Source organism: Terrapene carolina, unplaced genomic scaffold (assembly GCF_002925995.2).
Source record: "Terrapene carolina triunguis isolate 2854851 unplaced genomic scaffold, T_m_triunguis-2.0 Scaffold69, whole genome shotgun sequence".
NCBI classification, from domain to species: Eukaryota; Metazoa; Chordata; order Testudines; family Emydidae; genus Terrapene; species Terrapene triunguis.
Genome location: NW_020664420.1, coordinates 36,068,222 through 36,137,680, shown reverse-complemented (window position 1 = coordinate 36,137,680; position 69,459 = coordinate 36,068,222). Strand labels below are relative to the sequence as shown.

At 41.7% G+C, this 69,459-nt stretch overlaps 1 protein-coding gene across 1 annotated transcript; it reads right to left on the bottom strand.

Moving 5' to 3' along the window:
- Positions 1–9,172: 9,172 nt before the first annotated feature.
- Positions 9,173–52,116, bottom strand: SERINC5 (serine incorporator 5). Its single transcript, XM_029910917.1, has 12 exons — positions 52,111–52,116; positions 50,010–50,177; positions 37,921–38,099; positions 37,502–37,584; positions 33,596–33,689; positions 31,747–31,958; positions 27,972–28,067; positions 25,110–25,236; positions 20,475–20,541; positions 16,119–16,158; positions 15,150–15,297; positions 9,173–14,823 (listed from the first exon to the last, which is right to left on the bottom strand). Exons 1-12 carry the CDS (start codon positions 52,114–52,116, stop codon positions 14,676–14,678), a joined length of 1,368 nt encoding a protein of 455 aa, XP_029766777.1. The 3' UTR covers positions 9,173–14,675.
- Positions 52,117–69,459: the final 17,343 nt, after the last annotated feature.

Here is a 69,459-nt window from a genome sequence, read left to right as displayed (position 1 = left end):
CTAACATTGAACATCAGGATACAGATCTACCAGCTATGCCTTTTGAGCATGCTGCTATATGGTGATGAGACCTGGCCCACTTGCAGCAGGCATGAAGGAAAGCAAAACACTTTCCACTCGTGAAAAAACAAAGTTTCTGACACCTCAGAAAGCAAAATTGCCAAGTCTAGTCACTACACACAAACACAGATGTCTCCCTTAGCTTGGTCATCTGTTCACTGGATGGACTATGGATGCATTCCAAAGGATCTCCTCTGTGGAGAACTTGCGATGCCAAAACTACTGGGCCAACCAAAGCTCAGGCTCAAGGACGTTTGCAAGAAGGATTTGAAAACTTTTGTCATCAACCCCACAATCTGGGGAGATGCAGCTAGCAACTGGCTATGTTGGAGTCCTGCGCTATGCCAGGGAGTCAGAGGCTGAAGAGATGTGGCTGAGAGAGAAAGCACAGCTGGCCTCAAGCACTAGTGCGCCAGCTTCATCCTCTGGCGGTGCACTTCATGCCTGCACTATTTGTGGCAAGGACTGCCATTCGAGAACCGGACTGTTTAGCCACTCGTGATGCTGCCACAGGACACAGCAACTGAGCTACTTTGGCGCTTATACCATCGTCTTTGGAGATTTGCCACCAGGCCAAATTTATCTGGATTGGCCTCAGAGTTACACCAAGGAAAATTAGTCCCCTAGTAGCCTAAAAGTTAGCACACCAATAGCATTTTCCTCAGAATGGGGCTAGTCTCCTAGATCCCACGCCCTACAATACCTAGTGCAGGGCTTTCTACTCTTCAAGTCCGTACAGACGCTCTTCCTTAATGAATTCACAGACCTATGCAGATGGTGATTTTTATTCCCCTTGAGAGAAATCTGAGGATTCAAATCCATGGCCATGTAACTACCCAGACTTGCAAATACACAGCCATGGAAAAGTTGCCGTCAGTGGGGTGGAATGTGGCAGGAATTCTGCATCAGCAACACTGCACAAAAGTTTTCACAGGAGACATGAAGATTAAAATCTACAGCTGAAGCTACCAGGAGGATGTATTATGGACACTGATTGCTGGGATTTGGTTGCCGATTTGGGCACTAATACCAACTTAAAAACTTGCATCACCCTGTCTGCATTCTGCCAGCAATACCCAATGCTTATTTGGGGAAGAAAAATGAGAGGGGAACTTTCTGACTGCACCGTTGCAGGCTTGAGAAGTTAAACAGAGCACGGGGATGATATGAAGTTGGGCAAGTGCAGCAGGACAAATGAAGAATTTGCTTTCCTACTTGGGCAGCAGAATTATTTTCCCCACTTTCATTCTTCCAACCTTTGCATCAAAGTGGAAATGCTGAAACCTTCTTTCAGTTTTAAAGGATGAAGGATGGTTCTGTGGATAAAACTCAGAATGAGTCAGGAGATCTGAGTTGTATTCCTGTCTTATACCTTTGGCAAGTTAAAATCCAAGTTACAGTTCCACATCTGTAAAATGGGCCTAATCATTTTTCTCACATGGGTGTTGCGAGGGTAAGTTCTACTTAAATGAAACTACCCCCTGGAAAGCACTTCGCGTTCTCAGATGGCCACCATGTGATTACCCCAGGATCAAAGATCTCATGGTCAGTGCCACAAGTTATTTGTTAACTCTTTCATTAACATGACAAATGGTAAAATACCACTGCAAATAAATGTCAGAAGCTTCAGTTCCCCACAGACCTTCAAGGAAGATTAAGTACAAATCATCAAACCAAAGCAGCCAGGATTTCTCTTTAATAGGAATATGCAGAATTCTGGAAATAGCAGTAGTAAATTCAGAGGTAAGGCTGCACTGAGATTTTGCAGTGAAGAATTAGAATCCCCGTTTTACACTTAAAGGACTGAGTTAGTCTCCATATTTGGCACAATCTCTCTTCACAAGAGAACTGACATTTGCATCTTTTTAGTATTATATTTACTAACTTTTGCAGAGGAAACAGTACACTACTACTTGTGGAAGTTTGGCCCTTCTTCCCTACCATTTCTGTAAGTTCCTCCAGCTAAGCCACCACAGGCCCACAAACGCCAAACTTTTTCACACATCTCAAACATAGCCTGCTACTTGGTTTTGTATTTAAGTTTAAAATGTCAAGAGGTAGTCATCATAAGCCTTGAGTTTCAAAGCGTTGCCAACTCACGATTTTATCAGGTCTCATGATAGTTCATGCTTTTCTTGAAGCTCCAGGGGTCAAGAGATTCCATGAGAATCTCAGCTTTCATTTAGAGATGGTAAGTTTCTAGCCCTCATAGAATCCTAGAAATGTAGGGCAGGAAGGGACCTTGAGAGGTTATCTAGCAGCCCCCCCATGCTGAGGCAGGACCAAGTATACCTAGACCATCCCTGACAGGTGTTTAACCTGTTCTAAGAGACTATCAATGACAGGGATTCTACAGCCTCCTTTGGTAACCTACTTCACTGCTTAACTATCCTTATAGTTAGAAAGTTTCTCCTGCTATCTAACCTAAATCTCCCTGGCTTCAGATTAAGCCCATTGTTTCTTGTCCTACCTTCACTGCACATAGAGAACAACTGATCACCACTCTCTTTACTACAGACCTTAACATATTAGAAAACTGCTATCAGGTCCCTCCTCAGTCTTTACTAAAGACTGAACATGCACAGATTTTTTTTAACCTTTCCTCAGAGATCAGCTTTCCTAAACCTTTTATCATTTTTGTTGCTGTCCTATGGACTCCCTCCAATTTGTTCACATCTTTCCTAAAGTGCGGCACCCAGAACTGGACACACCACTCCAGCTGAGGCCTCACCAGTGCCAAGTAAAGCATGACAACTACCTCCTGTGTCTTACATATGACAACTGCATCACCTTGTTGACTCAAATACAATTTGTGATCCACTATAACCCCTATAAGTGCCATAACTCATAGTTGTAGAGACAAACTTTGAAAATGTGATTGGAGTACACCCTAAAGGCGCAAACAAGGCAAATAAAACCTACAGAATGTATTTTTTTTTTTAAAAACCCGTCATGATTTAAGCCAATCATGATTTTGAGGTCTGACTCAAGGTTTTGAATACTTTGGGCTGCCATTAGTGCTTTCACCAGCTACTCTGTTACATCAGCTAGATCAGTTTGCATTAACGTTTTGTCAAAAAGCTTTGGTTAAAAGTTTTTCTAGCTGTGCTTGACTGTCTCCCCGCTGTTCAGTCATGGTATTAACTATGGTGCAGGCATCTGTCACAAAAATATGACTTTGAAGAAAGTGTTTATTTTTCCAGATTTTCCCCAAGAGGAAAATAGCTGAAAATTAAAGACATTTCTCACAACTGATACCATGTTATTTGGTTTGAAAATGGGAAGTAAGGAAAAACTCTTGGTTTCACAAATTCAGGGGAAATTTGAAATATGCTGCTTAGGGAAATTCCATCCAGCGCAGGGTCTTGTCTCTTGCAAAATGGAGAAGAGGGCAGGGAGTGTTTATAGCTGGAAATATGGGTCCCAACACTGACCAGTAATTAAGGGTACTAATAACCTCTCCACTGTTACAGTTCCATAGTTTTCAGATTATTGCCATGTTTGCACAGACAAGCAAAGCCAAAATAAATATTTTTCTTAATGAATACTTACTAAATTAAAAGCGGCTTCAGAGACTTTGTACTGCAGCTGTTAGTGTAGTACAGCTCAATGGGAATGAGAACATTTAATCAGCATGTTCATACCAAGGGGGAGTGTTATCTTTCCTGGCAATCAGAGGCAAAAAATTCTGCTGATGCAACAGTATAGTCATAAAGGAACTTGTTGCACAGCACCCCAGCATGCAGTGTGGCACTTCTTTCCAAGCTAACCACAGACACCAAGGCCTGATCTACACTACAGGGTTAGGCGGACATGAGCTGCCTTGCATCGACCTAGTTGTGGAAGTGTCTTCACTTAAATTTGGCTCCCGTTGACCTAAGTGCCTCTGTGCCGATTTAGTAACACCACCTCCCTGATCGGCATAGCGTCACGGTCAATGTAATTAGATCGAGACAGGGTCAGTGTAGACACACGTTGCTTATGTCAACTGTTACTGGCCTCCAGGAGCCATCCCACATTGGCCCCCAGTGACAATACAATTGACACAAGCGCTCCTGGTGAGAACACACACTACTGACACAAGGAGCCAAGTGTGCACGCACACAAGCAATTTAATAACTGCGGTGGCTGTATGCCAATATAAGTTAGGTCAACATAATTTTGTAGCGTAGACATAGCAGGGGGCTAGGAAGGGGTTATGTCCCTAATTTAGCCCTCAGGGCTGTCGTCAGTAAAATGAGGGTTAGTATCATTGCGCTTAGCTTGGGAAAGAAGTTGTGCCGGGCTGCAAGTTGGGTTATATGAAATGCAATACATTTCTTGGTGGCTACATAGCTGCAACAGCAAAATTCTGCCTTTGATGGCCTCGAAAAATTACATTCCTCCTTGGTATAAATATTCTAGGGGTTAAATGTTACCATTCCCTTTGATCTACTACAAGAACAGCTTCAGTACAAGAGCCAGCAGCTCGATTTAGTCTCATATTGTTGTTGATGCAGCAGTAATGACACCTAGTGGGTCCATACAAGTATGTGACAGGCACCAAGGGGCAGTGTGCAGGTAGGACATGCTCAAACAGATGCAAGTGATGATGGGAGCAGAGGTGGAAAGCACTCAGTTGGCTGGCACTAAACAGGAGTTAACAGAATTGTACTATTTTCTTCAGCAAGGCTTCACGTTCTGAAGTCAGCAGTTGCTTCCCTCAGCCACCAACTGCAATTAGAAAGAGTACAGAAGACAAATTAGAAAGGAAGAACAGTTTAGACAGGATGGCTTGGGGAAACAAGACAGCAAAGACCATCCCAGCACCCCACAAGAAAAGTTGATATACCCCCCATTTTACAGTTAGAAACAAGACCAAGAGATTAAGTGACTTCAACAAGGCCTCAGAAGTAGCATCAGAGTCAGAATGAGAAGATCTGAGCGGGATCTCACAGCAGCCCTGTCACCACCAGGGCAGACCCGGCAGCATTGCCCCCACAAAATATTTAGGAGCTCGCCAAAGAATTGAAGGAGCCGTGGCCATCGGCTTCATGGGACCAGAAGGCCAACTGTAGGAAAAGCTAGCATGACAAACTGAACATTAGGGATATTTTTAAAGCTCTCATTGCAATGAAGGAGGCTAGAAATGTTCAGTTAGAAAAAGAGTAAGCTAGGCTACACCTGGACATCTACAGGCACCCCACATTCAAGAGAGCTGTGCTGCCACAGCCTTGAGACCCCAAAGACTGATTGTTACTCTATTCCTATGCTTGAGGCATTCACCCTTTGTGCTCACCACACTCTGGAGGCAGGCACACCAGGGCTGGGAAGGGCCTAAGTTAGAGTAGCCTAGTGCTCTGCCTTATTCTCTGCTTCCCATGGATCCCTCTGGTTCCTGGAGAACAGAGAATATCAATAGTGCAATGCACTCCCAATTCCTGGCATAGGAGGCAGACCAGGGATTGAATTGGAACTGGAGTGGGGCTGGTGTAGCGCCTTCACCACAGCTCTCTGCTAGCCAGAAAGGTTCCTTTGCACAGGGGCCATTTTCAGGGATGATCTATGCCAGGGCAGGATCAAGCCCTGGATCTGCAAATCAAAACTCTTCCCTTACTAAAGGTCCTGGTACAGACCTGTTCTTTTCACATTCTCCTTTGGGAAGCACTCACTTGCTCAGCTTAGCCCATCACGGATGCACAGGATCTATTCAATCATGAAAAATGTTCTGCCAAGTAGCCAGGCAGAGGAGTGGGTGAATAATATTGGCCAGAAAAGGCAATCAGAACACACTACAAAAAGAGAAGAAATCAAAATGCAGGTATCTTAGAATATCGACAGAGTTTGTGTATGGTTGTAGCTATAGCAGTTTAAAGAAGTGAGTTAAAGCACAACTCTCGCGCGCCAACATCCCACTACTGTTTTAACTGTTCCTATATAGTCAATATAGTTAGTGGTACAAAAACTGTACAGACCAGAAAATGTTACTAAATAGTGAGCAGCGTGGTTTCTGTTCAGTTTTAGAGGTAGCCTTTAGACGTAGGAATATGGCAGTCTGGATAGAACTGTGAAGTAGAACTCTGTTTTCTAGGTTCAGTTTTATGATTGATTTGTTGTGCAATCTTGGGTTAAGTGAATCACTCTGCTTCGGCCTACCCATCTTTAAAAGGATTATATCAGCACCTACTTCGCACACACGTATAAGCTAAAAACACTGTTTCAAAAGAAGGGCATTGTAATTGCAATCTCATAGTCATTCATTTGACAATCATTTGACCAGATTCCACTGACAAATCTGTCATGACTATCAGATCATATTCTGGTGGAGCATGAGTGAATGTCACATGTCTAACAGATAAACAGACCAGCTCATATACCTGGCAATAGCTATGAAGTCCATACATTACTGCAGGACAGACTTCAGAAATTCCCAAACAAAAAATCTTTAATAAAAATGAAATTTTCCTCAGCCAGTTATGCCCTAAATATGTATCTACCAAAGAACTAAATACAATACAAACTTTTAGAAATCTGTGTAATTTAATTAAAAAAACAAAACAAAAAAACTTTGTACATGTAAAACATTTCAAACAGGCAGAACTTTATTGGTCTAATAAACATTAAAACTATAACAACTTACACTCAACATATCAAAGAAATGTTTCTTGAAAACCCATTAACATGCTTTAAAAAGACAACTTTACAGTTGATTTTACAATTAAGAAATTGTTTTTAAATTCTGAAATCATTAACAGCTTACAAACTTCAAAACAGTCTTAAAGTTGCTAGAGATCATAACATTCACAAACAAACAGTTAAATAAGCTTAAACTAGCCAACATCCATGTTATTGGAATACAAATTTAAAAAAAAAAAAAAGTACACCAAGAGATAAAAAAGCTTATTTGAAATATTATTAAAAAACTTTAGTCTTTTTTAAACATTTTAAAATATTTTTAAAAAAATGTTTAAAGTTTCGGATATTTTGCATCCCATTTTTGGAAATGGCATGGAAAATTAAACTTCAATTTGTGGTAAATAAAGCAGTACAATGGACCTTATTACATTTCTTGTAAATATTTTCTGGAGTTTTATATTCTAAATTTTGGTACTAGACTCAAGCTGAAAGTATCTCTAACAAATTAATTTTCTTCACGTCAGGCTCACAAATACTGCCCAATAACATCTAAGCATCTGGATATATTTCATTAGGAGAAAAATAAAATTAAGGTATGAGTAACATTACATGTTTTCCAAAATTTGTCTAAGCTTCGGATTGAGAATTCTTTGGCGAACATACAACTACAGGACTGCACCCCCCATCTTTGACTTATCAGAACTTCTAAAGCCTTGTTAAAATGCTGAAAAGATTTCAAGACTGACAACAGCAGTTAAGAGATTTGTGCAAATGGCTTATGATCGACAGTAGTCAGAGCAGGAAAAACAACTTGGGGAAATAAGTCAATATGTTTGAAATAACTTCAAACTGTGTTTTATAATACATTGACAGATGTGGAAAAGCTTTAAGTCACATTAAAAACCATAACTATTAGTAAGGTTAGTGGGTTTAAGGTCTACTTCCAAGCTAGAAAGCTTCCTCCCATGTTAGAGATTGAATCATCATGACAGTCCTCACTAATCCAAGCCAAGTGTTCTGTTCCAACTGACATATCTGGGATACACAGATATGCCTCATTTCTGGGCATTTCCATTTCAGATGCGGGAAATACAATAATGCATATTAACAAGGGATTGGACAGTTGGCAGTCAGAAATATAAAAAAGTCAAGGCCTTTAAAATGTATGGTCCCTGGGATTCCCTTTTACAGAGGCAAGTGAAGCACCAGTGTAGACAATGTTTACACAATACTTTAAAAACCAGAATATTAAGAGAATAAAATTCCACTGCATTCATGATGCATTTTCCTCCTTCAGGAGGTTCCGGAGCACAAGGGCTAGATTCTGCTTTACAGAGATCAGAAAGATAATTTTAGCATAGAGGCAAAAAGTAGGTGGGTCTGCTGTTTTGAATACTAGAACTGATCCCCATTTTACTTTCAAGTCCCAAAGAGAAGAGATCACCAGGTACAAATTAAGAAACTTTGCTGTTTACTATCATTGAAAACATTTCCCAATTTTAGGAACTAGGAGTAGGAATCTGGCCAGTTTTCAGTTGCTTATATTTTCTTAAGATACCAAGGAGAGAGAAGGCTAACAAAACAAGGACCCACAGACAGAGGAAGAGAGACACAAATATTTGTGGAGACCAAAAATTAAGACTAAAGTGAGGACATTGTAAGTACTATCAAGCCTCAGTTGCAGATAATTTTGCTAGTTTACCATATGAAAGATGCATATGAGGGGTCCCAATAATTTGTTTTACAATCCTGTTTTGGAGAAAAACCGAATAGCTTAGAGTGTTAGAAATAATTAGGAAAGTCAGTGGACTGTTTTGTTACTGATATGATTAAAGCTTCCAGTCAGTTTTTGAAACGTGCTGATAGCCCTGGTGTCCTCGCCAAGTTACAAGCAGGGTAATTACATTCCAATTGCCTACATTCTCCTGACGCATTGATTGGAAATAAAGTGCTGCCGGAGACTAAACTTTTGCATGATGGTGCTACTGCTTTCCTGATTGGCACGATCTGTCACAGTTTCGGAGTTAAATGCTCCTCCGCACCCCCAGTCTTCCTCAAGGGCACCAGCTTAAAGTTTCAGACTTCCAGCTGTCACCTTCCATGGACAACGGTGTCGCTTTCCATCCAGACTGAGAGGTTAGGTGTGGAGTTCTTCCCTCTGCACCACGCTGTGATTTCCCCAGCATGTCTGACCAGTTAACCTTTCTACAAGGGCTACAACAGTGTTACCAACCATCCTTCATAAAGCAAAGCACATTTATTCTTAGGGTAAAAGCATTACAGAGAAAACATACAAAAACATGCTATACGCATCCTATACACATGCTAAAAAACTTTCCAGAGGTCACCAGTAGTCTTATGGGGGTCCTATTAAGCCAAGATTTCTCCAACCTTTCTGCGAGGGTTGGGCCGTCTTTGGACGGAAGGTCCTGTTTTCTGGATTAGAAAGGCCCTGTGTCAATTTAAACTCAGACTTTTTATGCCAAAAGCCCTGTGTCTGTTGGGAACCCAGTTTGAACCAGTGCATGCAAACATCCCCAGGGGTTGGTACCTCTCCGGAGGTGTTTGCAACCGGAGTGATTCATCTTAATCACTCTCCACTGTTTTAGTTCCTTGATGGGTATACTTGAAAATCCAGACTACCACAGTAAAGCTTTAACAAAATTAAATATATAAGTAATTTACTTAATATTTTTAAAAAGCCAATCCAAATTTCAATTGAAATTATTGAAGTATGAAGTGATTTAAAGAGTTCAAAGCTTAGCATATAAAATGGTGCAGTCCTTTCAAATGTGAGCACAATTTACTTTTACATTTCCCAGCATCTGCCTGCTCATGGAGCCTGACTACTTTGAGGAACTATTACACTGTAGGAAAGTGGAGCACAGACAAGTCCATTTGCCTTTCACTTGGTCCTTATAAGTGTTTTTGGCCTCGTTTGCTAATCCAGCTATTTGGGTTCGAAGGCTTGCTCTCTCCAAAGTCACCTTGACTTCTAATTGGAGGGAATTTGGGCTCCCACAATTGCTTTCATGGTCATTACTGACACAAACAAAGGAATGAAAGTTTGCTGCAGGCTCAAGCAGAAGTGCAGCAGGAAGGAAGAAAAAATTATTCAGAACCAATGTAGTATTTGAAGTAAATGGAAATCTCAACAAAACACAAACTTACTGCAAAGCAAAACCATGTTTCCTCCAATACAAGAGGCCTTCTTGAAATAAGACTTGAGCCAGCCTTTTAATTTAAATACAAATTAAACTGGAATGGACTTCTGGAAGGAGGAACAAAGGAAGAATGGGTTTTGCCCATTAACAGTAATATGCTCCCCATTCTCAGAGGTGGAAAAAACTCCTTGTGAAAGTGGGTAGCTTTCAAGATTCTTGCAAATTTTAAAAGGCAGACTAACACAACCCATAAGTTCCACAATAAGTCAAAAGAACAAAGATATATACAAAGCACATGCCAGGGCAAAAGAGAGCACTGGGTGTCTACCAGATGTAAGCAAGATCAAGTGGGTACGGTTAACTAGCTTACACAATAAATGCACGGGGAGATAAAGTTCTGCTCTTATTTAGCTATTGTCCTAATACATGACTCATCACAAGCATTTTATAACACTGAAGCATTAGACACTAGAGACTTCTCATTCCATCCTTTAAAAAGTCTTTCCAGAGCATCTCCTATTCCTGATCACTACAGAGCAGTAGCCTGCATCAGAGTCCTACCACAGAATTTTGTCAAGTATAGATTCAAAATACCAGGAGTCTTTCATATGCACAGTAAGTATTAGTGCATCTTAAGGTCAGAGGTGATGTATGAGGCAGCACCATTGAATCATAGGCTCAGTTCAGTTCGTCCAGTTTCAGTCTCAACTGAATTATTTATTTATGGCAGAGGTATGTATAATAGGCACTTTTAAAAATGCATGTTCACCTGAGCAGATAATGATCAATGAGCTGGATAGTCTGAATTGTGACAGACCCCGACACGTGACTTTAGGAACCATACAAATAGCTGTCAATAGGAAGTTCACAGTAGAGGTTTTTTTTAAAAAAAAACTACACTAAGGCTCCTAATATTCCCCTGGCCTGCAGGAGGGAATACATCATTGAGGAAACTCCACGGGCCTACACTAAAGGAGACTCAAGGTGATGTCATCTTCTTCAGCCGGTGGAAACAGGCACAGCTTTCCATCTGCACAGATGTCCGGTGATCCAAATGGATCTTGGACATCTGTATAAAGGGACAGCCTCTGCAAGTTACTCTCTGGGCCTTCTCCTTCTGGTAGCATGGCTCACACAATGTTAGTTTGGAGTGGGATAATGCAGTGTAGAGTCATCCTCCACTGCTCCCTCTGCATCCTACCCAAATTCTACAAACCCTATGCACATGTACTTTGTGAGATGGGCCTGTGTGGTGGACTCAGGGAAGCAAGTGCTGGAGGAGGAAGAATGACTGGTGCCTCTTTTTTCCTTATGCGGCCATCATTTCCTCCATGCAAAACAGCTATTGCCCTGCATAAACTGAACTACAATGAGCATGCAGTATGTACATAAGGATTTTTTTTTTTGTATACAGATACTGCCTATGCATAGAGTCACTATTAGTGGATGCCTTGGCCAATACACATTTTAAAAGATACCTGAAGGAGTTAAGCCATAATAGAGTCACAAAAACATTAGTATTTTAATACACTTGTTTTTCAGACCATAGATGTATATGACACCTCAATACTACACTTACAGATATTTGAACATTAGGGAATTTCATTCAGATTTTCTGGATTGTACCTCGATTGTGGTTCAGAGTCCTAAAACCAAATCAAAACAGTTTGAAAAACCTATAATAATTATACAAATCAGAAACTGAAAATCCAAATTTGCTTATCAGCTCTCTTGACTGGCTAAACACTAGCGATAATTTCTTCTCATTTGAAAAAATAAATCTCTATTTTTTTTTTTAATTACAATGAATCTGAACGTTCTATACAATTTGCTTGATGCTGTAGCTTTTCCTGTTCTTCTCACAGTAAACGTTACAATTTGGGCAAGATGACCCCTAGTTATCTCATGGGCCTCTCTCTCTTGCTTTATTTCAGATTTCAAATGGGACTCTAAACAGGTGTGAGGTCTCCGTGCAGGATCAGAGCCTTCATAATGGAAGCATAATCAATCAAAACCCAGAAAACTATTTGTTCACCATTGTAACATAACAGCAAAACTTATTTAAGCTGAAGTGGTGTTGAGGTGTGGGTGAGAGAATGGGGAAAGATTCATGGCCATACCAAAGAAACCCACACATCAGTTTTCAACATAGAGGGGATTCTGATGGATATCTAAGCCCCTGGGAACAGTGGGGTTAGTAGCATAAGTTTATAGGATTTTGCAAACTCTGCAGAGTTTGCTTGAGGAAGGAGGATGTGCAGGGTTTGGGAGTAATTCAACCCTTGCAGAGCCATATCAGTTCAACTCAGACCCCAGAATGAGACAGTCACTTCCTGCCCCTCTGGCTCCAAGGAGAAAGCCCAGAAACCTTTTACCTGAGAGGTCTTTAGGGGGCACAGGAGCACCCATTACCTTCCCCCAGTAGCATAGGGGAAAGGTTTATTTCTGCTCTTTATTTCAATGATGGTTCCTTAGCATTAAGCAAACTGTTTTACTGACTTGTTAAAAAGCAATACTGGAAGCTAGCACTGGATGGTACATTTTGTTTTTGTATGGGTTGTTTAGGGAAAGGACCTGGGAGAAAAGGAAAGTCAAACAATAAGCTGACGAAAGAGGGTACCTATACCCTGGGTATAAAAATCTGCATCTAACTCCTGCTAAAGCCAGGAACCAGAATTCTCCATTTCACCCCTCAGTGCACAGATGCCAGTAATATGCATGTTAGAAGTACTAAAGATAGCATTAACAGAACAAATCTATCATAGTAGGTGCCAAGTAATATGGCAGTAATAGAACTACCATAATTATTGCAATACAGAACAATGAAGGCACGATAATGTGTTAATAGACCATCTATCTGCATCAGGATCATGTGGAGTTTTTTCTTTTAACACATTATGCTACAAGAATTCAATTCCTAAAGAAAGGGTCCAAGTAAAAGGATGATGAACATAGGAATGCCATACTGGGTCAGACCAAAGATCCATCTAGCCCAGTATTCAGTCTTCCAACATTGGCCAATACCAGGTGCTTCAGAGGGAATGAACAGAACAGGTAATCAAGTGATCCATCCCCTCTCACCCATTCCCTTCTTCTGGCCAGCAGAGATGTAAAGCTCACTAACTTTTTGTAGTTCGACAGACAGCACAGTCATATCAAAGTGGATAGTTTTCTCTCTTTCTTTCTTTGTTTTTATTTTAATTTGACAAACTGGTATGAATAGGTTAGTTTCAAATCTACTGAAATTCAGAAGGATTCATATTAGTTTTCTTTTTAATTTACCTACTGAATAACTGATCTATTTAAAGAGTAGTTCTAACCAGGAAAACTAACTAATAATGGCAATGAGGGGTTCATGTTTATTGGCTCAGTAATCTCCTGATCATGTTTATTCCAGTCATATTAAAAAATTATTTAACTTGCTGGGAAGAGTCTCCATATGGAAGTTAACAGGCCAATCTGTTAATGATGTGTCACCAGAACAGAATTTCGCTCACACTCTCCTAGCACTGCTGTGCCATTATAGCTAGCTGGAGTAAAGAAGTAGAAAAATATTTTTCCCAAAAAAGTGCACAACTCTAAATACCCACGAAGCAGACATATTGAATGAGGTGATGCCAGTTTACATAGTTCCTTTCCTGGCCATATCCCAACTTTAAAGTATTAGGAAATTAGTAGTGAAAATTTGAGGTTGAAGTCTGAGGGAAACCTTTAAATGTGGGTAAAAATGTTGAGGACAAAAATAATACTCAGCACTCATTTTTAAGGTTAAAGATGTTGAGCAATGTTTCCCTATATTTGCTAAGAATTTCCTTTGTTTGTGTGGAACACATTGTGATTTTTCTTTAATAAAGAATGTACTATGCATAATATCCCTGTACAGACTGGGCAGTTTGCACTCAGTTACCGCTTGCAAAACAAATCCCTCAGGAGCTCCATTATGATAGTTTAAACTACACATGCAGCTTTCACATTTTGCTGATAATTGGGTCTGTTTTGAATTACACAACTATTTAGCATCTGTAGAAATTTGAATTTAAAAAAAAGACTAACAGCATTTCCTTTTACAATATTTAGCATCTCTGAATATTTCAGATATAGGTCTCCTAGAGCTTCATATGATCAATTGTACTTAAAAAGGTGCCTTTCAGTTTACATAATAAATATTTCTATTGCCATTGGTATGTTTCTCTATCATTCCATATTTGTAATAACTTAATATATTGAGTAATTTAATATATTTAGAAACCTTTGAGCAGATACATTGCCCTACTCCACCCCAGTCAAACGTTTACTCGTTTTCTACTACTAAAGTAGTACTTCAGGTGCATTTGTGGAGAAAGTTATCTGGAGACAGGTATCAAGACTTGTGTGCAGTATAAAAGGATAGTTTGAATCTGAATCATCATCATCAATTGCATCAGTAATGAAAAGTATAAAAACGAATACATTTCTTTTTGTTACAAGATATCTGACATTCCACAGGAGGAAAAGATACACTTTGCACTATGTTTGGTTTTGCTCTTCTTGCCAATAAAGTCAGATTGTCAGTTATTCTACAACTGTTTTATTTATTCCAGTTTATGTAACATTACCCATATTTTCCCCACCCTTCTGCATCAGTGTTGCAACACTGTCTTTGAATAGATTTGTTCCCTGGAGCTCCATTTTTGTTCAGACAGTTAAAAAAAAATGGTTAAAAAAAGAGGAATTCTTCAGATCTATAGTTTCATCTGACAAGAGGTAACTAACCAGCACGTTAAGACACCTGATGATAGACTTATTTCTCCATCGAAGTGACTGATGTATTTGTAACAGAATAGCGCTTGTGAATTCTCACACTGAGAATTGTCGGGTTGGACAGCAGAGAGGTGCTACAAGAGTCCATAGGTAGAGTAGGACACACACCCAACATGACACCATCTTAATCCAGAAGATGGACCAGGTTCCACTGAAGAATTTTTCAATCTCAGCACCTTCATAACTGTTAAAGAGATGAAGGGAAAAGGTGACAAGAAATCCAGTAAGCGGTTACATCTAAAATAGGAACAATGAGTGTGTTTCCCTCTACTCATTTTGAGACAATTACTGACCTCAAGCAACCTAATTTTGAACCTAGGAACAGGTGAACAGCTCTTTGAGCCTGTTCTGGTAACAGCCAGGACAGACCTGCATAGTCTCTCCCTCTCTCAACCAGGAGGCAAGATGCAACTGCTCCAGTTTTGGGTATTTCAACCATACTCCCACATTGAGAGCCATCCAGTAACACTACATGAATGTTAAGATTTTTCCACCTTGAAGTTTACTTACTTGAACCAGTGAGTTACTGTCATCATCACATAGAGAGAAGCCAAGAAGAAAACGAAGTGGAAGTAAGCATAGCTGTATACTGTGCCTCTCTTTTCATCATAAATTACAGTCTGACCGCCCCTTTCTTCAACATGCTCTTCGGTGTCAGCTGGGAACAGGGAACAAGAAGTTGTTTCACACAAGAATGGAAACAGTGGTAGAGTTAATATCCTATGGATCTAATTAAAATGAACAATTTTAGGCCCAATTCAGTTCAATATCCTTATCCAGCAGAAAACTTAAGCATGCTCTTGACTTCAGGCACATCCTTAAGTCGCATTGAAGTGAATGGAATTTAAGCATATGTTTAAGTGCTGTCATGAATTCAGGTGTTTAACTTGATCACAGGATCCTGAGCTTCCTCACTTTATATTGGTCTCAGTCCATGGAGTACTCCCTTGCTGATACCAAAGTGAGAGTCCCAACACCACTGGGTCTTCTGACAGAGGGGGCAACAATTGGTACTCCATTTGTTGTTGTTCCTACACCCAGGCAGAGAGCAAAGGCTCAATACAGGAGAAGAGCACAGAATGCTGAGCACACAAATCTGGCAGTGACAGCAGGACACACCCCTTTGAAAGTATGTTAAGAGCAGCTACTCCCCTTTCACGCTTTTTTTATTTCATATAATGCAAAAAGAGAGATTAACCACACAAGGATGGAATGGGAAAGTATTTAAATATTTTTAAATGACAGAAAATTGTATAGATTTTAAAAATAAATATATAAAATTAAGCATTCCAGAGTGGTCTTAGTTTTTGAATATTTTTTCCAATGCATTTCATGCTGCTGAAGAAGTTTCAATTTCCACAGAATTCAGGACACATGCACCTCTGTATATACTGGGCCTTGCCTTGGTTATACTCTTGTGGTTTGGGCTAAAACGGCACAAGCAATGCTAAGCAAAATATATAAGGAATGCATAGTTACCATCTCCATCGGGTGCACAGCAAAAGCAGCAACGAGCTACCTACAAGGCAGACAAAGTTAACAAAAAAGAGGTTTCATGCAACAACAGAGAAATAGAACAGCAGATTAAGTCAGCCTATTGTGCCTAAATTACAAATACTAACTTATAAAAACATTGCTTTGTATATTTGCAACAGACAACACAGCTAAAGCCTCAATCAGGAATAACCAAGCAATTTACAGCAATAGAACTTTTGGAAGTTAGGCACCTACTTTGCAAGTCTTGGTATCAATTAACCATTTATGGAGAAATATACTGCACGTATCCATTTTACATAATCTAAGACCAATATTCCAATTACGAGAGAATAGTGTAGCTACAGTGGAGTAATGCTGTAAAATGGTTGTGTACCATAGTTCCTTCTTCAGACCTAAGTCACAGGTGTTTTTTAAAGTAACATTTCTCTATAGAAATGAGGATGCAAGGAATATTAAAGATTCTGACTACATTCAGCAAGACTGATTATACAAATTTAAGGATCAACCTTAAATGGACATTTGTGAGGTTGGAGTCAGCGGTAGTAAACAAAGTTACTTTATTTTCATACCATTTTATGTAAGCAAGGTTTTTTTTTTGTTTTGTTTTTTGGTGGACAAGTCTCATTTCTCAGTCTAGAAGAGAGTTCTTCACTGGTAGCACACTGACACTTCTGAAATGCATTTGGGTACTGCCAGCGTGTTTTCCTATTTCCACTGCCTTCTAATATACAACATTGCACTTTTATTGTGCGTTTTCCCAGTATTTTTCCTTCTTCTGCACAATTCCACAGTATATGTATTAACTCTGCATTTTCTATATTACATCTCCAACATCTGTTGTTCTCTAATACGTTTCGGTTTCATTTGTTTGGTTTTGAAGTATACATACCAAGAAATTATGTTGTACTTTAAGATTTGTGATCTTTATACTTCAGTTTAATAGATAAGGATTTTCACACTAGCTTTGTATGATTAAATACTCTCTGGATGCAAAGGATGGCCAAAAAACTAGCAAAGTTCCTGCTTAAGAGATTGGCTGACTAAGCTTATTAAACAGGAGAATAAAGGCTCTTCCTATAGTTTGGTTTAACAGGGTTCTTTACTTATTAAAGTTAAATTTGGACAAGAACTATTGCCTTTCGCTTCCATTATTATTTGGCTACATCAAGATCTTGAAGTTAATGCCAGGTTCCTTTAAAGAAAAAACACTTTCTTTGGATACACGCGTCAGAAATTCAGGCCTTGCACATTAAGTAATGTAATTAGTACTGTTGGCTTGCATACAAAGCCATTCCGAGCAATTAATTATCTCTAGTTTAGGTACAGAAAGACTTTTCTGTATAAATAGATGCAGCTGCAGAATTATGTTTACATTTCTTGTCAAACGACAAAGGCCCTTTATCACAGTGAAGACAATCAGAATGCAATTAATTGGTCATTGCCCGTCATTACTTTATATTCACATGCAACAGTCCCCATACAACTCTTTAAAACCAAATGATTTAGAAATAACTCTACTGTTGAGTGCTCTAGTGAAGCAATTCAACCTTCTCAGACAAATGGACCAGGGTTACCAGGCTAAGACTGGTGTGCCAGCCAGTGCCTTCTGCTTCCCATTCAGCAATTTGCATTCTAACATACAATAAAGCTTTAACTGCTTCAACTCTCACACTGGCAAGACAAGATTGGGGTCTGAAGCAGCCCAAGCACTATTCTGGATCAAAGTATGCACAACTGATTGGTAAGGAGGCAAAATATGTGCACTGGAATCCAGCACAGAGGCTCATCATTAAGGTTGTGTGTGCATGTGCCTGGAGTACCAGGCACACATGCTTGAAGTATAGTGATTTTGCAAAATGGAGTGCTAAGAATATCTATTAAATATTGAGCCATAAGCAAGTTACTATTTTTCAAAGATTTATATATGAGTACTACCTGCATGTTTGAGTATATAATAGTTAATTACTGTAGCATTTTTAAATACTTATCTTTGCAACCAAGAAAGGCTAGAAACACCACTTTTTAAAGATGACAGTATGAAAGCTTAGAGTCTGTACCAAGTTTCATGGCACCCAGAAAGAAGCTGTTACAATACATAGGATCAGCTCTAAGTCTCGGAGTCTTGATCTACAAAAAAAAGCTAAATTTGAAGTATTTACCTTGACTCATTTAGATAGAGTGTACAAATTCTGAGTGAACATATTTAAAAAGCTGATTTTATTTTTTTTTAATGCTCAGAGTTAAGTAGGTTGAGTTATTTTGCTCAAGTTTTCCCACAGAATTCACCTTTGGGGTAAGACCAAACATGGATATTTCTACCTCAGATGGAAGCTACAGCAACTAAAACAAGGGAACTAGAATAGAAGTGGGAATTCAGTCTTATAGATTCATAGATTCTAGGACTGGAAGGGACCTCGAGAGGTCATCGAGTCCAGTCCCCTGCCCGCATGGCAGGACCAAATACTGTCTAGACCATCCCTGATAGACATTTATCTAACCTACTCTTAAATATCTCCAGAGATGGAGATTCCACAACCTCCCTAGGCAATTTATTCCAGTGTTTAACCACCCTGACAGTTAGGAACTTTTTCCTAATGTCCAACCTAGACCTCCCTTGCTGCAGTTTAAGCCCATTGCTTCTTGTTCTATCCTCAGAGGCTAAGGTGAACAAGTTTTCTCCCTCCTCCTTATGACACCCTTTTAGATACCTGAAAACTGCTATCATGTCCCCTCTCAGTCTTCTCTTTTCCAAACTAAACAAACCCAATTCTTTCAGCCTTCCTTCATAGGTCATGTTCTCAAGACCTTTAATCATTCTTGTTGCTCTTCTCTGGACCCTTTCCAATTTCTCCACATCTTTCTTGAAATGCGGTGCCCAGAACTGGACACAATACTCCAGCTGAGGCCTAACCAGAGCAGAGTAGAGCGGAAGAATGACTTCTCGTGTCTTGCTCACAACACACCTGTTAATACATCCCAGAATCACGTTTGCTTTTTTTGCAACAGCATCACACTGTTGACTCATATTTAGCTTGTGGTCCACTATAACCCCTAGATCCCTAGATCTTCCATATTGGGAGCTGACAACAACATCTGTTAGACAGTTGTGAAGCTAACAAATGCACGTATGCAATAGAATGGCTTACTTTTACCACATATAGCATGACAATTCAGTGGTGGCAGTACATTAATTATCCTTTTTCACTGTAAAAATGCCAAGGAAAGCCACAGAAGGAAGGGGGGAGGGGAGGAACAAAACAGAGCGTTAGTGGTTTTGGGTGGGAAGAGATTAAGAAACCCCGATATGGAACACTAATACTTTTGATCACATTTTACTACCTTTGAATTTTCTCAACTTCTCTGTTCTGCAATTAAAATATAATGATCTCATCTTTGCCTATATTCCTAATAAATATTGACTTTTCTGCCTCTAACTGAGAGGAAGTGAGCTTCTGGGGAACAGTTGCATCCCAGTTTAATGCAAGTTGTATCATCGTAGGATGTCTGCAGAATGCTAGGGGAAAAAATTGCAAGGACAGCAGCATACCATTTAGGACACATTAGCCAAGTCCTCTGAGGGACCAGCTGGAGCTGCTGAGGAGCCAGCCCAGGCAGTAAAGAGTCAGGAAATTCCACCTTTCCTGACAGGAAGAACATGTGGAGTGTGAATAGGCTTTTTACTTAGCTATCTGTAACAGAGTGGCTTGCCCCTGAAGGCCTGGAGCCAGCAAACCCTAGTTAATCAGAAGGCACACCTGAACAGGGATCAGGTGATTACCTTATAAAAAGCAGCAGGAAGCTGTAGAAGTGGGGAGTGCTTGGGGAGAAGACACCAGCATGAAGCTGGAGGGAGCGACGTCAGCAAAGGCCTGCCAAGGCAGGGAACGGCGGCTGGGAGTGAGCAGGCTCCAGCAGAGAACCCTAAATTATCAAGGAGGGAGCAGGCTCCAGGCAGGGAAGACCTTGGGAGAACCCCCAGCAGGAAGACTGGGAGCATAGACTTGATGGGGATTTGAGAACTTTGTTTTGGGAATGATTGTATTGTTGTAATAAATCCAGCCCCAAAGAAGGGCATTGCTGAACTACAGACGTGTTGCACGGAGTTCTTCAGGGGGCCTGAAGAGGGAAAACGGAAGCAGAGTCCTGCAGAGCCACTTGTGTCCACAAGGGGTTGCTCAAGAGGCAGCTGACCCTTTTATATCATCCTTCTAAGTTCTAGTTGCAAATTCTACATGAATACATACATACGATCGGAAGACAGACAGCTTGAAAGTCAGCACCGAGATGGGATGGTGGGAAGAAGCAATCTGTTACAGTTCAGGGGAATAGTTAACTCACTTCAGTTTCAGGCGTTGCATATATTCCTCTCAGTGCTTCAGAGCTTGCACGAGTTGTTGAGGTCAAACTAGGATCAAAGAGAAGATAGCACCATAACATGCAGTGTAAGTATATGTTTCCTGCAATGCTGAGAAATCTCATGGGGAACATCTACACTGCTGGAAGGGAGTGAGCCTCCCAGCCCAAGCTAGCAATGGCACTGTGGATGCTGTGGCTCAAGCTGCAGCTCATGCCCTCAAGACCCTGGGCCTGAGCTTGGGTGGCTAGGTCAAATGCCTGCCAGAGCCACAGCCGTGCTGCTGAGTTTAGCGTACTAAGTCAAATGAACCTAGCACGAGTCTGTGTAACCCAGGCTGGGAGTCTCACTCCCAGCTGAAGTGTAGACGTACCCTAAGGGTCCAGTCCCGCAGCAACTGAAGTAAGTGAGAACACAGGATGTAGGGTCAAGTGCCAAGTCTGTGAAAGGTTTATTCTGTGCAAGTAGAAACCTACAGGACAGATCACCACCACCAGACTCATTCTGTAATCATGAATTTAAAATTAAACTAGACAGCTTCTATTAATTTCAATGCCACCAGCCAGTCAACATAAAAGCTAAACATACTGATTTGCATTTCAGAACAGGTTCTCCCTGCTATGCATGACAGGTGTAGACTAGTTTTACAGCAATTGCTTTGACCGATCCTGTAAATAAAGACCACAGTCACAGCCTTGCAAAATGAGACAAACTCATAATTAGCAGACAGAAATAATCAGTATTTATAAGCTATTTGCTAGGAAAGATTATTAATACCATCATTATTCCATTTCCTGTAAAGTCTGTTTGTTGGGGGAATCCTTACCAGTTTCCACCCCACTTCTCTCTGAAACCAGCTTTTATCTTGAAAAAGAGGAAGGATGGCTATGTTACACAAACTCCCCATGACCCACACTGAAATGTTAACACAGATCTCCATCTAGGTACTTATATGGACCCCAGAACTGTAGTAAACCAGCCATTCTGAAACATTTAACAAAAGAACAACATACTCTACCCCTTGTTTCCTTCCCACCATTTAGAGGAGTGTAGATCTCGTACTGAGGAGGAAGCCACAAATAAATGAGTTTCTCATTTAGTTCTGAACATGGTGGTATTTGTGGTCCTGCTCTTCCTGAGAGAATGCTCCATAGCCTAATTTCAACTATTCTAAAAAGTCCGTCTTCCACACTGACAAATCTTTCCCTATTGATTGAAAGATTCATTGTTCCAGTGGAAAGTAGATGTAATAGGAGGTCATTGCAATAATCAAACCTGGATCATCATGAATATATGGATTCATGGCAAGATCCAGGTCTAGGAGTTACCAGGGTAGTGCTGTTTCTCCAGATGGGAGGACTCGTTGCATCACCTCTTCTAATACAGCTATTTTGGGGTGGCATTGGCAGCAAAGGCCAAATTCTTGGAGGATAGAGATTTTGAACTGGACTCTCTTATTCAGTGCAGAGCCAACACAAAGATCAGTTACATGGCAACTTGTGTTGCTAAGCAATTGGGAGTTTTTTCCTGGTTCATTCCCAGATAGAAGTTGCAATAATATAACCTAGATACCACAAATGTACAGACTGATGTGCCCAGATTCAGGTCTGATAGGAAATACCAGGGTAGCCTGGTTTCTCCAGGTATTAGGACTGGATGCCCCACCTTGTTAAAAGGCAGTCTCAATGCCACCCCCAAAGAGGTTCTTTTAGAGCATAAGACTAAATTTAGCTAAATTGGAAAAGATGGGGGATCAATATGAAAATTGAAAGGTGGATAAGGAACTGGTTAAAGGGGAGACTACAACGGGTCATACTGAAAGGTGAACTGTCAGGCTGGAGGGAGGTTACTAGTGGAGTTCCTCGGGGATCAGTTTTGGGACCAATCTTATTTAATCTTTTTATTACTGACCTTGGCACAAAAAGTGGGAATGTGCTAATAAAGTTTGCGGATGACACAAAGCTGGGAGGTATTGCCAATACAAAGAAGGACCAGGATATCATACAGGAAGATCTGGATGATCTTGTAAACTGGAGTAATAGTAATAGGATGAAATTTAATAGTGAAAAGTGCAAAGTCATGCATTTAGGGATTAACAACAAGAATTTTTGTTATAAGCTGGGGATGCATCAGTTGGAAGTAACAGAGGAGGAGAAGGACCTCGGAGTATTGGTTGATCACAGGATGACTATGAGCCACCAATGTGATATGGCCGTTAAAAAAGCTAATGCGGTCTTGGGATGCATCAGGCGAGGTATTTCCAGTAGAGATAAGGAGGTGTTAGTACCGTTATACGAGGCACTGGTGAGACCTCATCTGGAATATTGTGTGCAGTTCTGGTCTCCCATGTTTAAGAAGGATGAATTCAAACTGGAACAGGTACAGAGAAGGGCTACTAGGATGATCTGAGGAATGGAAAACCTGTCTTATGAAAGGAAACTCAAAGAGCTTGACTTGTTTAGCTTAACCAAAAGAAGGCTGAGGGGAGAGGATTGCTCTCTATAAATATATCAGAGGAATAAATACCAGGGAAGGAGAGGAATTATTTAAGCTCAGTACCAATGTGGACACAAGAACAAATGGATATAAAACTGGCTATCAGGAAGTTTAGACTTGAAATTAGAGGAAGGTTTCTAACCATCAGAGGAGTGAAGTTCTGGAACAGCCTTCCAAGGGGAGCAGTGGGGGCAAAAGACATATCTGGCTTCAAGACTCAGCTTGATAAGTTTATGGAGGGGATGCTATGATGGGATAGCCTCATTTTGGCAATGAATTGATCTTTGACTATTAGCAGTAAATATGCCCAATGGCCTGCGATGGGACACTAGATAGGGTGGGATCTGAGTTACTACAGAGAATTCTTTCCTGGGTGTCTGGCTAGTGAGTCTTGCCCACATGCTCAGGGTTTAGCTGATTGCCATATTTGTGGTCAGGAAGGAATTTTCCTCCAGGGCAGATTGGCAGAGGCCCTGGGGGTTTTTTGCCTTCCTCTGCAGCGAGGGTCACGGGTCACTTGCTGGAGGATTCTCTGCACCTTGAAGTCTTTAAACCACAATATGAGGACTTCAATAGCTCAGACATAGGTTAGGGGTTTGATACAGGCGTGGGTGGGTGAGATTCCGTGGCCTGCGTTGTGCAGGGGGTCAGACTAGACGATCATAATGGTCCCTTCTGACCTTAAAAGTCTAAGTCTAAAACAATGTCACACCTCCCTCTACACACAGATTAAAACGGTTTTGTAAGGGATTTCTGCTTTTTAATACAACATGTATTTCAAATCATTTTTTTTTAAATGGGCATGTTATTGCTGTACCAGAGCAGCTGTTTACTTGTATTTACTTTCCACATCAACATATTTATTCTTCAGCTGAGCTAAATTTTAAGAATAAATCATAAAGCTATTCGAATTTCTTTAAAAAGACTGCTGGTAAAAGTTTTTTCTAAACACAAAGTGTCTTTCACTAGATTACTAACAACACCCTTTCTACTAGTGAACATCAATATTAAAAAATAAAAATAAAAATATCTAAGTTACACTAGAACCTCAGAGTTACGAACGGACCAGTCAAACACACACACACCCTCCCTCCCCCCCCCCCACCCCTACCTCATTTGGAACCAGAAGTACACAAACTGGAAGCAGCAGAGATTTAAAAAAAAAAAAAAAAGGCAGCGCAAATACAGTACAGTACTGTGTTAAATATAAACTACTAAAAAAATAAAAACGGGGGGGGGAAGCAGCTTTTTTCTTCTGCAAAGTTTCAAAGCTGTATTAAGTCAATGTTCAGTTGTTCATTTTTGAAAAAACAACCATAACGTTTTGTTCAGAGTTACAAACAACCTCCATTCCCAAAGTGTTCTTAACTCTACTGTACTTTTCACTGTTTGCTTTTTTTGCATCTCTCTCATGGACAACCAAATAGACTAATCAGTTTCAGGAGGGCTTCTAGTCAATTTCATATTCAGATTCTCAGACACTAGCAGTGCTTGATCACATACATATGAAAGACATCCTAAATGCAATGTGCATAATGAATGAAGTGTATTAGACTGGGGTCCTTTACATGGGTGGCTACGGCTGGAGAGCAACACCACACTACTCCGGCAGTTTGCCACACAGTTAAAAACCACAAACCATGTCCAAATTACTATCAGAGAAGCTACTACTTGGTGGTACTTTCTGTAGAATAAGACTTTGTGAAAAAGTGATGTTTCTGATCTTGATGATTAAGGAAGTTTTCAAATATGAACAAAGGTAGTGTTGTCTTCCTGCATATGCAGTCAGACACATTAAACCAGCTATATCTGCAGACTCAGGAAGGCAATGCTTCACTGCTTCATGTTTGGAATTTCTTCCACCAGTAGATGTGGATCCTTTTCATAAAACGCTAAATCATCATTAAGATTCAGAGTTGCCTATTTCATCACTGATCATTTTAGAGAAAAAACATCCAGCCACTCTGGGAAAGTATGATCAGATTAATTTCCATCCTTTCATGTAATTCTACCTCTAGCAATTCCTTTGCATTTGCATTGCACACATTATAAAATCTTAATCTGTTTAATTTAATTTACAGTAGGGTAACAAACAAAAAAAAACCCAAAAAACAAAGACTTACCAAGAATATAAAATGCAACAAAACAGAAGAGCAGTGCCCAATCCAGTAACCAGGTTCTCATCTCTGTGCAAGCCCTGGCTAAAGTCAGGTACGCAGATTGTAATGTTCTTATGGTTCTCATCCAAGACTTAAAAAAAAAAAAAAAAAACACAATAACGAGTTCATTTGACTTCAGATTAAAGAAAATAATTTGTTTCCCGAAACATCAAGAACATTTTGGTTTTTTAGAAAGATTATCTAGGCTGGGAGGCTGAAATTAGACTTGCCAGGTGTGTTGTTTCTTGAAGGGCAGAACTACAATAAACTTCAGCACTTTGCTGGTTCACCAGGACAGAGTGGAGAAATGTCAGGCCCTGGGGTAGTTCTTAAAATCCCAGCTTCTCTGCGGGGCCAGTCACCAACACTTCACCTCCCCCCTATTTTGGAGGGCCAAGTGACATCTGAAGAAATTTAAAATTATACATACATTATAAATGTGTTACTGTTTGTAAAGCTTGGCTCACATTATCCTGTACTATGTCTGTTTAAGACAGGGGTGTTTTAAGGGCAGCCCAAGTACCAAATATAGGCTTGGTGAGGTCTAAAATATGGCCTGTGGCAACTCTACTCCTAAAATGATGCACTGAGGACAAGGTTATGGGCATATTTTATTTTAAAATGTATGCAAGTTAGCTGCTGCTCTCAGATTCCTGGCAAACTGCCGGCATAGTCCTTGGTGTCCCAGAGTACAGACAGATACTCTTGCTTGACAAATACACCTCTACCCCGATATAACACTGTCCTCGGGAGCCAAAAAAAACACAACTTACTGCATTATAGGTGAAACTGCGTTATATCGAACTTGCTTTGATCCACCGGAGTGTGCAGCCCCGCCCCCCCAGAGCGCTGCTTTACCGCGTTATATCCGAATTCATGTTATATTGGGTCGCGTTATATCGGGGTAGAGGTGTACATCTGCTTTGAACCAAGGGCTGGCATATTTCTAATACCTACCTGCCTAGTGCAAGCTCTTGCAAATGCAAGAGTTTTCTTGCCTATAAATTGGGTGTCTCATTCAGATTTACCACTGTGTGTCATTCTCCAACTCTCCTTCTGATAGGTGGACAGCCCAGACAGATGAAAGCCTACACATCACTAAGTCCTTCTTCACCGTTCCTTTTCTAGTTACTGATATTCTAGTAAAAAGGAGGCAATTCTTACCAAGATTAGCCTAAATTGCAGAGGTTAGAGCAGTGGTGGGAAACATGTGGGCCCATCAGGGTAATCCGATTGTGGGCCGCGAGACATTATGCTGACTGACTGTCCACAGGCACCGCCCCTACCCCCCGGCAGCTCCCAGTGGTCACGGTTTGCTGTTCCTAGCCAATGGGAGCTACAGGAAGCGGCAGGCCGCAGGGACGTGCTGTCTGCCACTTCCCGCAGCTCCCATTGGCCGGGAACAGAGAACCGGGGCCACTGGGAGCTGCGGGGGACAGTGCCTGCGGATGGGTCAACATCAGCATAAGGTCTCATAGCCCGCAATCAGATTACCCTGATGGGCACAGGTTGCCCAACACTAGGTTAGAGTGCAATTCATCTGAATCACAGAAATCTATTTTGGAGCTTGGAAAATGGCTCGCTGTTCACTAGATTCACCAGTCTGGATGGATTCCAAAAAGGAATTTCTTGAGAGAAAAATGGAGACAAACCAAATTTTTAAAAAGAGCCTAATGTTAGAAAAACTATAGCAAGGTTTTTTGGTATCTGGAGATGCTCTGGAAATATGAGGCACAACGTGTTCGAATTAGTATGTATGTGAAGAAGTACGAGGACACCCATATCTGGTGAGGATTAAATCTTTTTTATTCTCTGAACAGCAATTGTAGTACTACTCAAATGCTCTTGAAACAAAAGATATGAGAGTAATTTTTCATATGAAAGGAAAAATGAGGTCAAAAACTAGGTAGTTTGCTTTGTTAAATTGGGAGCATGGAACCAATCTAGCACATCAATTATAGGTAGGGCCCTACCAAATTCACGGCCATGAAAAACATATCATGGACTGTGAAATCTGGTCTCCCACCATGAAATCTGGTCTTTTGTGTGCTTTTACCCTATACTATACAGATTTCACAGAGGAGACCAGCGTTTCTCAAATTGGGGATCCTGACCCAAAATGGAGTTGCAGGGGGATCGCAAGGTTATTTTAGGAGTTTGCGGTGTTGCCACCCTTACTATTGTGATGCCTTCAGAACGGCGGCCGGTGACCAGACGCCCAGCTCTGAAAGCAGCGCCCCGCCAGCTGCAGTGCAGAAGTAAGGGTGGCAATACCATACCAGGTCATACTTACTTCTGCGTTGCTGCTGCTCAGCTCTGAAGGAGCCATACCACAACAATAACCTTGCGACCCCTCCCCCCACACAACTCCTTTTTGGGACAGGACCCCTACCATTACAACACTGAAATTTCAGATTTAAATAGATGAAAACATGTAATTAACAATTTTTTTTTTAATCCTATGATTGTGAAATTGACCCAAATGGACTGTGAATTTGGTAGGGCCCTAATTATAGGAAGAAAGCAATAGATCTGATTGTAATGGCAGCTAAAATAGCAACGGGGGGAGGAAATCTACTGGATAGAAGCGAAAAAAGGGCAGACAAAAGTGTCCAATCTGAAACTAAAGAAGGATATACATCTTTCTGGTTGTTATTGCATGCATTGGCCTCCATCCTACACTAGTCTCTCCTGCCAAAGCTAGCATCTTGCATTGAACTCATGACGATGCAGGATTTGTTTGGCATGATAATCTAAAGGCCTAAACACATTCACTTTTGACGCAGCGTGCCTTAAAGGACTTTAATAAAGCTCAAGATAACTTACTAGTTTCTGGTGGTTTGCTTGACAGAGATGAGAAGGTGAGATACATGACATAGCAGCTGATAACTCCTGACTGCAACAAACTAGAGTGTGGCTGGCCTTTAGCGGAAAGAAAGGTAAGATATTGAAGCATTTTTATGGGCTTTAATAAACTGAAAAAACAAAAACAAATTCAAATGGTCAAAGTATCTTTCACATGGGAAATATTATTTAATCCTTTCCCTATGCACTTTAGAAAGTTTCCAGACAGATTAGATACGTATTTCCTCTGAAGGACACAAGGAAACATCCCTTTCTCCACTGGCTGCTCCATGGAGGTTAAGATCCCCAAACCAGTAAGAAATAAATACTGTGCTCTGGCCAACTATACCAAGCTCAAAAACAATATTCACACTTGGAATAAGTTACTGGCTTACAATAACAATAGCTTTAATTGCCTATCATCATTTAACTTTGAAATTACTTGAATCACTGATATATCTCCAGTCCCAGTGCATGAAAGATGCCACAAAAAACAAAATTTTTGTTGAAACACAAAGCGTGATGTGAAAGAGAACAAAAATTAGAATGGTTGTGAATTGTTCCAGCCCATGTCTCAAAAACAGATAGATGGCAACTGTATGACGGTGAGAAATGAGCATGAAATCAGAGCTGAATGGGTTTGAATGCTATTCTCTTAACCATGTTATTACAGCAAAGGTAGCATAAATGGCTCCATGCCTAGCGATGGCTATGCATGTGAAACCTCTGCTGTGTCTCCAACCTATCAGGGAATTGTATCAAAGATACCGGCATGCTTATCATAGAAAAAATCACAGAAATATAGGACTGGAAGGGACCTCGATAGGTCATCTAGCCCAATCCCCCATATTGAGGCAGGACTAAGTATTATCTAGACCATGCTGACAGGCGTTTGTCAAACCTGCTCTTAAAAATCCCCAACGATGGATATTCCACAACCTCCCTAGGTAATTTGTTCCATTGCTTAACTACCTGACAGTTAGCAAGTTTTTCCTGATGTCCAACCTAAACCATCCTTGCTGCAATTTAAGCCCCTTCTTGTCCTGTCCTCAGTGGATAAGGACAACAAATTTATAAAAAGGAAACGGATAACCTTTTACAACTTGAAGATTTATGCCCCCCTCTCCCTCAGTCTTCTCTTCTCCAGATTAAACAAACCCAATTATTTTTAAACTTCCCTCTTACGTCAGGTTTTCTAGACCTTTAATCATGTTTGTTGCTCTCCTCTGGACTGTCTCCAATTTGTCCACATCTCTTACAAAGTGTGGTGCCCAGAACAGGGCACAGTACTCCATTTGAGGCCTTATCAGTGCTGAGTAGAATGGAAGCATTACTTCTCATGTCTTGCTTACAATATTCCTGCTAAATGAATGACACTCACTTTTTACAACACTATTACATTGTTGACTCATATTTAGCTTGTGATCCACTACAACTCCTGATCCTTCTCTGAAGTACTCTTTTTTAGGCAGTCACTTCATGATTATTCCTTCCTAAGTACAGTACTTTGCATTTGTCCTTACTGAATTTCATCCTATTTATTTCAGACCATTTGTCCAGTTTGTCAAGGTCATTTTTTGATTTCTAATCCTATCCTCCAAAGCACTTGCAAACTGTCTCACCTTGGTATCATCTGCAAACCTTTACAAGTGTACTCTCTAGTCCATTATCCAAATCATGTATGAAGATATTGTCTAGAACTGGACCCAGATCCCGGAAGGACCCTACTCGATATGCCCTTCCAGCTTGATTGTGAACCATTGATATCTACTCTCTGAGTATGCTTTTTCAACAAGTTGCATACCCACCTTATAGTATGTTCATCTAGGCCAGTGGCTCTCAAACTTTTGTACTGGTGACCCCTTTCACATAGTAATCCTCTGCATGTGACCCCTCTTATAAATTAAAAACACTTTTAAATATATTTAACAGCATTATAAATGCTGGAGGCAAAGCGGGGTTTGGGGTGGAGGCTGACAGCTCATGACCCCCCATGTAATAACCTCGTGATCCCTGAGGGGTCCCAACCCCCAGTTTGAGAACCCCTGATCTAGGCTATATTTCCTTAGTTTGTTTAGGAGGAAATCATGTGAGGCAGTATCAAAAGTCTCTCTAAAGTTGAGATACATCACATCTACTTCTTCCCCTCTATCGACAAGGCTTGTTATTCTGTCAAAGAAGGACACTGGGATGGTTTGACATAATTTGTTCTTGACAAATCTACGTTGACTGTTACTTATTACCTTATCTTCTAGGTGCTTACAAAGTGATTGATTATTTGTTCCATTATTTTTCTGACTGGTCTATAAGACAGTGGGTTGTCTTTATTCCCCTTTTTATAGATAGGTATTATATTTGCCCTTTTCCTGTCCTCTGGGGTCTCTCACTTCCTCCGTGAGTTCTCAAACACAAATCGCTAATGGCTCAGAGATCTCTTCAGCCAGTTCCTTAAGTATTCAAGGACGTATTCCATCAGGCTCTGCTGACTTGAAGATATTTAACTTGTCTTTAAGTAATTCTTAACTTGTTCTTTTCCTATTTTAGCCCCAGATCCTACCCCATTTACACTGATGTTCACTATGTTGTCGAACATATATGTTAGTCATTTGATCACTGATAACCATTTTGGTGAAAACTGAAACAAAAAAGGGCATTGCCACTGATGTGTTTTCTGTTATGGTCTTCCCTGTCTCATTGAATAATGGGCCTATCTGGTCTTTGGTCTTCCTCTTGCTTCTCATGTATTTGTAAAACATTTTCTTGTTACCATTTATGTCCCAAGCTAGTTTAATCTTTTTTTTGGCCTTGGCTTTTCTAAGCTTGTGTTGTTGTTTTTTATATTCGTCCTTTGTAATTTGACCTACTTTTTGTATGACTCTTTGATTTTCAGGACATTGAAGATCTCCTGGTTAAGCCAGGGTGGTCTCCTACATCCTTCCTATCTTTCTTATGCACTGCTCTTGTGCCCTTAATGACTCTTTAGAAAACCGTCACCTCTCCTGAACTTTTTTTTTCCCTTGGACTTGTTTCCCATGGGATCTTACCTACCAATTCTCTGAGTTTGCTACCGTTTGCCTCCTTGAAATCCATTGTCTTTATTCTGCTGTTTTCCTTCCTACCATTCCTTTCAATCATGAACTCTATCATTTCATGATCCTTTTCACCCAAGCTGCCTTCCACCTTCAAGTTTTCAACTACTTCCTCCCTGTTTGTCAGAATCAAATCTAGAATAGCCTCTCCCCATATCACTTTCTCCACCTTCTCTAAGAAAAAGTGGTCTTCAATGTATTCCAATAATTTGTTGGATAATCTGTGCCCTGTAGTAATATCTTCCCAACAGATGCCAGGGTAGTTGAAATCCTCCATCACCAACAAGTTTTGTGTTTTGAATGTTTTTGTTAGTTGTTTAAAAAAAGCCTAATCCACTTACTCTTCCTGGTTAGGTGGTGATCTGTAGTAGACCCTTACCATGACATCACCCTTGTTTTTTACCCTTTTATCCTTACTCTTATGCAGTCTAGATGTGATGTTATGCTTAGTGACACGGAGAAGAGAGGGTATGGTATGGATTTTATGGAGACAGAGTGACATAAAATCTAACTCAAAACAGAGAGAGCGTGCGCGCGCGCAAGAAAGGTATACACACACAGCGTCAGTACCCCTGATGACATCAGCCTTGCTAAGTCTGATAACCAGCAGTAGCTCCAGAGAACTCGCAAGGTGTCCCATAGACGAAAGATTTGATAAGCACACTTACGACTTTGGACACAGGGTGAGATGGCTACCAATGAAATAAGAATGCACAGGCCACCATTTACACCAAGCAGGATCTTGTTGTATGTGCAGCCCTCCGAGCGTGTGTAAAAGACAGCCATCAAAATCACGGCTCCCACAGCAACCGAGTACAAGATGAGAGTGCCCAGAGCTAGTAAGCCATACCACAGTTTATTATGTGTTGTGCCCGCCGTCCTGTTTGTAAGAAAGAAAATATATTTAGCTATAGAAAAAAAAATATTCAAAACACTAGTCTTAACATATACTCCTTATCAAGGTAGCTTATATGACCATCAGAGCTGCACAAAAGTCAGCATGTTGCTTTCTATAGTACTGCACATACATTGTTTCAGCAGTATAGGCCGTGACTCCTGGGTATTTTAAAAATATAGTTGCCTCGCTAGATTCATTTGCGATCACTAGGATCTATAAAACATTCCGTAATGCTAGTGTTGATCATATATCAAGATGTTACACTGACGTTTTAATGCCTGGCTATTTCCATAAATAGCGCCTGCAAGATTCTGAAAACTTGGAACAGCATAGACTGAGCCATCTGCAAATCTTTGACAGACTGTTGTAATCGTGGTTCCTAGCTAATGTAGGGAATTCCTTGGCTGGAGCCAAGGACGAGACCCTTCCAGGTCCCAGCTCATTAGTGAAGTTCTTCCATTACATAAGCCCTGGAAAACCACTGTTAAATACACTGCAGCTATTCTTCTCCACCCAACCATTCTCCCTTCTTTTGGCTCTCTGTATCCTACAAGTTTTACCGAGTCCTGAATTCCCCACTCCCACCCACACCCCAAGAACTGATCTTGGGGGAACAATGTATCAGATAACCTGATTGTACTGGATAATACTGTCTGTGCTAACAGGGCAGAAATGATTTGCAAAATGGTTTACAAAATCTGTAATGCAGATGGTGCCTTTGAGTTAAATGCCACTGCTGGAAGTCTCCTCTCAGACACACTGACAGCACTGGGGTTTTGCTACAGTTAATTATTGGCAGCAGTGGTTATGCTGTGACAAGAGAACATATTTATCCTATCCTAAGGAAAACAGTTATCGGGGAGAAAAGGGAGAGAGCAGAGGGTTTTAAACCTTTCCTACAAGCTAATGGGATAACTGAAAACAAAAGAACAGAGGAAGACAGAGGAATGGATGGGCAGGGAATAGCTAAAGGGAGGGGATTGTGTGTGTAGGATTTAAGAGTTCTAAAATATTAATGGGGCAGGGAAGGAAGGTGCCAAAGCTACACAAATGGGAAATCAAGCCTATACAAAGAGGCTGGGCAAGGGGATTGATCAAGGAAAGTTGTAGAGTTGGATGGAAACAAGTGGCGCACCTCTTATTTAAAAACTGGGCTGAGGTGTGTCTATAAACTTGCATGAAAACAAAACAGGATCCACCAGTTTACATCATTGCTCGAGTGCTGTGGCTATGCTGTATGGATCCACTCCATTCTATCAAAAATGGATTATACCGATACAGAAGAAGTGAAGAGGCTTAAATGATGGGGTCCTTGCAGCAGCACTATTACTATTTATTGGAAAAACAGAACTATTTTAGTCAAATACAAAGCAACAAGAGGTCATAAATAAGAGGGAGAGAAATGGCATCCAAAATGGGGAAGGAGAGCGAGTAAAGAGTAGGAAGAGACTCAGAAGGTTGGGAAGTATACTTCCTTAAGTATAGTTGCCTGCCATCATAAAATAGTGTCTCTGGTATTTTTAAATACTGTGGTTAATTTTCTATTAATAAAAACATGCATTTAAAGAAGGATTGCACTACAATACATTATACAAAATGATTGCTTGCCAGACACATACCAGTTTTTATTCCATTTGTGTGCAAACTCCACAAGCAGGATAAGCTGAATGACTATAAAAAGGAATCCTCCTCCTGCACCTACATAGCGCCAGGCTGCAAAGGGGGGGGAGAGAGAGAGAGGAGGAAAGGAGAGGAAAAGATCAATTTCCAGTTATGTTGAACTTGAGAGCTTAGATAAGACTGAGCTTTGTGGCATTAGGGCAAAAGTCTATGCAGTGAAACCATTACACAGCTCATCAAGACACATCTCAATTAACCTTAACTAGAGACCTTCCTGAAAATGGCAGGGGTCATCTGAAAGACCAGTGCAACTTTACATCCATCCCAGCTGACTGATAGATATGATTCAGTTTATGGCACTCCACACCTTCTAGAATATCCACTACAAGTTCATTAACCTGAAGAATTTTTGTGGAGAAGGTTACTGTATATGAAGAGAAGCTACTGAAATCTTGGTATATGGTGCAAAAAAGTGGTGGCATCAGTTTACAGATGTCCTAAAACCTAAAATTGTTGAGGAATCTGAGGCTGAAAATGACTATCACTAGATTCAAAATTACACAGATTTACCATGTAAAAAATATGGGGAAATATTCATATTTGTAGGAATAAAAGGTGTTCTCAGACAATCCTCTGCATTCACCTATGAATGGTTTAAAATCAAGATTGGATGTGAACACATACAACAAAATAGCCTTTGGGTCACCACAAAAGCCACATGTGAGTAATTCTTTGTGACTTCCTTTCCAGAGTGGTCAATCTGCATCCTGACCAGACACCTGATTTTTGTGCAAAACTAAAGGCTCTAACGCCACGGTTTTCAAACTGCAGGTCACTACTGGGTTGCAGAATGGAAGGGACTGGATCGCAGCAGATCTGGTCAGCACCGCCGACCGGGCTGTTGAAAGTCCCGTCGGTGGTGCTGCCCAGCTAAGGCAGGCTAGTTCCTACCTGTTTTGACACCGCGCTGTGCCCCAGAAGCATGTCTGGCTCCTAGGCGGGGTGTGTGTGTGCGCGCCCCCACACAGCCAGTGGAACCAGCCAAAGGGAGCTGAGGGGGCGGGGGGAGAAGAGTGCCTGAGGGCGAGAGCTGCGCGGAGTCACTTGAGTGCCTCCACTTAGGAGACGGACCTGCTGCTGGCTGCTTCTGGGACACAGTGCGGTCTCCGGTGCCAGGACAGGCAGGAAGCATGCCTTAGCACCCCTGCTATGCCACTGACCAGGAGCCGCCCGAGGTAAGCCCACGCCCCAATCCCAAACCCCCTGCCCTGAGCCCCCCCAAACCCAGAGCCCCCTCCTGCACCCAAAACCCCTCATCCCCAGCCCCACCCCAGAGTCTGAACCCCCAGCTCAGAGCTCTGACCCCCTCCCGCACCCCAACCCACTGCCCCAGCCCAGAGTACCCTCACACACCCCAAACCCCTCATCCCCAGCTCCGTTGGATTGTGGACAACAATTTTCTTCAACTGGGTCACCAGAAAAAAAAAAAAAAAAGTTTGAAAACCACTGCTCTAAAGGAAATGTGTGCAGCTATCTAAAGGCTCATTTGGAGTCATTGTATGTCCTATAGCTTGGAAATGCACATAGTAATACAGGTGTCTAAGGGGAAGGGGGGGGGGTCTTTTCTCACTCAAAATTTGACCCTTAGGCTATTACTATAGACAGTCAGCTATCCGCACTAACAATTTATAACTGGGAAATGTGCTAGTAAAATTTAACTGTGACCCGAGTAGTATTTTGCCACGAAAACTTAAGACTTATAAGAGCCAAACAATATTGGTGTTAGTTTACATTACTCTTGGCAGAGTTATATACATTTGTTTTACTGTAGCATTATGGTTTGTTTGTTAGACTGAAAGTACTCAAGTAATATCATTTGTTTGTCAGTTTTGATAAGCTATTGTATTAGTTTAATGAGCATGTCGTTCTTTTGTAAAAATGTCAGCAAAGCGGAGTACAAAACTATAGGTGTGGAATGGGCTGTGTGTATGTGAGGGGGAGGGGAGAAGAAGACAGGTAAGCTCCTCACCCCTACTCAGTGACTAGGTACCTAGATTTCCAAGTAAGAACCATACCTATCAGAGAAGGTTAAATTGCAGGTAGTATATGCGCACACCACAGAGCTAGTAATAGGGCCATGCAAACCATGCAGTTGCACATGATGCCTCCCCAGCCAAACTGATGGGGCAGGGAGCAGTGGTAATACATATGTATTTTATTTAAATAGAAAGAGGGGAGAGCTACAGAAACGTTCTGGGAAGTGGAGTGAAAAGCAGATGCCTCCTGTTTGGCAGTTCCTTCAATCCCCTCTCCAAACACCCTCCCCTAAGACACACACACACACACACACACACACACACACACACACACACACACACCCCCTCTCTTACTTTGCTTCCTGGAACATGATTTTTCTGTGCAAAACAAAACTAGGACTGGGGGAGAAGAAGTGTTGTTTCCTGTTTAGAATCATCAAAAGATTGTTGTTTATGTCCTGACTCAAGAGTCACTTTTTCTCCACTTACACATGTTCCTCGAGAGAATCAGTACAGTGGAAAGGCTCACTGAGGCGGACCTGGAAGCATGAATGCCTCCAAATAGTAAGTATTCTAGAATTCCATCACTTTCTAATACAGTGGGTGTTTAAAGATTAAGGAACAAGGAATACGTAACCAACTAGTGGCAGGGGCGGCTCTATGTATTTTGCCACCCCAAGCACGGCAGTCAGGCGGCTTTTGGCGGCATTGCCTGCGGGAGGTCTGCCGGTCCCACGCCCTCGGCGTACATGCCGCCGAATTGCTGCCGAAGCCGCGGCTCCTGCGAGCAGCAGCCCAACATGCTGCTACATTTGCCACTGTGGTTCATGGTAGAGCCCTGCGGATATCCACTTTATACCAGTGGATATCCATATCTGTGGATATAAATTTTGTATCCGTGTGAGGCTCTATTTCGGAAAACAAATCCCACTGAATTTCAGTGGGACTTTTGCTCCTAACTCCCTAATGTTTTTTTTTTTTTTTTTAAATCTCCCCCAAAAGCTGACATTTACATAGGATTGAGAAAATATTCTCAAACCACTCTCCCAGAGTTAGTAACAGTAACTGCTACCAATTTATATTCCTAATTAACAAAAATGGCTTCAGACACTGCTATAGAAACAGGATCCACAATAAATAATTGGCAATACAACATCTCAGCAAGAAATCTAATTTTATACTACTAGATGTAAACAATGTGGAAACTAAACAAATTACAAGATCCAGTCTCTCATTACAATCAGTCACTGCTAGTTTTCAAGAGAGAGGATTCCAGTGTGCTTTATGTTTTGTTACACTTGGCTTACTGTACCACCTTACGAACAGAACAAGCTCTCTGTTGCAAGTAATGACTATGACAGAGCGAATTATACAGACAAGGCGGGTGATGTAATATCTTCTATTGGACCAACTTCTGTTAACAGATAAGTATTACCTCACCCACCTCGTCTCTCTAATATCCTGGGACCAACACAGCTATAACACCACAGCATAAAGCTAATTATGTCAGCCAGAAAAACCCCCCAATTTTTGCCTACTCTTAAGTGTCTAATTTTTTCGGCACTTATTATGACTATCTGTAAATCCAAAAGCTTGCAAGGCAGCACAAGTTTGTTTTTCTGTTCACACACGTGCCCTGCACATGTGTATACAACATGTATATATAGTTAAGAATATTTTTAACAAAAACTAAGAAAGAAGTGAAAGTAGTCTTAACACAACTAAGCCAACCCCATTCATTCACTCAGCTACTAGCACTATCATTGCTTACTGTAACAAGGAATACAGAAATAATCTGTCTCTACTGTTAAGATTATAGGCACTCATACAAGTGGAATGGAACATGTAGACACAAAGATAAAATTGTACCATTAAGGAAGGTGTCTTGATCTGGAATGAAGAAAGCTCCTGAGCACATGGCTGCCAAAACTAGAAGCTTAATGAACCAGAACCTGGAAGACAAAACCAAAGTGGAATCATTTATTTATAAAAGAAATTAAAAGTCTTCAACACGAGTGCTGTCTGTTTCATAGGATAGCTGTGCCTTAAGTAGTGGTTACTGCTCTCTGGTACAAAGGAATTACTAACAGTCTGAATACAACTTAGAATTCATTTATACACACTTATGTACCTATGTCAAACAAACTATCAAAATTAACTCAGTGCTTTTGATAACACTATACATAATCAAAAAGAAATGCAGCATGGAAATCTAGCACTACACAGGGAATGTGATTTATTGCTTGATTTTAGAAGAGGGGAAAGTAAGCGAACAAACTAAAACTTACCCATTGTGAATGTATGCTCGGCAGCTTTTGCTGTTGTTAATTTTGATGGTAAGTAAGAAGAAGATAAAGAAGAAAGATGCCATTCCAAAAGAGACCCTATATACCGCAGAGTATCCCACTAGCTTCTCACACGTTTCACCTGCTTTAATACCTTCGCAGATGTGCTTATAAAAAGGAATCTGAAAAACACAATGAGAAACAATTAAACATAACACAAGATTTACCATAATTAAGCAGATTGAACTTATATAGTTTACATGTATACAGCTGACTTAAAAATAGCTAATTGGATGTATTTCACACTTACAAGTTATGGTTCAGGGTCACTGAAACATCAGTCTGGACTGAGGGGTAACCTACATACAACGGGTGAGGTGATACATAGATTATAAAGGATTGGAAGTCTGGAGCCGCAATTGACAACTCCTGTCAAATGCCTACAATCCCCTTCTCCCCACCACTTTTAAAGGAAGATTGGCACCATAACTCTGCTTTAAAAATAAATTGGCAGAAAGGTAGGAAAATTCCATCCCTTTCCCCACTTGTTAAATATTTGCCTTTGAGGCCTTGCCCTGTGTGTGGTTGTTTGTTTTCTCTTTTTCTCATTCTGGCCTCAGAGGCTCACCACGCTAACGTGGAACGGAATACTCTGGAAATGTCTCCTGAAAAAGCAGGTTTTTGTGACTTTTATCCATTTATGTGCAGTGTCTCTGTATGCAGACTAGACCTCACCCCCTCACCCCACAGCTAGAGCAGACCCCAAAGAGAAGGATTTAATAATCGGTGAAACACCATTAATTTAAAGGAAACTAAAGTCTCTCTGTAGCCTCAGAGCCCCCAACCTGAACCAGTGAGACTTAGAGAGCAATACACCATCAGATGAGAGTGGGGATCATTAGTTCACCTTTCTTACATGAACAGAGGCTGACGCACACAGTGTTTTGCTCTAGCAAATGTTCTCTTCAAAGATTTAGAGGAACAAGATGGAAAAAATAAATTCAGCAGCTGCTCAACCTTGGATGATCTCAAGAAAGAGAAATGTGTCTGGGAAGCATACCGAGGTTGTAGACAATACCCTACATAAAGAAACTGTGCAGCTCCAAGAAAGGAAGAATGCTGGTCTCTGCTTGTCCCAGACGACAACTCGAAAAGCAAAACGGAAAGGGTGAGAGAGCAAATGGATAGAAGACTGGATGATTAGATTCAAGCCAGACTACAACTCTTGAAAGATTTTCACCTCCAAACACTTTCAGAACATGGCCAGTATGCCATGCAAGACATGATTACTTGAGCAAGCAGAACATTAGTAAACAAAAATGAATGACAGGAGCGTACAAGTGAGGGGTCGGTGAACTTGCTTTCTTTGGAGAGTCACAGCAGTCAATCCACATGCCAAATCAACCAAATATGTCCAAAGCCTGAATATTTAAAAAAAAAAAAAAAAAAAAAAGTAGTTCTGCAACAGGAAGTTAATGTATCATAGGACTATGGCAATGCAGAATTGAGGACAATAAGGAGTTTTTGAGGTGTATTAGGAACAAAAATAATCTTAATAGCAAAATTTGCAGATGATACAAAACTACTCAAGATAGTAAAGTCCCAGGCAGACTGCGAAAAGCTACAAAAGGATCTCACAAAACTGGGTGACTGGGCAACAAAATGGCAGATGAAATTTACTGTTGATAAATGCAAAGTAATGCACATTGGAAAACATAATCCTAACTATACATACACAATGATGGGGTATAAATTAGCTGTTACCACTCAAGAAAGAGATCTTGGAGTCATTGTGGATAGTTCTCTGAAATCATCCACCCAATGTGCAGCGGCAGTCAAAAAAACAAACAGAAATGTTGGGAATCATCAAGAAAGGGATAGATAATAAGACAGAAAATATCATATTGCCTCTATATAAATCCATGGTACGCCCACACCTTGAATACTACGTGTAGATGTGGTCACCCCATCTCAAAAAAGATCTGTTGGAATTGGAAAAGGTTCAGAAAAGGGCAACAAAAATGATTAGGGGTATTAGAATGGCTTCCGTATGAGGAGAGATTAATAAGACTGGGACTTTTCAGCTTAGAAAAGAGGCAGCTAAAGGGGGATATGATAGAGGTCTATAAAATCATGAGTGGTATAGAGAAAGTAAATAAGGAAGCGTTATTTACTCCTTCTCATAATACAAGAACAAGGGGCCACCAAATTAAATTAATAGGTAGCAGGTTTAAAACAAACACAAGAAAGTATTTTTTCCACGCAAAACACTGTCAACTTCTAGAACTCCTGGCCAGAGGGTGTTGTGAAGGCCAATACTATAACAGGGTTCAAAAGGGAGCTAGATAAGATTCATGGAAGATAGCCATTGATGGACCTATTAGTCAGGGTGGGCAGGAATGGTGTCCCTAGCCTCTGTTTGCCAGAAGCTGGGATTGGGTGACAGGGCATGGATCACTTGATAACTTGTCTGTTCATTCCCTTTGGGGCACCTGCCATTGGCCACTGTCAGAGGACAGGATACTGGGCTTGATAGACCTTTGGTCTGACCCAGTATGGCTGTTCTTATGGTCCATTACTAGACAGATATGGTAGAATCATCAACAGTAACGCAGAAAAGGCACAAGTGTTCAATAAATATTTCTGTTCTGTGTTTGGGAAAAAGCAGAGTAATAAAATCATATCATATCATATGATGAAATCATTCCACTCCAACTCAAGAGGATGTTAAAGAGCAGCTACTAAAATCAGACATTTTAAAATCAGCAAGTCCAGATAATTTGCATCTGAGAGTTTTTAAAGAGCTGGCTAAGGAGCTCCATGGAAAATTAATGTTCATTTTCAATAAGTCTTGGAACACTGGGGAAGTTACAGAGAACTGGAAGAAAGCTAAATTTGTGAGAGTATCTCAAAAGGGTAAATGCAATGACCTGGGTAACTACAGGCCAATCAGCTGGACACCAATTTCAGGCATAATGATGCAAAAGCTGATACATGAGTCAAAGAATTAAAGGAGAGCAATATACAGTAACTCCTCACTTAACATTGTAGTTATGTTCCTGAAAAATGCGACTTTAAGCGAAACGATGTTAAGCGAATCTAATTTCCCCGTAAGAATTAATGTAAATGAGTGGGTTAGGTTCCAGGGAAATTTTTTTTCACCAGACAAAAGATTATTACATACATATATACATATAAAAAAAAACCACACACAAACACACACACACTAAGTTTTAAACAAACAATTTAATACTGGTACATATTGATGATGCTTGTGAAGCTTGGTTGAGGTGGAGGAGTCAGAGGGTGGGATATTTCCCTTACTGCTAAATGATGAACTAGCAATTGGCTCAGCCCTCAAGGGTTAACTCTCTCACTCTACAAGGCAGCAGGGATGGAGGGAGATATGCGCATTTCCCCTTTAAGTACACTGCCTTGTTAATTAGATCAGCTTGCTGAGACCACAGCTGCTGCAAGCTCCCTCCATCCTGAGCCCTGGTGTGTCCCCCCTGCTCTATGGAAGATGGGGTAAGCGGGGTGCAGGGGGAGGGGGACACCCTGACATTAGCTCCCCTCTTCCTTCCCTCCCCACCCCCCCATAGCAAGCAGGAGTCTCGGGGAGCAGCTCCAAGGGAGAGGGCAGGAGCAGCACATGGCAGTGGGGGGGAGGAACAGCTGCAATTGCTAGCCTGCTGGGAGGCTGCTGCACAGGGAACTTAGGGGAGTGGGGAGCTGATGGGGGGCTGCCGGTCCACCCTGGTTCCAAGCCCCCACCAGCTAGCTGTAATGGTGGGGGGTCTACTGCAAGCAGTAGACAAAGCAGGTGTCTGCCAAACGACTTTAGAAGGGAGCATTATACAACTTTAAACGAGCACGTTCCCTAATTGATCAGCAACGTAACAAAACAACGTTAACTGGGACAACTTTAAGTGAGGAGTTACTGTAATTAATACTTAACAAGAGTTTATAAAAAGTAGATCTTGTCAAACTAACTTTTTGTTTAAAATTAGATTACAAAGTTTGGTCAATAAAGGTAGTATTGTTGATGTAATAGACTTCTCTAGGGCATTTGACTTGGTACCGTATAACATTTTGATTAAAAAACCAGAATGATACCCAAAAACGATCATCAACATAGCACACATTAAATGGATTAAAAACTGGCTAACTGAAAAGTCTCAAAATGTAATTGTAAATGGGGAATCATTACTGAGCAGCTGTGTTTCTAGCAGGGTCCCACAGGTATCAGTTCTTGGCCCTACGCTATTTAACTTTTTTATCAATGTCCTGGAAGAAAACATAAAACCATCACTGACAAAATCTGCAATTACACAAAAATTGGGGGAGCAATAAATAACGAAGAGTACAGGTCACTGAAACAGAGCTGATCTGGATTGCTTGGTAAGCTGGGCACAAGCAAACAATGTGTTCTTTAATATGGCCAAATGTAAAGTCATACACTCAAGAACCAAGAAAGTAGGCTCCTCTTACAGGATGGAGGACTATCTCGAGAAGTAGTAATTCTGCAAAGGACTTGGGAGTCATGATGACAGAAGCCCCCTTGAGAACTGTCAACTGATGTGCTAAGATTATTTCTGCCCCTGCTTTCCCTGCCAGCTCGGGACTCCAGCACCCTGTCTTGTTGAGCCAGACATGTCAGTCTGCTCCAACACAGACCCAGGGTCTGAACCACATCCCTTAACAGCTGCAGGCTTAAACTGAAAGCAGCTTACAGAAGTGTTCCTGTCTTTAACACTCAGATGCCCAACTCCCAGTGGGGTCCAAACCCCAAATAAATCCATTTTACCCCATATAAAGCTTATGCAGGGTAAACTCATAAATTGTTCGCCCTCTATCACTGATAAGAGAGGTATGCACAGCTGTTTGCCTCCCTCAGGTATTAATACATACTCTGGGTTAATTAATAAGTTAAAAGTGATTTTATTAAATACAGAAAGTAGGATTTAAGTGGATCCAAGTAACAGCAGACAGAACAAAGTAAATTACCAATAAAATAAAAACACGCAAATCTAAGCCTAATACAGTAATAAAACTGAATACAGATAAAATCTCACCCTCAGAGATATTTCAACAAGTTTCTTTCACAGACTGGATGCCTTCCTAGTCTGGGCACAATCCTTTCCCCTGGTACAACCCTTGTTCCAGCTCAGGTGGTAGCTAGGGGATTTCTCATGATAGCTCCCCTTTTATTCTTTTCCACCCACTTATATAACTTTTGCATAAGACAGGAATCCTTTGTCCCGCTCTGTGTTCCCACCCCTCCTTCTAAATGGAAAAGCACCAGGTTAAAGATGAATTCCAGTTCAGGTGACATGATCACATGTCACTGTAAGACTTCATTACCCACTTGTAAGTCTTCCTATGTGTGTGTGTGCTGACAAGTAAAACACAGCCATCTACAGTCAATTGCCCTGGTTAATGGGAGCCATCAAGATTCCAAACCACCATTAAATGGCCCACACTTTGCATAATTACAATAGGCCCTCAGAGTTATATTTCATATTTCTAGTTTCAGATACAAGAATGATACAGTCATACAAATAGGATGAACCCATTCAGTAGATTATAAACTTTGTAATGATACCTTACAAGAGACCTTTTGCATGAAGCATAGTTTAGTTACATTATATTCACACTCATCAGCATACTTTCATAAAATCATACAGAGTGCAACGTCACAGGAGTCATGGTGGACATCAATTAACATGTACTCCTGTGTGATACTATAGCCAAAAGAGCTAATGGCATCTTTGGATATATAAACAGGGGAATCATGAGTAGGATTAAAGAGATTATTTTACCTCTGTATTTGCACTGGTGCGACCGCTAGCGGAATACACCTCTACCCCGATATAACGCTGTCCTCGGGAGCCAAAAAAAATCTTACCGCATTATAGGTGAAACTGTTATATTGAACTTGCTTTGATCTACTGGAGTGTGCAGCCCGCCTGGAGCGCTGCTTTACCGCATTATATCTGAATTCGTGTTATATTGGGTCGCGTTATATCGGGGTAGAGGTGTACTGTGTCCCGTTCTGGTGTCCACAGCTCAAGAAGGATGTTCAAAGAAAAGCCATGCGAATAATCAAAGAACTGGAAAATAAGTCTTATAGTGAGACTCAAGGAGCTCAACCTCTTTCGCTTAACGAAGAGAAGGTTAAGGGATGACGTGATCACTCCATAAGTACCTAAATTTGAAATAGAGGGCTTTTCAACCTAGCAAACAAAGGTATAACAAGAAGATGCAATGGTAGGAAGATGAAGTTACACAAATTCAGATTGTAATTAAGGTGCAAATTTGTAACAGTGAGGTTAATTAGCTGCTGGAACAACTTCGTAAGGATTATGGGGGATTCGCTATCATTAGAGATTTTAAAAATCAAGACTGAACTAAGGAATGTCTTCTAGAAAAACATCCAAACAGAATTATTCAGGGAAGAGTCTATGGCCTGTGTTAGACAGGAGGTCAGACCAGATGATCACAGTTGTCACTTCTGACTTTATAATCTATGAAAGCCATTCTCATCTGGATGAGTGTGGAACACTTGGTAATTCATTATTTCAGAGAGGAATAACTCTTAATGCAGTACTTGGAAGTAGCAGAAAGTGATTGAAAGGTGTTGAAGGATATTTCTGGCACGAGTAGACAAGCAGCAGCAGGCAGGTCTACAAGGGGAGGCACTTAGCCCCCACCCTATTGCCAGGTGGGGTGGGGTCTTGGGGGAAGGGGTGGAGTGGGGCAGGCTGGGGCTGGGTCACTCGCTGCTGCCAGTGCCAGGCCCCCCCTGGACCCTGCATCCCCCTGAAGCATGGGGGGGCCCCCAAAGCATGTTGCCCAGGGCACTTGCCCTGGTCTGTACTATGGACGGGACGGCTCTGAAAATATAAGCCCAAACATTGGTAGAGCCGGACCCACGTTCCTGAATATTGGTGGAGCATGGGCACCACAGGCCCATATAACTCACTGCCTATGTCTTCAAGTCCTTAAGACTTATCTCAGACACTATGCCCACACAGCACTACCAGCTAGACAGGTGATGAACTGAGATCTGCTTATTGTACCATAACTTGATCGCTTTTACTGCCACTATGGTTTTTACTGCAAGCTTATACAGTGCCCAGAACAATGGAGCCCCGATTGGTGTCCATACATGCTACTGCGATACAAACGCTAATAAAATAGGCAATGCTGAGATTTGTTTCTCTAGGCAGAATGCAAAGTAGTGAGAGTTCCCCATCGTGCATGGGGTAGACAAACATTCTTATTAAAATGAAAGTTTTAAAACTATATTTGAACATTTTTTCTGAAAACGTCAGATAGTTTAGTTTCGCAAACATAAGTTTGCACTCTCACTTGTAGCTGTCCCCTCCCAAGACAAGCGTCTTAGATATCATTGAGTTAACAGATAAGCTGCTAAGGCAGATGATATAGAATCGCTTCAGACTTGGCAAATTTACAGCAAAAAAGTAGAAGCTAGGTTGGCACAACCTTCAAATGGCATCATCAAATCAGTAAAATTTCAAAGGTGAGTTAGAAAGGGTAATATTCGCTCCACATGAAAGGGGATGTTCCCAATATTAACAGGAGTATTTGATCTCCAAATTGATAGAGCAGGCACAAAGATATACAGACCAATAAAATACTGGACTAGGTTTTAAAATTCATGAGCAAAGCTCTCTATTTTTAACAGATGGTCAGTCTATACAAATATTGGAGAATTATAGTTTGCTTATGGCCTGGCTTCCAAGGTTGCTGAGCACTCAGAAATCCCATTGAAACCACCTCTAAATATCAGCCCATAATTAATGTCTGTTTCCCAATCTGGATAGAGAATTTGAAGGTGCACCCTGCTGAGGCTGGGCTGAATTAACATCCCAGAACGTGATTACTAAACTAGAGATCAGATAAAGAAAGCCTAGTTTCAGACACTTCTTTAAATTAAGAGTATTTGATGGCTTTGAATAGCAGTTATCTTTCCACTTCACACTAACAACTCTTTGTGCCATTTCTTCCTACTTCTGAGACTTCAAGGCAAAACAGGCAGAGAAATTGGCATTACTGAAAATCATAATGTTGATGGCTGCTTAGAGACCCTGAAACAGTTTACTGTTTTGATTAGAATGCTTGCTTTGTTAGAGACACAAATTGTATTAAAGCCATACTAATGAAAGAAATGGATTTAATGAATTTTTGACATAAACATGTAAATTGTCTTCAAAAATTTCAATTTCTTGGATTATATTCAACTTCTCTCCATTCAAGCGTCCCACAAATGAAAAATCTAGTTCCTGTCAAGCAATTCAATATTAAGATGGTACATGAACTCTGGCATACTAAAGTGTCTTAAAAAAGCCAGAGGCCAAAGAGGAACAATATGCCTGTATTAGTCAGCCATACAGACTACAGGCAAGCAGAACAGAATCAATCTAGTATTTTAAATAGCTGATTAAACTGGGAAGCAGCTTTAACCATGTGTTCCATGGCACACTTTCTTTGGGAAAAGAGTGCAGTGAAACAGCCAATGCAACACTGGCTGAAGACCCCTTCTGAACTTCTAAGACCACCTTACTCACAAACAGAAAGGCAGGCTTGATGCTTATTCCCTGGAGAAAGTAACTAGGTTCCTGTCCTATGTTACTAAATTATTGAAAATTCAATCCACTCCCTATTTAAGTAGCAGAATCAGATTTTTGTTCTGTAACAGAAACAAAGTTTAGCTCTTATGCATTAATATGTTGTGCTGTCAGGAGCTATGGCAATTTGGGGAATCTATGTACAACTTACGAATTCTGGTTGATTTTATGAACTTGCTGCATCACTGAATGCCATAGGCCATGTCTATGCTACAGGAACGATAGCAGCAAAGCTACAGTGCTGCTATAGTTCCTTCAGCATAGACATGGCCTATGGCACTTCCTTCAGCAACGTTAGCTAGGTTGACGGAAGATTCGTCTGTCGACCTAGCTGTATCTACACTTGGGCTTAGGTCAACATAGCTACATAACTCAGGGGTGGATTTTTCACACCCCTGAGTGACATATCTATGTTGACATAAATTTTACACCAGGTCTCAGCGTATGTGGATTTCACCTTGTGCTGTCAGAGCTGAGTCAGGTATCTCCCAGCCCATTGAAACCGGAACGCCTTGTGATAACGGGTTGGAGAAAACTGATTCTCCTAGCTTCAGCAAATTTCTCTGCAAGGGGGCAACAATATGTTTATTTTGCATATCACCTTGTTATAGTGATCATTCATTTGAAAAACACTTACTATACAAACCAAATAGTATTTGTACTATAATTAGTCATATTACATATACAGAAAACTAAAATAATCAGATTCCAAAATAAATGGAAAATCAATTAAAATAACCAAACAATACATTAAAATATTTTAAATAAAGTAATTAAATTGAATCCTTTATCTATGGTTTGTTAGTTTCAAAATAATTAAATTCAGATTCCACATTTCTTTTCATATTTAATTTAGTTTCACATTTCTTTATGTGCTTTGTTATATTGCCATGTGGCCCTTTTTGCTGTTTTTATAACTTCTTTTGGTGGCTCAAACTTGAAACATGGCTCAGGATTTACCAGTCCCACTTGGATAAGAGGACAGTGTCCTGTCTAGTCTGAATGGTGTCTTATCTTTTTGAAGAAAGACTGAACACACTCTCTTCTCCTGTATTTGAGTGGGGTAAAATTCAGACAAGCCTGGCAACCTGGGTTAATGGGAACTTTAGAAGACCACATTTAAAAAAAGAAGTCTTGCCTGTTACCAGGACAATCAAGGACCATGAATTTGTCCTGTGTGGTTTAAATTTTGAACTGTATTTTGCAGACCCTGCAAACTTTCAATCAAATCCTGCCCTTTAGGCTCAGGGGACTTCCCAGCCCTTCTTGGGCCTGGACAAGGAGGAAGGGAAAATAGCCTATCCAGTTTCTCTCTCCTTGGCACAGGAGGCCCACAGCAACCCTTGTTGGTAACTCTGCTTGTTACAACTGGGGTTTCAAACAGGCTCGCCTGCAGTTGGCTCCTTTTCACCTTACTCCCTGGCCAGAAGAGCTCAGCTGGCAGCAACCTTCCAACTGCTGGTATCTGGCTCTGTTCTGAGTGAAGAGGCAGTATATGGACAGCCCTCTTTCCCAGAGCTGGTTCTGGTTGGATGGGAGAGAGGGAATCTTGCCCCAACCTCTCTACAAGATCGCAGGTCTTTAGAGGATTGGAAGGAGAGGTTTTCTCCAAATGCAGATTATTCCCGGTGACCGCTTCCTTTATCTGCCTCTCTCTACATTGAAACCTCCCAAAAAAATCTTAAAAGGCCATGTCACGTGACCAAGGATGGGCACAACTACCTTACACACAACTACCCTTAAGTGGCCAAACCATACCGCCACAAGAACTTTTGCCAAGTTTGTGTGTGTTATGTGCCTCAGCTATCACGTGTCCCTGAAGTAGTAAACTGTAAACCAGAGTACCCACAAGACTGTAGCTCTGGAAAAAGGAACCAGCACTTGTTACAGCTAGTTACAGTGCCCAGGCAGACAGACTGTCAGATCTCCGCTCTCACAAAGGGGTACTAGACGGAAGAGCTGCACCCCAAGAGCGTGCCCAGGAATACAAAGTCAGAGGCAGTGCTAGGGCTCTGCTCTGACCCAGGAAGCTTAAAAGCACAGGCCCAGCATATAGGCCCAAAAAGCAGCCTGCAAAGTGTCCAGCAGGGGAGCTTGACCAGGGCTATGACAGAAGCTTGTTGCAGCTTGTGGTAGCTATCCCACTGCGCAACTGGCCACAGGGTGCTTTGGGAAGGGTTTGCAATGCCTCATGGGGCAGGCACAGCATCACATGATGCAGGTTTCCCCAATCCCATTGTTCCATGGGCATCCTACCACATTGCCAGCTGCCTTTCAACTGAAGGGGTTGGGTTGGGTTGGGGGGGGGGGGGGGCTCTGTGCACAGCACTCTCTCCCCACACACATGCTTCTATGTTCAATAGCACCAGCATTCCTCCACATTAATGGTTTGCTTTGTGTCCAGGAGCAGATCAGCACAGCAAACAAGGGCTGTCAGAAATGGTGTTTTGAAAGGAGAGGGGCGCATGTCTCCAGGACAGCAGAGTTCAAAACAACGAGCAGAGTGGTCATTTGAGGCAGTATGGAACAGCTTCAGAGGCCAATTACAGCGCAGAAAGCAATCAAGCGTCTACACTGGCAAAAGAGCACTGGAGCCTCTGCGCAAATAGCATTACGACTCTTGTCGAGTTTTTTTTTTTTTTTGCAGCGCTGGAACTGAGGAGTTTCTGCACACAAAGTGGCTTGGCAGTGTGTATACGTCTGCAGTTTGAGCACAAAAAGCTGCTTTACTGCACAGAAACTTGCCAGTGTAAACAAGCCCTAAAACACAAAACTTCAAGGATTATTCTTCCCTTTTTAATTTTCTCTGCTGCTAAACCCACTACCGCACTTAGATGCAACATTAAGCAGTACCCGCAAGAGGCTCATAATAGGAATGTTTAAGGGAATAGAGAGAGCTTCTCCTCAAAGACTGGAATCTGTTCTGTTTCCTCTTACAATATTCATTTTCACAATCTGACAAATAGCAAAGGGCAAAACATTTGTGTGAAGACCAGAGTGAGGAAATCATGGTGAGACTCCTCCCACCCTTGAGAAGAGAATGTCCACCAAGTGTTAGCTGGCTTTAAGATCGGTCTGCTGTTCTATCATATCCCACAAGTGATCCAAATGAAGCCTGTATAGTGTTTACTGAAATAGTTTCCACATAACTAAACAGGAAGAAGACCACTCCTCATTAGATCTTTGCTCCCTTATGAAACCAAACTGGAGGGCAGACAGAGGCATTGGCAGAACAGCACTTTTTTTTTTTTAAAGGGGGAGGGGAGGGAGATGACTGGAACTGTGCTTCAAGAATGACCCATTGTAAGGATATACCTAGAGAAATATTTGGTATGGGGCTATGCCCTTCCAGTTCTGCCATCTATACATGAGGGTGCATTAAAAGAGAGCCCCATCATTCCCTTTAGAAATAATTTACTAAAAAACCCTGTTACTTACGTGCGCTTTCATTTCAGTAGCTACTGTTCTTGACATCATGATACAGCAGATGAGCGTTACCAGTATGAAGTAAAGTGCATACATGAAGCGGGTGCTCGTAGATTGCTTTATCTTGGGGCAGCATTTGCAGCACAGGGAGCAAGCAGCAGTACCACAGCAACAGGCCAACTAGAAAGGCAGAAACAGACAATGTTATTCATTCCGACAGCATCATCTCATTTTAACTGACTAATTTCGCTGGGGCTGCTGGTAGACTTCCTAAACATTCCAGAAATAGACAGTAATCAGAGGGGGATGTATTATCCTAGGTGCGATGGCCTGCTTCATTGCCAGTGAAGGGTAAAACTAAGACAAGCGCTAATAATTCCACAACTGAGAGTAAGAACAAAATGTACTTCTGCCATCCTAAAAAGGTTTTCTGCATTCTTAGGCAGCTCCTGGTACTGGCACCATCCTCCCACTTGATCCAGCAGTACAAATTCACTCCAATGACAACGCCCTACCTCCCAAAACACATGCACTCCCCCCACTGATAGTGGAAATAAGTCAAAGGACCTGCACTAAAAGGGCACCAACTCTATGGCAACTGTAATAAAAACAGAGACAAGATGGCTTAATTTGTGATCTGAACTGAAGATAAATTTTACCTTACAAAGACTGTGTATAACCGTACTGATTGAATGAGAAATTGGAGTCAGTGTTTAAATCATTTTATCAAAGGCATACTGCACTCTTCATTGACGTTAACTTGTTAAAGGTGCTCTCTCTCTTTATTCAGATGTTATTTGAGTACTTTCCTTTTTGCTATAAAAATATTCAGAACCTTTTATAATGGTATTTGAGTGAATTAGGAAAGTTTTGACCAGCAGGCAATCATTTATTCTCTGTGCTCAAAGCAAAACTTAACGTTTCATTACAGCTAATGTTAAAAAAAATTGTATAGTACACAGATTAAGAAAAGAGCGTCTGTACATCTGGGTATAGTGCTTAGAATCTAAGCCTTAGATTATCCACAAAGTTTGTTTTTAAAGTCATAAGATATATATAGTGCATAATCAGCAATAACCCAAATTTAGGTGAAGAACATTATGGCTGCAAAAGGAAGCACTCAAATCAGCAAATGCCAAAGTTAAAGTTGCTCAGACAGACATGGCCATGCCGCATTGTGTGCGTGCATTTTAACAGTTTAAAGAATCACATACTACCTTTCACCAGGACCATGCCTCATTCAGTGGGCAAGATAGAGAGTGCCTAGTGAAAGACGTATTAATTCAATATTTCTTTTTATCCTATTATTCGGTTTGTGGCCACATGCCTTATACTATCCCATCCAATCCAACATTTGCACTGAATGATCAAGGACTTCTGCAGACTCCTGCCTCATTCACTATTTAACTTTTTCAATGAATGAAACAGAGGTACTCAAAACAATTTCTTTCACTACACACACTGCTTCGTTCACCATCTGACCCACACAGTGAATGAGACAGAGGTCTCATATTGTATATGCACAAGGGGGTCAAATTAAAATTGCACGGATAGCCCTAACTTTGGCACTTCATGACTTAAATGTGAAGCCATTCTGTTCATTAGAAGTGCCCCATACATATGCATTTCTGAAGTGGAAGACAAACTACTGCAGTTTTGATTATTTTTAATAGGCTAAGTTAACATCTACAAATCAACTATAGGCCAGACAAATAATTCAACCAAGCTGTAGCAAGTTACTCATTCAGCAGACAGAAACCCAGATACCTCAGAATTTACCAAAAAAGGGATAAAGTATCAGAGGGATAGCCGTGTTAGTCTGTATCCAAAAAAAATGAGGAGTCCGGTGGCACCTTAAAGGCTAACAGATTTATTTGGGCATAAGCTTTCGTGGATAAAAACCCACTTCATCAGATGCAAGGTGCTATCCACATATACAAGAAATCAGTCCCTGCCCCAGGAGAGTAAGATGCTGACACCAATATGTTGACCACAGAAGTTTCGCAGATTTATATCTTGGAAGCCAGATTTCAAGTTCAGCACTAATTTGAACCCCTAACAAAGAATGAAAATTTTAACAAAATGATCAATGCAATCTAAACTATGTACTCACTATCATGATATCGAGTATGTTCCATTCACCTCACTTCCTGGTTCCTATTACTATAGGGCAAGGGTTCTCAAACTGTGGGTCGGGACCCCAAAGAGGGTCACGACTCCATTTTAATGGGGTCGCCAGGGCTGGTGTTAGACTTGCTGGGGTCCAGGGCTGAAGCCCAAGGGCTCCAGCCCTGGGCAGTGGGGCTCAGGTTACTGGCCCCGTGCCTGGGGCTGACGTCCTTGGTCATTGGCCCCCACCCACGCAGGGTGGTGGGGCTCAAGCTTTGGCTGTGTCCCCACCATGTCTGGGGTGGCAGGGCTTGGGTGGGCTCAGGCTTCAGTCCCCCCATCTGGGGTCGTGTAATAATTATAATTTTTGTTATCAGAAAGGGGTCACGGTGCAAGGAAGTTTGAGAACTGCAGCTACAGGGTCAAAATATTCTCCACAGGACCTATTGCCTGCTGCAGGGTAGCAGTGGATTCCATTAACATAGTAAAGTCAAGAGACGAGAAGACGTTGGTAAAATGTTTTGTTTCTCCCTACCTTTTACACTAGTTTGCTTTAATAATAAAGCAATCACTGAAGATTTATAGTTACGGTTCAATTTATAAAGCAAGCAAGAATTTTAGTTTACTCATTATGGATTAATATTTTTCAGCAGAGTTCTAGTTTCCATGAGTTAGGCATTAGGCTAGAGTACATACATACATTCACAATGACACACTCATAAATCTTATGTCTGCACTCTATCTTCGGTTTGGAATACCACAGAAAAGTCTGACAGTGATTACAAGCATAGGGTTACTATATTTGAACGTTAAAAAAAAAAAAAAGGACACTCCACAGGGGTGTCGGCCCCGCCCACAGTTCACCCCAGGTTCTGTCCCCTCCCCGCTCGGCCCTGCCACTGCACCCCTCCTCACCACCGGCTTCCTGCGTCCCTCCTCAGTCCCCCACCCGCCGCTTGCCTCCTCCCACGTGCCACTCACCTTCTCACTCGCCTGCCAGAAACCCCCATGCCCGCCCCGAGAACCCCTGCCTGCCGCTGGCTCGCCGCTTCTTGCCTCCTCACCCCTGCCTACTCAACCCCTGCTGCTCACCGCTCGTCTCTTCACTCCGCCCCGTTCCCTACTCACCCCCTCCTGCCGCAGGTCCCTCTGGATCCTAGGATCAGGGGCAGTCAAGGGGTCTCCACGTGCTGCGCCCACCACAAGCTGCCCCCCCCCCGGCCCTAAGAGCCAGAAGGACCTGCCGTGGGGTGAGGTGGGGAGTCCTGGTGGTGCTTACCTGGGGCGGCTCCCAGGAAGCAAGCATCCGGCAGGTCCCTCTGGCTCCTAGGGTCGGGTCAGGGGTGGGGGAGGCTCACTCTCCCTGCCCCTGCAAGCCCTGCCCCTGCAGCTGTGATTGGGCAGGAGGGAGTCAGTGCAGCACGTGGAGACCCCCTCCACCTCTGTGCCTAGGGGCCACCCACACTGCAGGCTCCTGCCGGTGGGCAGGTGCCGGGAGCTGCCCCAGGAAGTGCCGCCAGCCCCGGGACTTTGAACTTAGGGTTACCATACGTCCGTATTTTCCTGGACGTTTTAAGATAGATATTTAAAAATTCCTCTCAGACAGCGATTTAAGAACTAAAAAGCCAGACATGTCCAGGAAAATACGGACATATGGTAACCCTATACAAGAATTGCATAAAAAACAAGGCCTTGGCTTTCTACCGATATTTATTACCATACCTCCATCTTTCAGACTATTCTACTGAGCAGTCAGGGCTTTAGTTCATACAGATGAAATCTGAAAACATTAGAAGGAATCAGCACCCATTTTGCTCAGTGTATATTCCAGAAGGTGCAGTTCTCACCAGAGAGGAACTCAAGTATTTTTGAAAATAGAAAGTTCACTAAGATTGGCATTTTAATCTTTCCGCTGATGGCAGTTAGTTTGCTGGAGAGAGACACTTGTGACAGCAGTACAGAAACCCTATGTGGGCTTTTCTACATTATTTTTTTTTTTTTTTTTTTTTTTTTAAAAGGTTAGCCAATTGATTTAAACTACCACTTTTTCCTTGCATGGACACAGTGCAATACTAGTTACCTCCACTGAGCATGATGGGGCATACCCTACACCAGGGGTCGGCAACCTTTCAGAAGTGGTGTGCCGAGTCTTCATTTATTCACTCTAATTTACGGTTTCGCGTGCCAGTAATACATTTTAACGTTTTTAGAAGGTCTCTTTCTATAAGTCTATAATATATAACTAAACTATTGTTGTATGTAAAGTAAATAAGGTTTTTAAAATGTTTAAAAAGCTTCAGTTAAAATTAAATTAAAATGCAGAGCCCCCCGGACCGGTGGCCAGGACCGGGCAGTGTGAGTGCCACTGAAAATCAGTTCATGTGCCGCCTTTGGCACACGTGCCATAGGTTGCCTACCCCTGCCCTAGACTCCTAACTCAGTCAAGGTAAATAGCATCACGCTGCAAGTCGATGATGGTTAGATCAAGGTTTGTTAACACACCCCATCCTAACATTGACCCATTTTTCTAGTATATGCAAACCCTGTATGACTTTGTAAATTCCCACCCTATTTCAACCTCAAAAGAGAGATTCATTAACCTGTTTAAATAATCAAGTAGTGTAACAGCATAAAAACCAATTTACCATCTTAGGCCCCAAACCGATAAAGACTGACACACATGCTGAACTTAAGGACAGTGAGTACCCTGATGAAATCAGTGGAACTATTCATGGTAGTAAAAGTTAAGCGTGTGTGAGTATTTGCGGGACTGGAGCTGTACAGTGGGCTCCTTCTCCCTGCTGTTTTCACATGGCATCACAATTTAGCAAGATGTCTTTTGGTGGAGAAAGTGTCTCAGAAATGCCACCAAATATTCCATTTAACCATTATGAGAAATGCTTCTGAGCAGGTGGTGAGCTTCAAGCTTGCTGTGCAAAATAGCTAGTTTCTTTATGATATCTTCCTATGGTTTATGTATGAAGCTCAAATCTGGATATCCAAACACACCAAGTCTAGAAAAAGGTCACATTGACAAAAATCAAAGAGTACCAAACTTCTAAAAAACTGCCTATTTATGTGGCATGCAGACTTAAATATGACTCATTTTCTCCCCTCTAAATTATTGCTTACAATATAAAATTAAGATTAAACAGGAAGCTTGCAGCTATTCCACAGAGCAAAAACAACACTTAATTACTTCATTACTTCAGCATTATCTGGGCAATAAGATTTGCAAAGGATGTGGTCAATGACTTGTGAATACCAAATGTCTACCAAACTTTAGCAACAACGTCCAGCATCAATTGTCCCTAGACAGCTAAGTTAAGAGAGAAAATAGGCCGAACTCTTGTACTTAGTTTGGGGACAACTATTCTTTTGGCCAAAGAACTTTCATTTTACAAATGAGCGTCCAGAGAATGAACTACTAACAAATGGTGCACCTAATTATTTAAGCACAAGGTGCCACAGTGGCAAGTGCCTGACACATTAGGAGCTAGGTCCTATTTTATTGGTTATTGAAATTCCTGTTTTGTTATATATGCTTTGAGGAGTTTCTCTAATGGGTTACATAGATCTTACAATGATTTGTTTTAGTGGAAAATTGTGCACATGAAGTAACTAATTTAACTGAAGGGAATATTTTGTTCATTTCTTTGTCTTAGTCTCAACTAGCTTTTTAACACTTCCCCCCCTTAATATTCATAGCTGACTGTGCAGCTTAAACCAAGATATTTTGTGATGGGTATAAAATTAAGGTGATTTGCAATCTATTTTAATGCATAGTTGTGGATCCACCCCTCCCGCCTCCCTGCGTATGAACCGGATGTATTTTTCTGAAGTCAGTTTTAAATGTGCGGCAAGTCACACATACAAACATGGCCTGGGTGTGCCCGTTCACCTACTGCTGTGGCATGCCTGCCAGTAATTTGCATTTTCAAAACCAGCACCAGGTGACTGTCCTGCACAACGTCCTAGGACTGTGCTGTGGCAGAAGATAGCTTTCTCCTTAAGGCAGCATATACAGCAGGAGGTAGCACCATTTCAGCAATGGGTTTAACTGAAACAGGGCTGAGGATAAACTATGTTTAGACTAAGGCCTGGTCTACACTAACCCCCCAAGTCGAAGTAAGGTACGCAACTTCAGCTACGTGAATAACGTAGCTGAAGTCGACATACCTTACTTCGAACTTGCCGCGGTTCAGACGCGGTCCACACGGGGCAGGCAGGCTCCCCCGTCGACTCCGCGGTACTCCTCTCGTTGAGATGGAGTACCGCAGTCGACGGCGAGCACTTCCTGGTTCGATTTATCGCGTCCAGACCAGACGCGATAAATCGAACCAGGAAGTTCGATTTCCAGCCGCCGAACTAGCGGCTAAGTATAGACCAGCCCTAAGATTTTCAGAGTTATTTTTAGTAAAAGTCATGGACAGGTTGCAGGCAATAAACAAAAATTGACGGAAGCCTGTGACTTGTCTGACTTTTATCCTTAACTATGGTTAAACTCTAGTTATAGTAGAGGTTAGCCACAGAGCATATTTTGGACTTAGTTACCACAACTGTTTAGCTGTAAATGTAACTATCTGGCATAGATTCATAGAGTTGAAGGCCAAAAGAACCTTAGATCAGCTAGTCTGTCACAGGTCATTAAATTTCACCCAATTACCCCTGTATGGTGCCCAATAACTTGTGTTTAGCTAAAGCACATCTTCCAAAAAGACAACCAGTCTTGATCTGAAAACATCAAGAGAAGGAGAAGCTACCACCACCCTTGGTAATTTATTCCAGTGGATAATCACCCTCACCATTAAAAAAAAAAAAAAAAAAAAAAAAAAATTGTGCCTTATTTCTAATTTGAATTTGTTGGGATTCAGCTTCCAGCCATTGGTTCTTGTTATGCCTTTCTCTGCTAAACTAAAGAGCCCTTTAATACCTTGTATTTTCTCTCCTTGAAGATACTTATACACTGTAATCAAGTCACCTCTCAATCTTTTCGATAAGCTAAACAGATTGAGCTCTTTTAAGTCTCCTTGTAAGGCATTTCCTCCAGCCCTCAAATCATCTTTTCTGCACCCTGTCCAGTTTTTCAACAGTCTTTTTAAAATGTTGACACCAGAACTGTACACAATATTCCAGTATCAGTCTCACCAACACTGTATACAGATATAAAATTCCCTGTTTACACATCCAAAGGTCATATCAGCCCTTTTTGCCACTGCATTTCACTGGAAGCTCATGTTGTATTTCTTGTCCACTGTGACGCCTAAATCCTTTTCAGAGTCACTGAATACTGGATACTGTCCCTCAGTTTGTATGTATGGCCTGCATTCCTTGATGTCTAACTTAGCATTTGGCTGTATTAAAAACACATTTTGCTGGAATTGGCCAAGCTTACCAAGTGATCCAGATTGCTCTGCATCACTGCCTTGTCCTCAGCATTATTTACAACTCCACCAATCTTTGCGTCATCTGCAAATTTTATCACCAGTGATTTTATATTTACTTTCAGATCAGTGATGAAATGTCAAATAGCACTGGGCCTAATACTGATCCCTTTGGAACCCCACGGGAAACACCCACATTTGATGATGAGCTCAGTGGTCTCCTCCCTCACCCTCTCTAGCTGATTATCTCTTAGCAGCAGCTGGATCCGAGCAGCTCATCCTCTGCACCTCCCTCTAAACCAGTGTTTTTCAAAGTTTGGGTCGTGGCATGTAAGGCACTGGGTCGCCGTGCTCAGCACTCAGGGACCCTAGTGGCTCTGGTCAGCACCACCAACTGGGACTTTAAGAGTCCTGTTGGCGGTGCTGTCCAACTAAGGCAGGCTAGTACCTACCTGTTCTGACACCGCACCGCGCCCCAGAAGCGGCCAGCAGTGGGTCCGGCTTCTAGGCTGGGGGTCCCGCCCCGAGCATTGGCCAATGGGAACTGGGGGGTGGTGCCTGCAGGCAAGAGCCGCGCAGAGCTGCTTGCGTACCTCTGCCTAGGAGCCAGACCTGCCGCTGACCACTTCTGGGGGGCAGCGCGGTCCACGGTGCCAGGACAGGCGGGAAGCCTGCCTCTACACCCCGGCTGCGCCACTGACCAGGAGCCGCCAGAAGTAAGTCTGCGCCCCAACCCCGTACCCCAATCCCCTGCCCCAGCCCAGAGCCCCTCCTGCACCCCAAACCCCTCATCCCCAGCCCAGAGCCTGCATCCCCACCCCAGATCCCTGACCCTCTCCTGCACCCCAACCTCCTTCCCTGAGCCCCTCCTACACCCCTCATCCCCAGCTCCATTGGGTTGCAGGCATCAACAATTTTCTTCAGCTGGGTCCCCAGGGGAAAAAAAAGTTTGAAAACCACTGCTCTAAACTGTTCAGATCAAATGGGCTTCTGCTAAGAGAGGCAGCTGACTGGGAGAGGTAAAGGAACCACAGTGTAAGCCCACACTGCAGTGTAAGCCCACACTGCAGTGTAAGCCCACACTGCAGTGTAAGCCCACACTGCAGTGTAAGCCCACACTGCAGTGTAAGCCCACACTGCAGTGTAAGCCCAGGGTTTGAACTCAGGCTAAAGCCTAACCCCCCTTCTAGCTACACAATAATTGTGCTAACCCAGAGCTTGGACCCAGGGTCCCAGGACCCCACAGAATTGGAGGGTCTGAGCCGGAGTTAAGCTGGGATCTATTGCTTTGCAGTGTAGACACTGCCCCACTGGACTAGTGCTTTGAGACTCTGTCAAAAGTATCCCACAGGCCAACTTTCTTCGTCCTCTGGACAGTCAAGTTTTCTCACATTGCACCACAAGAAGGTTAGAGCAGCCTCATTTTGGAATGGCATTAGGAAGTCTAGGATATAGGTGACGGGGCTCAAGCCTGCACATTGCATTGTAGACACTGGAGCAGAAAATTGGGACCCACGGTTCAATAATTCCTAACCTAGGATTAGGAATAGGAATAAAGTGTAGATGCTCAAACCCTAGGTTAACAAACTCAGGGTCTGCTAATGCCTATTCTACTAACCCAGGGTTTACGGTGCAGCATAGACATACCCTGAGTTGCTGGAAGAAGTCTCTACATAGGACAAAGGAGGGGTGAAGTAGTCATGAGGACAAACGGGAAATAGGAGGACCCATGAGGACATACGAGATGGCACTTTACTAAAGGAAGATGTGTGTATTGTTCAAGTTTTAGATTATTTCTCTCTGCCTTCTATGCTCACTCTTCTAAGAGCTGGTCCACACTAAGCCCCCACTTCGAACTAAGATACGCAACTTCAGCTACGTGAATAACGTAGCTGAAGTCGAAGTATCTTAGTTCGAACTTAAGGTACTTACCGCGGGTCCACACGCGGCAGGCAGGCTCCCCTGTCGACTCCGCCTACTCCTCTCGCGGAGCAGGATTACCGGCGTCGACGGCGAGCACTTCCGGGATCGATTTATTGCATCTAGACAAGACGCGATAAAATCGATCCCAGAAGATCGATTGCTTGCTGCTGAACCAGTGGGTAAGTATAGACGTACCCTAAGAAAGTATCCAAAAAGATTCACCAGAACGTAAGAAAAAACTCTGCTGGACCATACACCTAGCCTAAGAAAACTGTCCCTAGCATCCCGCTGCATCCAACTCTGCAGTAGTTCAGATTTAAGCATTTTTAATTCCCCACTCAGAATGTTGTAAGGCAAATTTCTTCACACTTGAGTCTTTAGGGATGTCAAGTCTCACTCAATCTGTAAAACAGGCCATTTGGGATGATAAAGAACTCTTCTATTTCATTAAGTTGAAAACTTTGGGATCCTTAGGCACTATACAAGATAGTCATTATCTACTTTTGTCTCAAATACAGGAGTGGGGTGAATAACTGCTAGGATATTTGTGAGGAGGAATTATAGTACAAACACTTTTGAAAAAATAACCAAGTGAGGGGAAATAATTTAGTTTTTAGCTTCAAAACCATCACTCCTTTCAGTGAACGTTCTCCAATTTAACCCTAATGTTCAAAATTGGGAAATGTACAAACAGGATAACATAGATTACCATGCATTACATATCAGCGGACATAAAAAAAAAATCTATAATTTAGATTTTTCTAAAATAATTGCCTGAACAATATATAAAGCATAGGAACAAGAAAGCAGTACAAGTAAAGTCTACATACTGATTTAACCTCACAGTTAGCTGGAACAGCTGCTTTAGTTTTGAGTAAATAGACAGTATCCTTCTCCATGAATATGTTTTGTCTTTAAAAGGAATTTTTTGCATTGAGTTCACCAGGCCTTTAAAAAAAATTTTTTTTAAGCTAGTGTTAAAGCTTTCATACAAACTGACAAAAGCCAGGAAACCAGAAATCCAGAGTAAAAGTTAACCCTTTCTCAACTTACACTATTTATTTTCAAGTGCACTGTAAGTAATAGCCCAAATCAGTGAAAGGCTTCTAATTTAGGTTATTGTCACTATAGCTGGTCAAAAAGCATTTAGCAAAACAAACAAAAAAATATATTATATATATATATATATATATATATACACATACACACACAAAGTTATTTCCATTTTGCAGGACTTAAAATGGACCAATTTTTAATGTTTTGCTTTTTCCCCCTCCATATTTTTTGTTTAGCATAAACTGTTTTCCTACTGAAATCAGTATTTTCATAAAAAGAAAAAATTCAATAATGATTTCAAAAATGATTTTGGAAAAAAATTCTATAAAATTTTGATTGTAACAGTAAATAATGTTCTGGAAAATTGTGATATTGTCAATCATTTTCACAAAAAAATTTGGTTTTAGGGAAAAACATTTGTGTTTAAACAAAAATTTAATGTGAAAAATTTTGACCAACTACTTATCAGCTTTTAGATTTATCTTGCTGCCATTTTCAGCGTGTGGAACACCTCACCACATATTTAAACATTATTTGTGCATGTGGAATGTCTAGTTTCTGAAAGCTTCCATATACTGACAACACTGATGTCGTATCATAAAGTTAGTGGTCATACCAGACTATTGGTTCTAGATGGCTCTCTTCAAAATAACGTACTTAGATCAAGTTTTTCAAAACAAATGTTGCTGTAAGAAATGCAATCCCTAACAATGTGTACGTCGATACTTACCCGCTGCTTCGGCGGCAAGCAATCGATCTTCTGGGATCGATTTATCGCGTCTTGTCTAGACGCGATAAATCGATCCCGGAAGTGCTCGCCGTCGACGCCGGTAATCCTGCTCCGCGAGAGGAGTAGGCGGAGTCGACAGGGGAGCCTGCCTGCCGCGTGTGGACCCACGGTAAGTACCTTTAAGTTCGAACTAAGATACTTCGACTTCAGTTACGTTATTCACGTCACTGAAGTTGCGTATCTTAGTTCGAACTGGGGGCTTAGTGTGGACCAGCTCAATCTCTCAGATTCTTTTCCAATGCATTCTTACACTTCAGTTTAATAACAACTAGTATTTTACACTGTAAAAAGCTTTAGTTCTGTGGGAACAATAAAATGGCAGTATGCTTGTGAATGGCAATATGCTTGTGATTCAGTAGTTTTATCTTAAACAAAGGATGCCTAAATGCAACAAAGTGTACAAGTTTCTGCTAAAACCCTTATATATGCAAGGATTCCTTTTCAAGTAAAAGTAGTTTTAATCTCAGTATCAAAACTGATTTACTGTGTTGCCTTGGGCAAATCATAAAGGTCATATTTTCAAAAATGTGCATGAAGTGAGGATTGTAAATGCTATGGCTAATTTAGAAGCGTAGTTTAAGGACCCCATTTTTGAGAGTCTGTCTAAATCCTCATATCTGTTTCCCCATCTATGAAATGAGGACAATATTTATCTCCTGTACCAGGGTGTTAAAAGTAGGAGTTAGCATTTGTACGGTGTTCTGATGGTATTATTACATAAGCAATTATTAGCATGTCAAAATATGTTAAATTCTTGTGGTGTTTGAGCCGAATGAAAATGCCATTAATTCTTCAGATATAAAATTAACATGGAAATAATTTAAGAGTGTGGTGGGCTTCAAATGGTTAATTACCATGTTAACCACCTGTTTCAAAGGAGTCCTGAAATTTATAAGAGATTTGCTACCCATATAGTATCTCACCCAGTAAAATCATAATACTTTCCCTATGCTAATACATCTTGCAGTAGTGTACCAGCACATCTCCTCCCTCCTGATGGGAGAATCTCTTCATTACTGAGACTCACCTAAGCCAGTACAAGTAAGGTTTGCACCTGCTTCCATTCCCATCAAAGGGTTTCCTTGCCTTTTAATTGTACTAGCCCTGTTCTTATGCAATACTTATTCTGAAACTGAGACAGAGTGGCTGTTCCAAAATTGGAATGTCACTAAGTAGCCACTTCATAACAGGGTTGGGGAAGAAGTGTAAACAGAGATTAAACAATAAAGCAGTCTAAACTGCAAGACTAGAGAGCTATAGGAATGAAGAATATCTTCTGACTAGCTACATATTTCTAGAAAAAGGATAATCTTGACATCTTTGTATTAAAGGGAAACCACTAACTTAAAAATAATGTAAACATTGATTTTTTTAACCTACTATTGTTGCAAGTAGCTCCAAAGTCATGATAATTGAAAGAGACAAACTAAAGAAACAGGTTCTCTTTTTCTCTAGTTTATTCTGTGTATTTAACAGCACTATCTACTCCTGTGACAGATATTATAATTAAGGCTGTGATTTAGTCATGGAATCTGTGACTTCAGCCAGTGCTGGCTGGGAGCTGCAGGGTATCCCCGGAGCTCCCAGCCACCGCTAGTAGCAGGGGGGACCCCCGGAGCCCCTAGCCACCAGTGGAGGGGGACCCCTGGAGCTCCAAGCCCCCATTGGTGGTGGGGGCCCCTAGAGCTCCCAGCCTGCCCAGGCTCCCCATTTAGTCATGGATATTTTTAATAAAAGTCATGGACAGGTCACGGGCAATAATGAAAAATTAACGGAAGTCCATGACCTGTCCCGGACTTTTATTAAAAATATCCAAGACAAAATCTTAGCCTGAATTATAAACCCACACAATATCTTTGGGACCATATTATGTTAAGTTTCTGTAGCACTGTGGGCCAGGGATTGTATGCAATTCCAGATGGCAGGGTTATCACAGCTCCTCCAGGAACCAAAAAACAGTGGGGGTGATAAAGGTGAATAACCTTGATTTAAACACCTCCAGAGAGGTACCACCCCCTGGGGAAGCTTGCCTACACTGGTTCAAACTGGGCGGTCTAGAGACCTAAAGAAAGGGCTTTGGGCATAGAAAGTCTGAGTTTAAATTGACACTGGCTTTCTTTCTGATCCAGTAAACAGACGGGACCTTCTGTCCAAGGGGGACCCAACCCTTGGCGGAAGAGATATACCTATCTCATAGAACTGGAAGGGACCCCGAAAGGTCATCGAGTCCAGCCCCCTGCCTTCACTAGCAGGACCAAGTACTGATTTTGCCCCAGATCCCTAAGTGGCCCCCTCAAGGATTGAACTCACAACCCTGGGTTTAGCAGGCCAATGCTCAAACCACTGAGCTATCCCTCCCCCCACCAAGAGTTGGAAAGACTAGGCCTACTTGGGCCCCATAAGACTGATGGGTGACCTGGTAAACTTTTAGCACATGAATAAGAATGTTTATTGTTTTTTATATGTTTTCTCTGTAATGCTTTTATCTTAAGAGTATATGTCATTGCCCAGAAGGGGCTGTGTGGTACCATGTAACTGCTGGCAATAGGGTCATAGCCCCAAGAGAGAAAGTGAAGTGCAGGTACTGGCCTTCAGGCAGACTGGCTTGCTGGAGATATTGCAGTGTAGGGCAGTGGGATAAAGGTCCCTGCCCATAGATATCTGGAAACCTGACTGGGCAATCCTGGACTAGACTATGAAGGCTGGAGGGGTAGGGGTAGAGATAGAGGTGCAGTTACCCTGAAACTGTGACAACTGGATTTTGCCATTTGCCCTGTATAACTAGTTCAATCTCTTACTAACGATCTATACAACAACAAGAGGGGGGAAAAGGCCTGGAAAGCCACAAAAATCTGCCAGGTGACAGAGGGGAGGTAAGCAGTGATGGAGGTGAAATGAATTTTCACTCCTTTTTAAACTAACTAGTTCAGGCTGGCAGTGTCTCCAAGTGCAGTACAGCTGTGGAATAAGCATTTCTTATATGGAGACCATCTCCAAAGGACAAGGTCTCTTAAATATTGTAGTAGTAGGGTTGCCAGCTCTGAAATGCAGAAAAACCAGCCACTGACCTGCTCCCCAGGTCCCCACCAGCCCGACTCTCCTCATCCCCTCCCATGCAGGCAGTAGTGCAGGTGGGGACTTGGGGGTGGTTCATGACCTCTTTGCCTGTTACATTCCCATGAGCTTCCACACTCAGCCCCCTCCCAGGAGCCCCAGCCCTTGAGTAAGCCCCCATTACCATGCCATCCCAGCAGCCCCTGCCTTCTCCACCCTGGTCTCCACCACCTTCTCTCTCCCTGATGGTGAGCCTCAGGTCCGTCACGCACTGTGAGTACCTGCCATGGGTTTGGCAGGTTGAGGGCCTGGCCTACAGAGTGGCACCTGGGTACTGTGCCAACTGGGTACTGTGCCAACCATGCTCCACTTCAAGCCACGTGACTTGTGTGCACTGTAAGTTATATGCTGGCTGCAGTTTACAGAGGGAACATTGGTGCCATGACCAAAAAAAAAAAAAGGGCAAATTGCCACTGGCAACAGGCAAGGCACTACAAAAACCAGCCAGACCAGTTAAAAACTGGCCAGGTAGCAACCCTGTGTAGTAAAAAGAGTTGCCAACATTCAAGGGCAAATTTGGGGAGGATCTTGTAAGACAACACAGGCAGTGCGGGAATCCTGCCTGAGCTGCAAGGTTCTCCCCTCCAGCAGCTAGAGGCCACTCTACCACTTATTTAGCAGACAACCATAGCAGCTCTATGCATTATCACAGGGCACCCCAGTGGGCGCCAACAGGCCAGAGTTCTGGAGCAGGCTCAGCATAACCCCTTCCCTGAGGTTGGCTGCAGCAGCAGCAGTCTAATTCCCTCTGCCACCACAGTGCCAAAAGGAGGAGTTAATGGAGAAGGGCCCAGGGGAAACCCCTGCAAGCTGGATACAGAGAGCAAGCTACTGGAGCCTGACAGACTGTTGGGGCTGGAGGAAGTGGAGGGCTTGCTGGTGGAGTTGGGAAGGCAGACAGTGGGGAGCCAGGGAAGCCAAAAGCTGTGGGGAGAAGAGGGGAGAGAGTTGCGGCCCAGAAGAGCCAGGGCCTGCATTTTTGTGCACACATTTTGTATGTATCCAAGGTTGAATTTTCAACCTTGGACTGTCATCCACACATTGCGGATAGGGATGGGGAATTGAAAAGCCAGAAGACAATCCAAAAGATATATAGATTTTAAAAAACCAGCACAACAAACTTGATTTTGAGATCTGATTCATTTTAACAGAGTGAAAATGAATCAGAACTGAATATAGTATAAATCTGATATAGTATACCATACTCAGGCAGTACTGGGTATAGTATAAATCTGATATCCCATTAAAGACAGGTCTTATTGCACTTTATCACAAGATATGATTGCTAAATGCAGAGTGGTATTGATTGAGGAAGCAGCTTACATAATTTGACAGCTAGACCTGTAAAGTTGGCTTCACAGGATTTTAAATATCAATAATTACATAGGATCCAAATGGAAATTTTTGACAAGACATTGTATTATATTCTCACCAATTACCTAATCACTACATAATATTGTCATCTAAATCATTTCATATTCAATTTGCATTCATTTAACACTGGAAAAACCTATCCATTTTAATCAAGATTTTCCACAATCAGCTGCTTTTCTCAAACATGAGCTCAACTTTACTCTCATGAGACAAACTACAGAAGAAAAGCCAACTGTAAAATCCTGTTTCCTGTAAATTTAAACAGATGTTTTTATATAATCAAAAGCAACCCTCTATTGTGAAGGTCTTGTATAGACTATATCCTCCATTACATTCCGGGGGGGAGGAAGGGGGAAATCTACTAAAAAGAACTGACAAAATTCCAAAAAACAAAACAAAAACAAAAAACCAGACTTCATTCCTGTTATAAATGCATTACAAGAATGAGGGTTCTAATGTGCTCATTTTAAACAAGTTTGGAAATTTTCTGTTTTGGATCAGTTGTAGAGATTATATTTTGTAAACTGAAATATTTTCAGAGCGGGATTCCAGTATCCACTTGGCAAGGATACATGTCACACAGCACAGTTAATTAATACTAGATGTCTTATTGTTATTAATTTTGAGTCAGAGTTAGAAATACTGAAGCATGACTGTTAACAGTTCGGCAGTATGCCATTGTAATGGCTAACAACAGGATTTTTGTTCTGAGAAATCAGAACATAGTTATTTAGATAGGCAACACCAAGTGGATGTTTGGCATTGCTTGGTCTTGAAATAAAGTAACATTAATTCATATACTGTCCTAGGAGAATTTGTTCTCCATTCTTAAGGCCAACAAGTTATACAATAAAACTAACTACTGGTACTTTGAAATTAAACCCAGTAATTTTTCCCATGACTAGCACAAAGTCTTTGATATGAACCACAGACATCAATAAGGAATATGTCTCTCTAGCTCAAGAGGGTGGGTGTCAATATTCTAATGGAAATATAGAAAAGCAAACAAAAACCAACAAAACAAGGAGACGTGAGAGGCAAAGGTGTTTCTTAATAGAGAGGTACGTTAGTATATAGGCTTGTTTGTCAGCCTGAGATAGAATTTTGGATTTGACTTTTTGATACTCTTATTTTTTATACTAATATGTGTAAAAAAAAAAGACAAAGACACTGTGTGTGTTGCTTCTGCCTGGCCAGATGGGTTAGCATAATGGGAAGAGACAAGAGATAGAACTAAAGTGTTACATGGTATGGTGGGAGTGCAATATATGAGCATACACTGAAAGGCTGCCTGGCGCTTCTAACTGGTTGCTTGACCTTAGCTTACGAGGAGGGGCAAGGAGGTTCGGGGGCGGGGAAGGCATAAGACACCTAAAAGCTAAAGAAAGGCCTGGCCTTGGCCAGAACACAACCTCACTCCTTACCCCTCCCATGGGATATAAAAGAGATGGAATGAAGACCCACCCCCCCAACTCTTGACCCTCCAAAATGGAACTTGACCATAAGTTGTAAGGGGTATGACTAGGCGCATGCACTGCAGGTATATTTGGGCCTGCTAAGGAGGAGGAGGTGGGAATGGGGAACAGGGACACAGGCAAGGCTCTGTGGCATCAGAGCTGGGAAGAGGGTCACGGAATAAATGCTTTGCAGCATCAGAGCTGGGAACAGAACACTGGGAAACAGACTCTGCCAGCGTGTAGAGCTATGGATATGCTTGCTTTGAACTAACCCCAATAAACATTGCATTGCCTGCACTTTGGACTTCTGGTCTTCTGCTTTCTGTCTGTGTGACAAGAACCAGGGGTGGGGATGAAGGGAAAGCCCTCTTACAGGTTCCATGCCTTCAGCCTGAGTTCTTTATGCAGACCTGCTTTCACCATGCTGAAGGCAGAGTGAAGCTTATACTTTTGGGAATAAAAAGGCATATTATTATGGTCAATAATAAAGGATAAAAAAAATAGGTAAAATAGTGCCAATAGTGGAAGAGTAGCTGACTGATTAATGTAACTTATTGCTTTGGCACAAATTGGTGGAAGAAGAGAAGGTCTTGCCTCTCCTTGATGATTGATATAGTACATGCAACAGGCCACGTAGTCATGATCTTGATGGATGTGCCCTTGATTAATGGAAAGAAGTAGATACAGGCTTTCCTGACAGTTCTCAGTTCAAGGAGGTTGATGTGCAAAAGAGAGACTCCTGAAGCGTCCATTTGCCTTGAACAGTGTGTCCCTCTAGGCACACTCCCCCTTCCCAAGAGTGATGTATCCAATGTTATGGTAATGGTAGAAGGAGATTGGGTGAAAGCAACTCCTATACAGACCTTGTATGGGTCCTTTCACCAATTGAGTGAGCTCAATACTTGGTGAGGGTCAGATACTAGCTTGCCTAGGCTGTGCCTTTTTGGAATATAGAATGTTCTGAACCATCCTAAAAAGCAGTGAAGGTGTAACCTGGTGCATTGTGTCACACAGGTACAGGCTGCCATATGACCCAGCAATTGGAAACAATTTTTTGCCAACATCTGGCGGCTTATCAGTATTGTTAAAGTCGTACACTTGTCCACAGGAAGGTAAGCTCTGGCTGTTAAGGCATTCAGAGAAGCCCCTTTGAAGTTTATTTGTTCTAGTGAGGTCAAAATTTAATGTGGATAAATGTAAAGTAATGCACATTGGAAAAAAATAACCCCAACTATACATACAATATGATGTCTATCAGGGATGGTCGAGACAGTATTTGGTCCTGCCATGTGGGCAGGAGACTGGACTCGATGACCTCTCGAGGTCCCTTCCAGTCCTAGAATCTATGGGGGCTAATTTAGCTACAGCTAATCAGGAAAGAGATCTTGGAGTCATCGTGGATAGTTCTCTAAAGACGTCAATGCAGTGTGCAGCGGCAGTCAAAAAAAGCAAACAGGATGTTAGGAATCATTAAAAAAAGGGATAGAGAATATCTTATTGCCCTTACATAAATCCATGGCATGCCCACATCTTGAATACTGCGTACAGATGTGGTCACCTCATCTCAAAAAGATATACTGGTATTAGAAAAAGTTCAGAGAAGGGCAACTAAAATGATTAGGGGTTTGGAAAAGAGGAGACTAAGGGGGGATATGATCAAGGTATATAAAATCATGAGTGATGTGGAGAAAGTGAATAAGGAAAGGTTATTTACTTGTTCCCATAATATAAGAACTAGGGGCCACCAAATGAAATTAATGGGCAGCAGGTTTAAAACAAATAAAAGGAAGTTCTTCACACAGTGCACAGTCAACCTGTGGAACTCCTTGCCTGAGGAAGTTGTGAAGGCTAGGACTATAACAGGGTTTAAAAGAACTAGATAAATTCATGGAGGTTAAGTCCATTAATGGCTATTAGCCAGGATGGCTAAAGAATGGTGCCCCTAGCCTCTGTTTGTCAGAGGGTGGAGATGGATGGCAGGAGAAAGATCACTTGATCATTACCTGTTAGGTTCACTCCCTCTGGGGCACCTGGCATTGGCCACTGTCGGAAGACAGGATACTGGGCTGGATGGACCTTTGGTCTGACCCAGTATGGCCGTTCTTATGTTCTAAGTGGACTTTTTGATGTTGAGCTGAAATCCTAGCCTACGAGATAGGGACACTATCATCTGTACTGCAGAGAAAACGTTGTTGTACAACCAGCCCTTCCAATTGTCAAGGTTAGGGAAGATGATTATTCCTAGTCAACATCGG

Coding starts and splice junctions, on each gene's coding strand:
- SERINC5 (XM_029910917.1), bottom strand. Junction 31,959..33,595: donor CACAAATGGAATAAAAACTG/GTATGTGTCTGG, acceptor TCTTACAAACAG/GACGGCGGGCACAACACATA. Junction 25,237..27,971: donor AAGCAAACCACCAGAAACTA/GTAAGTTATCTT, acceptor TTTTTTTTTAAG/TCTTGGATGAGAACCATAAG.